Genomic DNA, 72089 nt, shown 5'->3' with positions numbered 1-72089 from the left:
TAGAATAGTCTGTCGATTCAAACCTAGTTTTCCGACAAATGGGTGAATTCTTGCAAATGTAAATGCCCAGATCAAACAAGTGACTATTGGAGTCTTTCTGAAATAAAGGAAGATAACCATTAACACTAAGATCTCAAGATGAGACAGCCGAACTCAAATTAATCTCACAAAGAGCAAGTACGTCTGATAAACTTTGCAAAATATAAGACTCAACAAACAAAAAACTACTTCAAAGACTTGAATAATAGTGAGTTGATTTGGAGAACTTGGTGATGACAGTTTTTTTTTTGTACTTTATAGCATTTAGTGGTTTAGATAATTTTAAATTTGTTAAAAATCTTGACTCAAAGCACAGGTAGTAGCCAGTACAATACTTAATGGTCTAGGCAAATGCCTCATTACTAATAATAAATCCTAAACCGTAGCCAAGGATTTCAAATGTGGCACATTTGGAGTTCTTTGTTACGGCTTTTGGTATGCTCGACAAAAGACACCATCCATGCGCAACATGACACTGTTAGTGCTCAAATACTTTACAGCGGTTAATAGAACTAGCCTCTCATAAAGCAACTAAAGAGGTTGGGAAACCTGACCTCCATCCTGCCTCAGAGCCGTAAAACTGAGTTTTAGAGCTGTACCTTCATTAGAAGATAATAGAATGAGTTGCCTAGTCATAGAAACAGAGACACAAGCTAAAGCCATGCTTTGAGTCATAATGATCCAGCATTCAATATCCTAATTTGGAAACAATGTATTATAAACTCATTTACGCCAATCTAATAGATAAAGAAGGGGTGCAAGGCTGGTCAACATAAAAATAAAATCTATTTACCTGTTATATCTTTGCGAGGAGGCCTCTACAAGACAGTGGCTGAATGCATTCAACTTCTGCCCAAGATGAGTATTTTTATTGAGACAACATCTCCTACCTTTTCTCAACCAAGAGCCCAATGGTAGGGGGTGTTTTAAGTTGGTTTTTCCTAGCCTTTGCCAAAAAAAGCATATCCCACAAGGTAGCAGGACATGAAGAAGTTTGTACTGGGTTAGATGTTACCAGAATTTAAAAACCTTTTATAGTTTACGTTATTTTTTCATGATCAAATATATTTACAATAACTTTTAAGAGCATTCCACCTGATTCTAAAGAAATTCGTACATGAGTACTAATGGATCCATTTCCACTTTTGTATTATATTTAAAAGAAAATTGATGTGTCTCGAACAAAAATAACATCTCTGCAAAGATTCATATGTTCCTCAGAAAATCAATTTAAATAAAAAATATTGGTTTGAAGAAACGAAATTAGTCAATATTTGGTATTAATTTTTAATTAATTTAGTGATTCAGAGATGTTCGATTCAAAGGATAATCTTTCACCTATACCTTTTCTAAGAACTGCTATCATATCTTTTGTTCTATTTAGAGAGAGTTCTAAAATAATTTGCAACCGATAATTATCAAATAGAACACCTAGCAGTTTTGTTTACAGGTGTACTAACCTTTATAGTGAGTGGTTTTCCTCTTGTTGATGTATATTAAGGTTGGATCTATATGCTACTTTTTCAGTTTCCATTTTCCTTTTGAGTACTCATAATGCAACCTGTTCAGCTTGAAGACAACCAAATTCAAAAGCTAAACTTATAAGATTAGAAACAGCAGTTTCTCTACTGCACTAGTGCAGTAACCCTGCTTCATGAAGTATTTACAGTTTTCTGCGACAATTAGAACAAATATTCGTTGGAAAATCTTCTATTAGTTTTCAATATGAAACACGGATAATCTCATCAAATCTTCTATTGTGCTATTTACGTAATGTAAAAATTTCGTATTTATTTCAAAATACTCCCAACAACAACAACAAACATTTTAAAGACATACTGATGAACTTGACATATAAATACGATTTTTACAGAAGTTTTACAATTACAGAATGTGAAAGAATGTTTTAAGAAATGTTTAAAGAAAAAAAAATATTTTGACTATTTAACGAACAAAAATTTCAATTTATTAATTATGACAATATCACTAAAATAATATATAAAGATCTAAACTAGTTTTTTTTTATATCAAGAGAGTTATTTTCAATCATATAAGGAAAGCATTTAAATAAAGTTAAGGATATGTAAAGATAGATAGATGGTATTCCATATAATATATAACATATATAGGCCTAATTATATTGCAAACAATATATAGCATGTATAGACTTATAACATTAAATAAATACATAAAATAATAAAATATAGAAGTTAAAAGATATTTTTTTAAAGAAAAATATTAAAACATACATACTTGATATAACAAAAAAAAAGAACTTTGCCGCAGAATAAGAAAAAGAAAATCCTAGTTTTAGATTAAAATAACATGAAACGTAAATATTCAGACTAAAATTTAATATAAAAACAAACCTGTTTGTGCAACACTTATTACTTAGTAGCGCAGAAAAATAATATTTAAAAACGGCGCTAATAAGAAACCTAAAATCTCAATTAAATTAGTGTTATTTTCATAGATTTAAATATATATTGAGCTTTTTGTACGTTAAACAGTCAAAATATTTTTTTTCTTAAACATTTCTTAAAACGTTCTTTCACATTCTGAAAAAAAGAAATATTTATATTAAAATTAAGAATAAATCTAAAAAGTGCATAAAAATAGATAAAACCACTAAAAAAGTTTAAAAAATAAGTAAATGTGGCACAGTTTTTTGATTTTAAAAACCACTTTAAAAAGTTTAAAAAATAAGTAAATGTGGCACAGTTTTTTTGATTTTAAAAACCACTTAAAAAAGTTTAAAAAATAAGTAAATGTGGCACAGTCTTTTTGATTTTAAAAACCACTTAAAAAAGTTTAAAAAATAAGTAAATGTGGCAATCTTTTTGATTTTAAAAACTACAACTTTTATAGTTTTGTACTAAGTTAAGTGTTGCACTAAATCTTAATTTGAATAACACAACTTTTATTCTGGCGGTCTAAATAGAGATCAGTCTAAATGGAGATCGCAATCAAAGCATTTCTTTAAGATTTAAGTTAATAATAAAAAGTTTCAAAAAATTCGTAAACAATATTGAAAGTTTGTTTACTTTTCATTTTTTGTTGTTGTACTTTTTCAACGATTAATACTATATTTCTAGATTAATATTGAATTAATAAATATAGAGATAAGAACTTGTAGTATTTTTGCCGGGTTTACAAAACTTATTTTATATCTTTATTTTTAAAATATAAAAGTATGTTTTTAAATGCAGCAAATGTACTACAACACAAAATAAAATCCTAGAGAAACATAATAAACTTCTTTTCGAAAAAACGTTAAAAAACTTTAGCTTAACAGGATAAGCAAAAGGAAGCAAAGGATAAGGTTCAAAAAAGTATTAGAGATTGTCTAAGACTTTGATATTTATATCTAATATTGAGGAATTCAAAACAAATATTCCTTGGTTCGAGCAGTTGTTAAAAACTTATTCAGTCAACTATTAAGAAAATAATCCATTTTGATTAACCCCGCTTTCAAAGGTTACAAAATACATTTTAAATTTTTTCTTTTTCATCGCCAAGGCGCCATTTTGACTTGCTGATTGAATATATATACCACTAAAACTGTACCGCAAATTTAAATGATTTTCGATATCATTATTCTCCAGCTAGTCGATTATACCTCTTTAATAAAAAAATAATATTTACATAAAATGATTACTACTTTTAAAATTTGTAAAAATTTTTGCAACAGGTTGACATATTTTTCGAAAAAAAGTTTTAAGATTATATTAGGGACTTGTTAATTGTTTAAGAAACAGTAAGGACCGCTAAATTTTTTTTTTCAATTATTATTTTATTATATAGAAGAAACCTTAGGGTTTAACAAAAGAAATTTTGAAAAAGCTGTTTTCACCTTACCCCACAGTGAGTTAGTAGGTGGACAAAATGGGAAAAGTTTTAATTGTTTAATCTTGAAAACTTATTTAATTTTAGTATTTACATATATATATATATTAAGAGAATATTTAAAATTGTAATTATAAATAAGTAATTTGGTGACATCAATATTGTGTGATATTTCAATTACATCTGCAATGCCAAGAATACAAAACTAGTACAGGTTGTTTTAGAGTATTCAGAGTTTAGAAAAACCTTTGCGTGGAATAAATTTGTCATTGTTTGTTATTTCAATTATATTTGAAAATCACAGATCTTTAAGAAGTTTATTTTTTGCCGCGCTATAACTAATAACTGACGCAATTTGCCATGTGCTGTCTAGTATTTATTTGAGTATGTAACTTAATTGAAGCATAAATAATGCTTCAATTAGGTTTCCATTGATCCCAGTGGGCACAGTACGTTTTTAAACTTTCTTTGGACGTATTTATTTGGTTTAATCCATTTAAAACGTTCGAAAAACATCTTAAAAACGTACCAAAAGTGAATAGGATTCCTGTACATATAAAACTATAAGGTATTGTTCATTCAGTGTCTTATAAGAAATCGAATGAACAATATTTTATAGTCTTATATATACAGCAATCCTTATATTATAATTTTATATTACAATCCTTATAGCATAATTTTACCTTGGAAATCGCTTAGCAACAAGAAGTCTGAAAACAAAAATACGAACAAAGTAATAGTTATATATTACATTCATTATACAAAACAAAGGGAAAGAGTGCTGCCACTATAATATCAATAACTAATATGTCTTGAACCTTCTTTGAGTATAAAGCTGGATTAGATACGCTATCTTTAACTGAATAACATTGACCTCCTGTCAATGAATGACTTGATAAAACTTTACCCCCTAAAACCGCAATTGCCAAATCTTTGACAGCTTGCCAAACACCTCCTTAACTAATTGCAGCATACTGATTTGCAGTCAATTGGGTAATTTTTCCAATGTCCTTTAAATTAAAGCCCTATTAAAATAGTGTATTTTAAGATGAAATAAGCATGTCTTATTTTACCTTACTTTGATATTAAAGCATTTCAATTTTTTAAATTAATGATAAAAATAGAGAAACTTTTCGACTACCATGCAAGACTATATATATATATATATATATATATATATATATATATATATATATATATATATATATATATATATATATATATATATATATATATATATATATATATATATATTTTTAGGTTCAATGTTTAGTTTTTTTGATCTCAGACAAGTTTTTGTATATATATATGTATATATATATATATATATATATATATATATATATATATATATATATATATATACATATATATATACAAAAACTTGTCTGAGATCAAAAAAACTAAACATTGAACCATTGTATGTATATATATGTATATATATATATATATATATATATATATATATATATATATATATATATATATATATATATATATATATATACATATATATATATATATATATATACATATATATATACAAAAACTTGTCTGAGATCAAAAAAACTAAACATTGAACCATTGTATGTATATATATGTATATATATATATATATATATATATATATATATATATATATATATATATATATATATATATATATATATATATATATATATATATATATATATACATATATATATATACATATATATATATATATATATATATATATATATATATATATATATATATATATATATATATACATATATATATACAAAAACTTGTCTGAGATCAAAAAAACTAAACATTGAACCTAAAAATGCATTTGATATAAAGATATTCACCAACAATAAAAGATACTTACATATAAAGATAAATATCTTCAAAAGAAACCCTACTCAGTCATGGGGTGCTATTGTTAATTTTTCAAATATTCACTTGAACATTAAAAGCGCTTTAAAAACAGAGTTCCATGAAGCAGCTTGTTGTCAAGGGAAATTTCAATAGGCCATAAAAATAAAGCTCAATCAAAAAAAATAAAATTTCCACCTTGTTTTAGCAAAATGTCTCATACCTCTGGTAATCTTACATCTCCTAATTTAACTATTGCCTCAGACACAATGCAGAAAATGATGTGTGATTTATGCAAGATAAAAATTGACGCAATACGTAGTTTACTAGAAAAAAACAGAAAGTTGCAGCGGAAAGTTTGTTTTTTTAGAATTTCGATGACCCAAAACAAGCTTACAAACAAAAAACTTACAAGACACTATTTTTCACTAAACTTGTGGAAATTCAAGTATTCAAAAGAAAAAAGAAAAAAGAAAATTCAGAGCAGAATAAGTTTCGTTCTCCAGATTTCATAAATAAACTGAGAATTCTTAAAATTAGTAGAAAAAAGTTGCAACAAAATGTTAAAAAAGTAAATACAAAATTGCTATCAAATAATTACAGGAACAGATAAAAAAAAGAGCAAGAAAACAAATAACTTGTAGAACAAAATCATTATTAACAAGGATTTAAAAAAAAAAAAAAAGAAAATAGGCTAATTATAGGAACCAAAAACTAAAATAAAATGACCTGCCCATAAGAAAAAGTGTTTATGCTGCTATTATTAACAATGTGCCTGTGGAAGGTGTCTCATTTTCGTTGGAAAAAATTTCCTGAAACGTTACACAACACAGGACTACAAAAAACACCCCACTCATCCACAGTAAATAGAATGGCATATGAGCCAAGTGTTATAGCATTTGTTCAAGCTGGTGATGCACTTTTTCATTGTAAATGTGTAACAGTAGTTTTTGATGCAACCGCCATTGTAGACAATCATATGAACGAGATTCATATCAGTTCCTATCCTCCACAGAGATCTTATTTCTTTTCAACCGCTAAACTTGCTGGAGGTACAGAATTTGACTGTGCTACTCATATTTTCAATGTTTTAAAAAAACTTGCCAATACCTTTGCAGAGTTTAAAAGCATGCTAGTAGTAGATGTTTTAGACACATTTACTCAAAAAATTAAAAGTTGTCAGTCAGGCATGGCACCTTTTAATAGCTGATGGGCTTGCAGTTAAAGTCCTCAAAAATATTTCCAAGATAAGGCAATTTTTTAAATTTATAACTTTAATAATATTCATAATTTAAAATTTTTTTTACTTAATTTTTTTGTGAGTATATTTTACTGTTTTGAAAATTTGATATTGTAACAGTTTTCACCCTTCAAAAAATCAAGTATAGTTTTACAGACAACCGTGCTGTATTCAAAAGTTATCTTTAAAAAAAAAAATTTTGCTCGAGGGTTGTTCCTTAGACATGTTGGTAGCAGATTTCATGTTTTGTTCCTTACGGCAAGGATTGTTGTCTAATACAAAAGTCTCATTATAAAAGCCTTTTTCGAAAAATAAGTTTTCTTTTTGATTAATATCAAGTTTAATGGAATTCCATTACAGTTTGATTACAGTTTTTTTTTTATTCCAGCAACACCAAAAATTAAATTTTCCAGCTCTTACTTCAAGACATGAGTGATAATATAATGCTTGTGAAACAGCAAGGGTTGGGCCTAATAGGAAAAATAATAACTGGGCCTTGGATGAGTCTGGTTTAAAAAGATGCAACATGAATGAGAAATCATGAAGTTGTCAGTTTTCAAGGTTTCTTAATAACGCAATAAACTAATTTAAAAATTTCAAAAACATTTATTCTTTTTCAATTAGGATAATCTTTTCCAGAAAGCAATAAGAAAATTAGCTTACTTAAAAGTAATCTAGAATCAAATCTAATCACAAATATGGATATTTTTAGTCAAGTGTTGAATGTTAAAGAAGATATGGTACACCAATCCCTTAGAGTTATAAAAAATTCAAAGTTTTTGGTAAAGATTTTGTTAGCTTTGATAAGCTTCACAGAGACAGTTCCCAAAAAACAGATGACCAGGTATTTGATTGGCAATCTCTCAAATCGATGCAAAGAAATGATAAAAACAACACCACATACAATGGAGGCTAATAAGATCTTGGATATTCTTGAATTTTTTTTGCGTTGTGCTTCTAATGCTACTTTTTGGTTTTCTGGGTTCAAAATTAAATGTCAGAGAAAACAAAACATTAAAATGGCTGGATGAGAGAAAAAGCCAGAAAGCCAGAAAAAAAAAACTTATTTGATTTGCAGTTCGCAGAGGAGCTTTAACATGTCAAGCCTCAAAAAAATTTTATAATTTTTTCTATGAAGAAATAGGAAAAAGATGTGCCAAAGCTAATTTAAAAAAAGAACTTTTGGAAAGAAAGCAACTAGTAAAGGATGTTAAAAGAGCAATTGCTGGTAATTCCAAAACCATAGATCATCTTTTTGTTTATGTTGATGAAAAATAAAAACAAATTTTGGGAGTTTTTTTGAAGAATGGAAACTTGATAGGGCAGCTTTTTAGCCATAAATGAGAGCTAGATGATGGCTATATACATTTATTTTAGGTAGAAATGTTAATCAAATTTTTTTTATTTTTTGCAGGTAGTTGCAAAAACTAAAAAAATTAGTTACATACACAATAGGATATTGGAAAGTCAACGTCGATGAAGCTTGACATAAGCCAGGAAGAGGTTACAGCAGATCTAATACTTACCTGTATTATATTATATTAGGATGTCTTTTACTTTATGTTGAAAGTTTTGTATACATTTTTATTTATTCCTTTTAATTTTTAAAACTTTCTATATTAACCCAGAGCAACCACAGGTTTATTTTACATTTCAGAAACTGTACTTAGCATTGTGAAGACTCTAAATATAAGTATGTTCATTTGTATATAAAATGAGAATGATTTGCAAAAATATTATAGTTATTAGAACTTAGAAACAAAAATTTCCAAAAAATTTAGATCCCCTGTCTCAAATTTTATTTTAATGAGTTAATAAGTTTTTAAATAAATTATCAAAAACTAAATTTAAATTTATGGACAGATTTTAAACTTAATCTAATCATCTTTTAGTGCTCAAAGTTTATGACCATGTGAAATAACTTTAAAAAATATAACTTTAAAAGTATAAAAGAATATTGTGTCTGCTAATGGATTTAAATTTATTACTAGTTAATAAGTTAAAGTATTTTAAAAACTCAATCCCCGCACATTTTTTTGTGGGGTTACACACTTTTCGGGGTATTTTTGTTTAATTTAATTAATATTAAGTGAGATATAATAAACATTTTTTATTACTTATGTGATTAATCACATAAAAAGCACAAGTATATGTGACCAATCACATAAAAAGCACAAGTATATGTGACCAATCACATAAAAAGCGCAAGTATATGTGACCAATCACATAAAAAGCACAAGTATATGTGACATATGTGACGGTAAATTGTGAATATTTTATGCGCTATGTTTTAAAGTTCACTTTTTGGAATTCACTTTCCTGTGAATCTTTGTTAAGATGACCAATATATTTTCTCCACCTTTAAAATTGCATTTTTTTTTCTAGTTGACCTTAGATAATAAATTTGGTATCAAAATGTATATATATATATATATATATATATATATATATATATATATATATATATATATATATATATATATATATATATATATATAATATATATATATATATATATATATATAATATATATATATATATATATATATATATATATATATATATATATATATACATTTAGCAAAACGTTTTTTAACTAATATGAGTAAAAGTTCCAGGTAACAAAAGAAAAACTATTCAAACCAAAATAAAATCGTTCCTATCACGGCTCTTCCAACTATCAACTATCAACATTATAATAATAATAATAGTAATAATAAAAATAATAATAATAATAATAATAATAATAGTAATAATAAAAATAATAATAATAATAGTAATAATAAAAATAATAATAATAACAATAATAATAGTAATAATAATTATAATAGTAGTTAAAAATAGGTTATAATAGTAATGTAAATATTTATAAAAATAGCAATAAGCAATAGTAATGACAACAAAATATTTAATAAAAATTAAAAAAAAAATAACAATACTAAAAACAACAAAAATTGATTATAGAAATTATAAACATTAACTATATTTTTTAATAAAAAGTAGAATATATTGGTTTTAAAGGTTGAATGATTTAAGAGCTTTTAGTTCTTAAGGAAGGTTGTTTCTTACGAACTAAAAGCTCTCAAATCATGTTTTAATACTTTGATATTTTATAGATTTAAACCCGTATTTATGATCGCAGTGTTTAGAGATAGACAGGTTTAACTTACTACTAGAACGAAGGTGATAACGAGTGTTGGCACTTTTGGAAAAGAAATTGATGAAATTTAAAGGCAGGTTATTGTGTTGGTGGTTCCAGGCAAGTTGACAATTTGAAAATTGAATATAGCCCAATAGTTTTAATACTTTAGAAGTTAGGTAGAGCACATTAGGATTAAATTTAACATTCTGAAAATAAATAATCCTAGTTTCATTGCTAAGTCTTTACAGTGGGATAAAAAGGAAAGATTTGAGTCAACTTTTATACCACGGTATTTAATTGAGTTAACAGGTTCAATTTTTTGCCACTTAATCTAAAGTTTATAAGTTTTTTTTTAATTTGATTTAAAGATAATGAGTTCAGTTTTATTAGAGTTTAGAAAAAAGTTTGTTGGAGCGAAGCCACTGAACTAGATAGGCAAGATCATGATTGATGTGTTTGTTAATTCTTTTAAGGGATTTATTAAGTAGCATTAGATTAGTATCATCAACAAAGTGGTAAACAATAGCAAACTTAATGGATGTATGAAAATCATTAATAAAAAGAAGGAAAAGCAGTGGTCCCAATATTGAAGCCTGTGGAAGACCATTAGAACATTTTACAAAGGTAGATTTTTAGTCATTAATTGAAACAAGTTGTGTTCTATTGTTTAAATATGTAGTAAACTATTTAAGGGGTACGCCTCTGATCCTATAATATTCAAATTTTTTCAACAAATTTGAATGATCTACTGTATCATACGCTTTCTGTAAATCGACAAATACACCACATGAAAAATATTTATCACCAATTGCTTTTCTAATCAGTTCAGTCATATCAATGAGAGCATGAGTTGTGGAGTGGTTGGCACGAAATTCATAATGATGGGTGTAAAAGCATTTAAATTTTTCAAGAAAAGCTTAGAGTCTATTTTGCATTGCCTTCTCAAAGAGTTTACCTATATTAGAAAGCAAGGAGATGGGTCATTAATTGGTGAAATCTAGCAGAGAGTCTTTTTTAAATATTGGAATAACTTTGGCAACTTTAAAAATATCTGGGAAAATGCCACTTTTAAATGAGTTATTTATAACAGTACAGTGAGACTTTGAAGTAATGTGTTGGACTAGTTTAAGAAGGAATGTAGGTACGCTATTTGGACCAAGACTTTTTTCAGGTTTGAGCGTGTTTGTAATGAGACCAGTTATTTCATTTTCAGTTACAGGATTAATAAAAAACGATTTAGCATTTAAAATGTTAAGAAAGTCACTAAATACGCGTTTTGGGGGTATGGCTTTGCTAAGTAGTTTGTTATGTATAGTGCTAAAAGAGTTATTAAATATATTAGATACGGCAGTGTGATCAGTGATAAGATTTTCGTTCAATTTAAGTTTAAAAGATGCATTGTGTGTAGAAGGTCTAATATTAATGATTTCTTTTATTCCCTTCCAGGTGTTTTTAACACTATTCACATTATTATTAAAATACGTAATATAGTATGTTTTTTTGCTAAATTTTAATAAATTGGAAATTTTGTTTCTATAAAATTTAAATTTTGAAAACAATTCGTTTTTCTTATAAATATTTTTTGATTTTTTTATAAAGTTTATAAAAAGCTTTTATAAAGTTTATTTTTAACTGAGATTTAAGTATTCCATACGTAATCCAAGGTTTTGATTTTAGTTTAATTTGTTGGTTGGTTAGTATTTTGTAAGGAACGTGTTGGTCTAAGATTTTATCAAATGTTTTTAAAATAAAAATTATGGATTTATTAACATCATCATCTTTTTTAATGGAGAGTTCCCAGTTGATATCAGAAATTTCTTTTTAAGCATCGTCTGTAAGTATATACTTTTTTGGGGTGGTTGGGTATGCCAGGAATGCAAATAAATTGTGCCATGTGGTCTGAAATTGAAATCGTAAGGTTACCTGAGTATTGATCAGTTGAATGAAAGCTCCTGAATATGTTATCAATGAGCGTTTTTGATGTAGCCGTTATGCGTGATGGTAAAATTATAGAAGGGTTTAGTGAGAAAGATGTTAAAGAATCAAGATATGTAGAAACAGGGTTAGATTCACTGTGACCTATGCATAATAATGTTGACTTAAGCTACAAGTTGGAAATCGAGCTAAAGGCCATACTCTTAATATAATATAATACAAATCTGACGCGTCATTTAAAAGAAGAATATAAGAGTATGCATCAATATGGGTACACTTCGCATGGACCCATGAGTTACACAGATCACATTGGATGGCACTTTAATTATCAGTTATATTTTTATGCCAAGTTTTGCAGAGAGATTTAAATGCCATAATCTTTAGAAAAAAGTATGTACATGCAGTATTAACTAGTTAAAGCGACTAAAGTGTAAAAAAGAGATTGCAGAAAAAAATGCAGAGTAAAATTAATAATTTAAAACTTGGGTAACCGTTGGCGTGAATAATCGAAAATAATTTTCATAACAATATAAAGAAATAAGAAAAATAATAGAAAAAATGATTAACACAAAAGGTAACTAAAAGCTAACGGTTATAAAACCACACAATCAAAATAAATTAAAATTTGACAAACCACGAACTAATATTAAAAGTAACTATGACAACAAAAAATATCGAATATAAAAAAACTAGTAATACTATAAAAATATCTATACTATATTAATAATATATACTAATAATAATAAAACTACTGTTAACTGTTACCAATAATAATATTGTTAATAAAGATACTAAAACAATAATAAATAAAAATAAATCAATAATAAATAAGTTTATAAAAACATAATATTAAAAATAGATGTAATATATTAAATGACTAGGTATCAAACGAGGACGAAAAATAAATACAATTAACTTTTTTTTTTTTTTTTATTTAGGTTTATGAAGTGTACTTTTTAAAAAAAAAAAGTTCGAAGTTCTTTTTTTATTTTTTACATATATATTTTCTTTTCCTTTTTGAATGATTTTTGCGTGCGTGTTTGCTTCAAAGTTGCTAACAAAGTTTATACAACAAAGTTTTCCTTCATTTTCTTCTGCTATAACTTAAACTTTTTTTATGAAAAAATTACTTTTCAAAATAAGAAAAACACTCACATATATTAATATAAGCATATATACCCTTACAAATGAAAAGATGCGCACAAACATAAACTGCTAACAATTAAACATAAACTAGGATCTGAACGAAGATTACAAGATCTCGTCGTTAAAACCTTATAAAATACAAACAAGCAAAATAAAGACAAGTATAACATAATAAAAAATAAAGTAAAAACTAAAATAAAAAACTAATAAAATCCAAGTTGAATCACAATTTTCAAAGTATTAGAAGTATTTGAATATATTATCAAGTGAATAAATACATTTTTTTAGATTAAGCTTGAAAGGAAGTTGGTAGATCGAAATTCCGCAGAACAATATTATTCCATAGGTGGAGTTCACGTTAAACAATGCAAAATTGATTAAATTTTGTGTGACAAAACCATAGGCGGATCGTGGGTGGGGCGAAGGGGGCAGCCGCCCCGGGCACCAAATTGGCAGGGGCGCCAAATTGACCATTGAAAGAAAAATACAATTTTGAAGTATTTTTATTTTATTTTCACTGATAATTTTATTTTTTAAATAATTTTTTTAATTAAAATTATTTTTAAAATCTATTATTTTTTTCACTTATATATGAAGAGCATGTTTGATAGTATGGCAGTTCTGAGATCTCAACTGGTTTGAGGTTCGCTTATTAAGTTTACTACGATCAAAACAAACAAAATCGCGCAAATTGAAGAATAGAAAAACAAAACTGCAAAAGAAGATTAAGAAGTGAGAAAAAATCATTTCTAAAAATGAAAAGACAGAAGGCAAGTGGATCTCAAAGCAGAAAAAGTGCTGCAAAAAGAGCAAAAAAAGATGCTTCATCCAAATCTTTCATGGAAACATTTGTAAAAAAAACAACATTTGTCAGAAGGTAAAAATGACTAATGTAAAAATAAACTTGTTAATACTATTAAAAAATATATAGTTTGTTTATTTTGTAGTTGCTTCAACAAATACCAATGTTACTCCTTCAAGCGCAGTTTCTTCTACAAGTACTGCATCAACCTCTGCTGTATTGACTGGCATCTCAGCTTAAAGTAACACAGTTTCTACAGAAATTATTTTAGAAGTAAAACAAGAAATAGAAGTGTGTCATAATGGAATTTTGCAAGAGTTTCATGCAGACATAGAAAAAGATAATTACGATTAAGTCAAAGAATTAAGAAAAAACAAGTCTCATCATGGTATTGGATTATGGCCAATTACAATTTTCTCATCTTTTCGAGATCCAATGGTAGAAAATGGAACAGAGAAATTGCAAAATCAAAACTTCTCTTACCCAACTGATGAAGAAAAAAAGAGAACATTGTCTAAGAAATGGTTTTCACGTACACTTCACTATGGACAAAAAGTCTTATGAACATGGTTATGTTATTCTCCTACAAAAAATGTCTTGTTTTGCTGCTGCCTATTTAATCGAGAATCTAATTCATCTACAAGAAGCAGCTTTGATCTTGAAAAAGGATTTTCACACTCGAAAAAGGTTAATCCACGAATTCCAAGTCATGAAGGAAGCTCCGCTCATCGTTCGGCATTTTTAAAGTGGAAAGAATTGGAAAGAGGCTTCAAAAATGGTGGACTAATTGATGATCAGCTTCAGATTCAAGTCATTAGAGCTGCTCAAAAATGAAAGCAAGTTCTAGAGCGTGTTACTGCAGCAATTCAAATGCTTGCCCAGCAAAATTTAGCATTAAGAGGTCGTAATGAGTCTCTACAATCAGGTGAAAACTCTGGAAATTTCCTTGCTCTTATGAAGTTTCTATCCAAATTTGACCCATTCATGAAAGAACATTTAGAATCAGTCAGCTCAAAATCTGGTTTTTTATCATATTTCTCTCATGGAACTCAAAATGAACTAATTAACCTGCTAGGATCAAAAGTACGTAAATCAATAATACTTAATGTAAAAAATGCGAAGTATTACAGCATCATTTTTGATACCACTCCTGATTCATCACATGTTGAACAAATGTCTCAAATTATTAGATATGTTGATATTGAAAGAGGCATAGTCGCAGTGAAAGAAGCTTTTTTAGACTTCTTTCAAATTCATGGTAAATCGGCTGAAGCGATTACAACGGAAATAGCAAAAAAGCTTAATTTAGATGGATTGAATTTTCTAGACTGAAGGGGCCAATCCTATGATAATCAAGCAACTATGGCAGGAGATAATTCTGGAGTTCAAAAACGAATATTAGACTTGAATTCATTAGCAATGTTTGTCCCTTGCAATAACCACTCTTTAAGTTTGGTTGGAGTCCATGCTACACATGTAAATAGTCAAGCTGTTACTTTTTTTGGCACATTGGGAAAATTATCTGTTTTTTTCTCATCATCAATTCATAGATGGGAATTTTTGAAGGAATATGTGAAATAACAGTAAAAAGCCATTCAGATACAAGATGGAGTTCAAAAGCAGCTGCAGTTACCGCCATATCAACTCAACTTGAGGAGGTGTTGGCAGCTTTGGAAATGTTACGTGATGCTTCTGGAGAAACGTTTGACTCACGAGGTGATGCTGAACTTATTCTTTCTGCCATTCGAAGATTTGAGTTTGTGGCTCTTTTGTACTTCTGGTCTGAAATACTTCCTTCAATTAACCGAATTCAAAAGTGCTTACAAAGTAAAGTAATTACTTTCAACTAAGCTTTAATTCAATTGGGAGCTTTGACTGATAAAATTGAAATTTGGAGAAATGGACTAGGCAATTTATCCATTACAAAAGCTGAGGAAATGTGTAAAAAATAGTGTATTACCGTGGAACGTAGAATTCAAAAAAGGCGTGTTATGTCAGTAGAAACTGCTTCAGATGCTGGTTGAAATACTCAGCAAGAAATGGATCGATATATGAAAGATATGTTGGACAAACTTGATATTGAAATTTCTAGCCGATTTTAACAGTTAAGAGTTTTAAATGAACGATTTGGTTTTCTGTGCACCATAGAATCTGTCATTAACATACTAAATTGGGAATATTAATATAGTAAAAATGGAAAGCCTTCAAAAGAAATGTTTTGATTTCGCCTCTTGGTACTCTAACGATCTTAATGGCAAGAACTTTTTGATGACTTTAAAGATATTATTGTCTCTCTTAGAAGAGCTAAACTGCAAGAAAAAATGGACTTCTCTCCAATAGGACTTCTTACCTACACTTCATCTTTGGGACTAGAATCATATAAGACTTTAGCTACTGCTTTACAGATATTTATAACTTTACCAATCTCAGTTGCATCATGTGATCGATCTTTCATTAAGTTAAAACTAATTAAATCGTATTTGCGTTCTACAATGTCATAGGAAAGATTGTCAAACCTTGCACTTTTGTCTATTGAGCATAAATTTGCTTCTGAAATTGATTTCTGTAATATCCTTCAGGATTTGGCAATTATAAAATCAAGAAAAATACAATTTTAGCTGAAATACCTGTGCTCTATTGACTGTATGCTACTAAATATATTGTAATAATAAATGTGTAATGTATTTTTATTTATTTACTTGTCACTTATTCACTTTAAAGGAATATTAATTTTTTTGTTTGCGAAGGGATAAGGGAAGTAGGGAGGGGAGGGGAAGAACGCCAATTTCACTATTTTTCCTCGGGCGGCAAAATTCCTAGATCCACCACTGGACAAAACGGCTCGTTTAAAAAATGAATGTTTCTCATTTCATATTTGTTGTTAGGTTTGAGTTTGAAAATATTATTAAAAGTGGTAGGGGATTTCTCTCTTAAATTATTTCTTCATAAATATACATAACATAAAACTTTAAATACAATTTAATAATCTCATTTCAGTAAAAATGGGTTTTGTATGTGTAAAACGATCAGCATAGTTAATTATGCCGATCGAATGTTTTTAGTGACGATAAAAAAGTTGTAACTTACTTTCGACAGTACTCCCCCAAGCAGTGTTAGCATAATTTATGTAACTGTGGATAAAAGAGTTATAAAGTTGGATTAAGTGATTTTTATTACGATAGTTACTACAATGAACTAATATCTCTTTATTTATTAGAAAAGATTTGAATCCATAAAAGCTAGGCAACTCTGCCAGTAAGTGAAAACGCAACTTATGGAAACTGAAAAAAAATTCTGGACAATTTATGATCAAAAAATGGTCATCAAAAATTTTTATGCGATGATCTATTTACTTTGTTCATTATTATTTGATACATCAAAATTTATAGTTGGTGGTAGAATCGTAAAAAAAATCATTTCCATGACTTAATTTTTTATCTAAACTTGATTTAATTGACTTCGAAAAAAGTGACTGCTTTTTGAGCTGTCACTGATGAGAAATTGAGGCAGTGGAGATAGTAGATGACAGACCAGCAATCATCAACCTGCGCAAAGTATATTTCCAGCTGGTAGCGGATGAGATTAAGTGATTGTATCAAATAGCAATCTTTCATAACAAACAGTACTGTGTGAGGCGGCTTAGATTCGAACTCTAAGCTAATGTTTAACTGATGATTATGAAGTCAGTATTAAATGTCGTTGTCAAACAAGATAAAAATGTGGGGAAAAAGAAATCAAAATACATGGATAGTGTTTTTATTAATGAAAATGTAGTGACTATGAATTATATCAAAAAGCACTTTTTGAAGAACGGCCTAAAAAAAAAGGTTGAAGAAAAAATGATGTAGTTGGAGAAATCAAATTGGCGAAATCCCGCGGAAGCTATCAAGAACAACAGTGTTTTTCAACAGTGTATTATGGACAATTTGTGAGCCATTTGCTGGTTTGCAGTTGGTTGCGTGTCGTTTGAAGCCTCGTCAGGCAAAAGGCAATTTCTTTAACGAGTGGATAGGGTAGTGAAAATCATAATGAAATAGTGTAGTGTGTGCTGGAGGAAGTGCTAAAAAGTTAGAGAAAAGTGTACTTGTTTGCTAAGAATGTGAAGTACGAAGCAACGAAATTAAAATTTGAATGGATGCTAGTTCCTAAGCGTTAGGAGCTTTTGTCCAAAATGGTAGAGCCATTGTTGAAGTGACAGCATGGTTGCGTTAAGACCAATCTGAAAATTGTATAAACATGACTAAATTGGGCGCCGTCTTGCTTGAAATCAATATGGCTTTTGCATGGAAACTCAAAAAACTTGATTGCTCACAGACTCGATATTGGTCTTTTACTAAACTTCTGATGCTTTTGACTTTGAACTTCAGACAAAACTGTCAAGTCAATTATTATTACAGCAAAAATTAAAGGTGTTTCCAGAGTTAGTTGACAATTACAACTAAGAGGTTGACTTGAACCTGATATCATCAAAAGACAATCTAGTCGATTTATTAACAAGAGTACCTAGTTGGTGCATGAAAAATGTTGAAACTTGATAGCTTTGTAAATAGTGTTGGAGTTGCCGTGACAAATAAACTATCAATTCTGGAAATAAACGAATAGATATGAGTGACAAAATGTATGGTTTGTTTGGAGTTGCAGTTTCCGTCTGCAACAGATGAAGTTTTTTTTATATAAGATCGTTTAAGAAAGTGATTCCTGTCAATCAATAGATCAGTACGTGTTGCGTGGACACACCAAAAATTAGAAGTTAGATGAAATTAGAAAATACGAGGCACGGATATAACTCATTACAGAGGGTATCATTACCTTAGATTAAACAGCTTACGCTTTTTTGAAATTCACATTATAGAAAACGCGTTTGGCTAAAACCACCCAAGGTTAACAAGTGGCGTCTGAGTACCATTACTCAAGGTGTATTGGAGCAGGATGAACAGAATACTGCGCCGTGTGAAGCGCGACAGACCAAGAAGTGTAATACAGCATGGTCAAATAAGTAAAAGAACGAAAAAAGAAGTTAGTGATTATGATTTGGCAAAAGATGTTGAACACTTTGATGATAGTCAAAATGTGGTGACAAATACAGAGAGTGCTGATCGCTCAGCGGCCGAGAGTAAGATTCAAAATATCGTTGCGCTCCTACCTCGAAGCAATCAAGAATGATGAACACCTCCTAAACGTTATCCTGAAGGACCAAGGATGTTATCCTGAAGGATTAAGGAGGAATGTAATTTGTTTGCGTCAAGCTGGCCGCAGAAATTGCTAGAAACTTTAATCACTTTATTTATTTTATCTTATGGCATTTTAATAATAATTATATATAGTTGCTGCTCGGACCCGTAAAATACGGATCTTAGTAAGTCTATCATACACCGACCATTTCTATACTTATTCCTTACTTTAATCTTCTTAGTAAGAGGTAGAAAAACTATTATCTACCTTTGCATAAAAAAATAATTTATAACATTATTCCTTTTAAATAAATTTAAAACGCTTCGGTGCTCGTTGCTCGAGCCGCTATTTATCAGCGATTCGGATATTAGTACCCAAGGCGGGTATTCTAAAAAATATTTAGAATACCCGCTTGAAATGTGTTAATTAATTACAATCTGTTTAAAAAGATTAAAAAACATTTTGAATTAGAGTTAAAAATATGTGGAGTAATGAAGTTACCATGATTCGTGTAATACGGGTCATGGTAAGTCGATTCCACACCGACAGTATTTATATATATTCGTTTATTTCAAAAAAAATTTGTAAGTGGTAGAAAATAAAAATCAAACAAATCTTTGTTTTGAGTTAACGATTAATATTCAATATTTTGTAAATTCTTATTGTAAAATTTTAAACTTCTATTTAAAAAAACGGGTTCATGTTTATAATTTTTTTTTCTTTATTAAGTTTTTATTGAATTTTATTTCAGACCATCCGCAGCTTATTAGGACCCTCGCCCGGTCAATTAATTTTGGAGAAAATAAAAGTTCGAATGTAAAATCTTTTTTGCTAAAAGAAAAAAAAGTTGTGTCTTTAATGTGTTTTAAATAGCGTTGTTACGATTATTAAAAAATTCGACTATCGACTAAATTGACTAATATATTTTCTAAAGTCGGCTAATACATTTTTAAAATCGACCAAAAGTCGATTTATTCGAAATATAAGAATAATTTATTTTCGAGAAATAAATTGTCATAAAAATAATAAAGTAATTTATTTTCGCTTTCTATTTTTAACATCATATCATTTTAATGTTAACGGAGCAAATAAATATGAGAACGGCCGCTCCGACAACTGTACAATTTATTCCAAATCAAAGTCTTTACAATCATATTTACAATGTGATCGTATAGATGACATTGTAAATATGATGGTAAAGACTTATTAAAGAGCCCCGGCTAGAGCATAAAAAATGCTAATTATGCTATCAATTAGATAAAAAAGAGAACAAACAAAAAGTAGGTATTAGTTATAAGAAGAGATTTCATACTTCCTAAAATCGCCATTCAGTATTTACACTGCCACCTGCAAATAAAAAGAAAATTTTAGTATGTTCTGTTAGGATAATGTTTTGCGTTTGTTGACCAACACTTGTAAGGGTTTGCTGTCCAATTTAAGCAAATGGTTTCCTGTAAAAACTAATATCATTTGCAATTGGAATTATTCTATTTCACACCTTTATATGTGTGCATTTTTTTCGTAATGATTAGTTTCATCGTTTTCATTTACATTTCTTTTTCTTACGAAATAGAGCTGAATTATCTCCGGCGCTGCTAGTGATTGGTGATTGTTCATCGGTATCAAGCAGCCTTTCACTGAGAAGGATTTATTACATCGTTTTATCTCAACCATATAATTAACATTCCCAATAAAGATAAATCATGTTTTAATTTCATGTTGTAGCGAAAAATCAGGTTTTAGTCAAAATTGAGCTGCCGTGGCGAAGTGGTAGCGCACTTGCCTCAGAAACAAAGGATCCTTGGTTCAAACCCCACCTCTAGGCAAGTTTTGCAACAACGGTTAGAAAGGAGGCGTGAACTTCCAAACAAATGCTCATCCGCAGTGCTCTGTAATAAGACCGTGAGGATTGGTGAGATCCGCTTGATCTCTCTTTTGATTATATACTATATACTTTGGAAATTTGTAGAATTTTAATGTCGTTAAACACCTAAGCAATAACAGAGTGGCTAAGAAAATTCTTTAACTTTACTTTTAATCACGGTCAGGCCCCAAAATCGATATCTAAATCACTTACTCTTGCTAAATCTTATAAAAAATCATTAACTTATCCAAATAATTACCGTGGTATTACCATCATTCCAATCTTTCCAAAACTAATAGAATATCTTATTTTAATAATCTGTCCAGAGATAAAATAAACTCATCCTCTTCAATTCGGTTTTACAACAAATAGCTCAACGTTACATGCCGAATTTTTTCTGCTATTTTCAGGCTGTAATCATCGCAATCTTTTGCAAAGCGTCATTATTTAACATAAGTATAAACATATAAATGTTTGGAGTTTGCTCCATGTCTGGAAGTTAGCTGAAACACCAAAAAATGCTTGATCCGTTACTGCGTGCTTTTGCCGCAAAAGTAATTTCAAATGACCAAAAATTAAAAAAATCTATTATCATTCAACAAAAACAAAAAGTTTTTGTTAAACGGGAAAAAATGTTCGCTGTTTGTGAAGTTGTTGCATATCATTTTTCTTGAAATCAGTATTATATATAAATACCTCCAAGTAAGCAATTTAAACTAATTTAATTACGCAGTGATAAATAATTTAATTTAAAACGTTTGTTGTCACGTCACACAGTGGCAAACTACCTATGCCAAATGCAGTGACGGATCCAGGGAGAGGGTTTGGTGGTAACCACCCTCCCCTTCCTCCACTAGAATTAAAAATTTTTTTTTTTTTTACAAATTTAGAGGCCCTTTTGTCAATTTAGGGTGCTTTTTTTTCATTTTTTATCTTTTTTATTATTTTTTTTTTCTTGTTTGTTTTTTATTTTAGCTTTGGTTTCAACATCTGCACCCAAAAAATTCTGGATCTGTCACTGCCTCTATGTGACGCTTTCCGATACTCCCTCCTCCCCCTAAGAGTTTCACGTATTGTTTTAACAGTTCCTTAAACGTTTTTAGAGTATTTCTGACGCGCTTATACTTAGATCTTATTAAAATATTTTAAAAGGTATAAAATGTAACTCAACTCGTCATCATAAGCAGTTTTATGCAACTTTTTGTAGAAAATTGTCAAACTAACATATAAATTATTAAAATAATAATGAATAACAGTTGGATTGAGAAGAAAGTTAAATGAAAACCAATTTAAGGTTTGTGCGCCAATTTTATTTTTACAACATTTTCCTGTATGCTTTTTGTACTCCTTTAATAAAACTAAATTAATTAAAAAGATGCAAGTGAACTTATCATAGACATGTTAGTTTCCTGTCGTGCAAAAAATTACGTCAATAGCAAATATGTTTTTTTTTTTTAATGTTAGAAAAAAGGAAAAACAGAAAGAAAAGTGAATTAAATATTTTACTACGCCCTTTTTTATTAGTGCACTGTACGTACATCAATAATATTGTAGATAATTAATTGCAATTGTCCCCCGTATTATTTAGATTCTCGTGACATCCAAGATAATTTTTTTTCTTTTCTAAAACGCTACAAGTCACGTTGTTCTTACGTATTTTTCGATTAAAAGATTTTATTAAAATTAATGAAAGCATTTTGATAATTTAATAACTTTTTCATTTTTTAGTAGCTTAGTTAAATAAAAATGCTAAGTTTCATTCCTCTTAAATTTACCGTATATTTTGTAACGTTAAAAAAGGCTTTCAGACACCTGAGAAACACGTACAAAGTGCTCTTAAAATTCCGTATTAATATTATTCCCAGTCTCCATAACAAATGTTTAACGCGAATAAATAGTTGATTTGAACGAGTAATTTATCCATCAATAACAAAGACTTGTTGAAACAATCGTATTTAAAGCTGAAAACAGATTGTCCGAGCGAAACAGATTTATGATAACTTAATAAAACTAAAAAATTAACTCAAAAGAATTTTTTTTTTATCGAATACTTTTTAAACTTGCAAAAAAAACCTCCTGAAAAAACTTTTTTTTTTTTTTAAAAAATAACGTTTTTAAATTCGAGATATAATTATATAAGATTACACCTTCGCAGAATTCTATTTAATATGAATGGCGCAATTGGAAAAATATTTTGCAATCGAACAGGAAAAAAAATGTATTAAAAATCTGGAAGTTTGTAAAAATTATACTTAGTAGATTTTTAAGCAAAATAGTTCAAATTTTAATTTAAAATGTTGCCACGAAGCGATTTACGACTAGTATACGTGCATAATTTATAATGTTCAATTTCTGAAGAAATCTTGGTAGTTTATTTTCAGCTTTTTGTTGTGACGTGGAAGGAAAAGTAAAAACGTTTTTCTTCGAAATATTTTTTTTTAAATAATTTTATTTGTCGTTAATTTTCAATAACTATGAATGGCACAACAAAGTACGAGTTAACTGAGACAATCAAAGAAGTTAAAGAGTTAAAAAGTACAGAGGTTTGTTTATTTATTTACTCTTTTCTTATTTTTCTCTTTAAAGGTTTGCGTAAATATGTGAATATGTACAATAAGGATGAGCGAGACGCTGCTTTTTTAAGTTCTCTAAACTCATATATTTTGCAAAAACAACAACAAAAAATGAAAACAATTATATTGATTCGAGATTTTAATTTGATTATATATATATATATATATATATATATATATATATATATATATATATATATATATATATATATATATATATATATATATATATATATATATATATATATATATATATATATATATATATATATATATATATATATATATATATATATATATATATATATATATATATATATATATATATATATATATATATATATATATATATATATATATATATATATATATATATATATATATATATATATATATATATATATATATATATATATATATATATATATATATATATATATATATATATATATATATATATATATATATATATATATATATATATATATATATATATATACTTTTATGTTCTATTAGAAAATTTTAATTCACAAAAGTAGATTTTCTTCGTAAAATCTCAATTCAAAATTTTTTTTTTTTTCTACTTTTTTTTTTTTTTTGTTTATACAAATTTTTTTTAAGTGTCTGTTCATGAATGCTGGTTAACAAAATTTATTTCATTCGATTAATATTATCATTAAGTAAGAAAAAGTTCAAAATAATGATAATTCTGTCGCAAATATTACCCACTCAGCCGTTTTTGTTCGCACACGTGCATTTTTCCTAGACTTGGACTTGCAATGTTATTTTTTTTTCCTGAAATTTTAATTTGAAGTTAATGCCTTTTACTAAAGATTCCTTCATTAAAATTCATTTTCATATATTAATTAAAAATTTATAAACCACCATTCCGAATCTTTAACAATCTTTTTTTCTAAATTTGAACAAGAAAAAATTTAAAAAAAAAATGTAAATTACAATTAATAAGCAATAAAAAATGTTGATTAGGCATAGTATTAATGATGCAAAAAAGACCCTTTGTACTCCTACCCCTTTCCCTTTCGCTTTTAATTCTTTTAACTTGAGCATAATCCATATTAGTAAACTCACTATTTAACTTCTTTCACCTTTTTAGAGAGAATAACTATTTGCTTGTTCAAATAAAATAAAATACATTTTAAAATAATTATTAAAAAACATATATATTATCAATATTCTCAGTTACTTACGCCTTTAGTTTTTTAGTAAGTTAGTGCCAGTTTTTTCTTAGTAAGTTAGTGCTAATTTGACTGACATTTTGGCGTACTTATATTACCAGCATACGCGTTTGCATCATTTTTTAATTTTCGCTGTGGATTTGACACTACATTTTAAAAATATTTTATTGTCTGTTACAAACATAACAATCATTCAGGGGCATTCTTACAAAACCAAGAGATTTTATTATCCAACAATTGCAGTTGTTTGTGGTACAAGTAAACTGTTTTTGAAAAAAACAGTTCTTTCGGAACGAACTACTTAAAAACTTTAATTGATCTCAACATTTAAACGATGACGTAACCGCAATGCGATTATGCGGAGAAAATGTCGATAGCGATTTTTAAATGAGAAATTGATTACGATTGCAATAATTAGTTAGGTAATTGCAATGTGGTTTTTTGAGATTTTGATTTGTCTGCGTCTTTTTTGTCTTTGTGTCTTTTTGAGATTTTGAGAGTCTGCTAACGATTTATTGTAAGTCAATTTTTATCTAAACAATCGCATGCGATTCAATGCAATTTTTATCACATAATTTTTATCACATAATTTTTATCACAAAAAAACGGCTTTTGTAGTAAAAGGTCGTCCAAAAATTACGTCACGTGATAGGGGGATGGGAAGTATTAGCAACTTTGTGACGATTTGTGACAGGCGAGGTGGGGTATTCAATTATGTCATACAGTATTTCTTTTTTCAAGTTTCAAATCTAGTAAAATATTCAAAGAGTGCCTAGCCTAAATTGTAAACCCTCAGTTGATGTATGTACTCAATTTCCAATTTAACTTAATTTGGATTGACTTTTTAAATTAACTTAAATTTGTGGGAAAATTCAAAACAACATTTTAACACCAATTGTTAAATAGAAACTGATAAAATCACTTAATCGACATAAAAATGTTCAAGGCTTCTAGCGTACGCAGGAAAAAAAAGCAATTTCTGCTAAATAGAGGGGAAGAAATTTAATTGTGCACATTAAATAACAGTATTTAGGCACCACTCCTTATTAGAGATTTCAGATTGTCCTACTTCTCCCGCGTCCCACTTCTCCCTTATTTAGCAAAGATTAAATATCTTCAGTGGTTGTTTGTCCGTTTAGTCACTGTTAATTTATATAAATTTATATTGAATTATAGGAGTGGAAAAAAGAATTTATGTACACTCTACTTTTCCTGTACCTATTTAAGTCAGTCGATGAATGTAACTACACTGCGACTACGGTCATATCAGTCAATTTATGCGCATTTATTATTATTCTGTGATACTTTAGTTTTAGTAGGGAAAATGATAATTGATGAAATTGAAAAATTAAAATGATATGTGAGATGTAAAAACATTGATAATTGATGAGATTTTGAAGTTGTAATGGTTGTTTAAAGTCAAGTTTAATTTATATCAAATGTTCAACTGTAGTAAGAATGTAGTAGAAAATTAAACTTTCAACTGTTGTAGAAAATTAAACGTTCAACTGTTGTAGAAAATTAAACATTCAACTGTTGTAGGAAATCAAACGTTCAACTGTTGTAGAAAATTAAATGTTCAACTGTTGTAGGAAATTCAACGTTCAACTGTAGTAGAAATGAATAAAAGTTTCAAAGTGCATTAGATGAAAAGCTTAGTTATGCTTTTAGGTTAATACCTGATAAAATTCAAGTTTTCAAAATTTAAATTATAAAAATTTTCTGGTAAATTTGACATCGCTGATACTAATAAAACTATAAAATTTAGACAAAGCAGCGTCTAAATTAGTTTATCTTGACATCAGAAAATCTGTATAACTTTCTAGTGTCCTAATAACGGCCTTACCCATCAGAATGATCCTGATTTTTGCTCATGGAAAAACAATATCAAGAAAAAATAATTATCCTGATCAAGTTACAAATGCACTTAAGAGCTATTCAGTTACGCTTTAGAGCTAATTTTATAGATTTTATAGTAATTGTCAGTGCTCAAAGTGGGGCGAGATGTGGCGGGATGCCATCCCATCACTTTTTTTTCTCCACTTCAAGCACTGGTAATTGTTCAAATTAATTTTAATTTCATCAAAAGAGAAAAGATATTTCAATCAAAAGATATCTTAGAAAAAAAAACCAACATACTTAGGGTATTGCCCTAATTGTTTGTAAGCATAATTACTTTTTGAATTATTATTATTATTTTTTATTATTTAATTTATTTTGTTATTATGTTTATTTCATTTTATTATTTTTATGTTTATTTTATTGTAATTGTTCAAATTTTTTACTCTTTTTTACTCTTTTAGTGAGTTTTTCTCAATTTTGCATTTCATCAAAGATAAAAGCACTCTGAATCGGAATTTAATCCTAAAATGTTTTAACCTTTTAGAGACTTAAGTCTTGTGCACAAATATTTGTGTTTGGTAGTAAAAGCCTTATTAAAAAAAATAAGTGATCTACCTTATTCTAATATGTGATTTGCTAAATAATTTGGCTGTTCACATTCTAGAGTTAGTTGGTAAAATGATTATACCATAAATAGTTTTAAATTAACTATTGACAAAAAATTGTTTTATCATCAATCTTCAATCGCAGCTCTTTAGAAACAAAACAAACTGCAGTTCTGTGCAAACAAGATTCAACAAGAGACAAGTATCAGTAGATAATAGTTTCATAGATACAAGACATCTTTTGAACAATGAGAAATATGTTGTTTAATTAAAATACTTTAAAATATTAAGATAAAGTACTTTAAATTGTTGGGACTCCTCATACACAAGACTTACTTTTAAATTGTTGGGACTTCTCCTATACACGCCTTACTTTTAAATTTTTGGAACTTCTCATGCAGAGGGCTTACATTTAAATTTTTGGGACTCTGTATACACAGGGTTTACTCTTGAATTTTTGGGACTCCTCATTCACAGGGCTTTCTTTAAAATTGTTGATGATACTCGTCAAACTGTGACTCGAACTTTGAATGTCTTGTGAGAGATCTAAAAAGTGACCTAAATTCCTGTTTTTGTGTATTCAAATTTTTTCATCAAATGTCATCTTTGATTAAAAAGTTTTTCACTTTTTTAGGAAATAGAGGAGTTAGAAAATGTAACAGAAAATGATCCATTTGCAGCATCAAATAATTTGCCAATAAATAGCAAGCCATGGAAAGGTTTGAATATTTTTATTTCACTTTATAATTTTTTTAAATTTATAAATAAACAAATAAAAATTATTTCAAAGGGCTTAAAAACAAAGAAAAAATCAAGCGTGTTACTAAAACATTTATAAAACTTGGATCTTTGATTGGTCTTTTGTATTTGTTTATTTGTTCACTGAGTTTCTTAAGTTCTGGATTTAGACTTCTTGGAGGGAAAACAGCAGGTAATTATTTTTTTAATCAATTGGATTTCCTTGTTTGTTTGTTTTTTTTTTCCTGTTTTTTTTTTCATTTTTTGCTTTTTTTGTGTTTTTATTGGTCAAAATATTAATTCATGCAGTGTCCAGAAAAACACTTCACTTTTTCTGGACACTCGTTAATTATATATATATATATATATATATATATATATATATATATATATATATATATATATATATATATATATATATATATATATATATATATATATATATATATATATATATATATTTGTAAGTGAAGTGTTACTGTTCATATATTTTTCTACAAATTAATTTAAAATCAAATAGAAACACAGCAATTGGGATTAGCTTATATCAAACTGTAGAGAATGAATTTACATTTTGATTTAAAATAATTCTAGTTGGTCTTTTTTTATTTGATTTTAAATCGCTTTGTAAAAAAGTATATCAACTGTGACTTCACTTTTTCCGGGGGCTTTGTATATGATTGTTTAGGTGTTAGTTAAGTATTAAAAGAAAAGTCAAATTTTTATATAAATTTAATTAAAGAAAAAACAAAAGTTCATAATTATAATATATGTAGTATATTTTTATCTTCAAATCTAACCTAAACAATATTTCCCATAATATGAAGGGTGGTTCATAATATTTCCCATAATATGAAGGGTGGTTCATAATATTTCCCATAATATGAAGGGTGGTTCATAATATTTCCCATAATATGAAGGGTGGTTCATAATATTTTTAAACATTTTTACTCTGCTATCTTCAGCTGATTGATGAGCCCTTAGTCAAGTCATCATATTCTTCTGGTTTAAACAGTTCAAGTGGTGGTCCTTGTACTTTCAAAAATAATAAATTAGAAACATTTTTTTATGAGAAGTTTATTTCTTGTGTTGCTTAATATTAGATTCATGGCACCGAATGCTCTTTCAAAATCAGGTGAACTGCACAGAATGATTTTTAAACACGACAACAAACCTTCCAAGTCGCGTTCCACCAATAAAAAAAAGTACCCGCGTTCCGTCTCTATGACATCACTGCTATTGATGTTCAAAATAATACTTATGTTATTCAAATCGTTTTTTGCTCTATTCACACTTATAACTGAGTAACAATTTTTTATAAAACTAATTTGTCCAAGTAATTTTGCAAAGGCCTAATCTGAATATTTGTTTGAATAATAAACTTGTTTGTATAATAACGGCTAAACAAGCTTGCCTTTCATAAAAGTGAACTTGTGCAGCCATTATCATGTCGTATTGCAATTTATTTTTACAAAAATAAAAAGCATTACATAATTAAGTATAATAATATTTGAATATTTAAGTAATACATAACAATTTGACATACTTAAACTTGATTGTTTGACTTACCAGAGAGAGTAAAAACAACTATAAGGGAGTTATAAGATTTTACTCACCTAAGGGCGTTACAAGATTATAATTACCAAAAGAGCGTTACAAGATTTTACTCATCATAAAAATAATTTTAAAGGAAGGGAGTAGAAACAATAAAAAAATGTGTTTTGTTTTTAATGTTTTTTCATGAGAATTTTTTTAATTTTTAGGTAAAGCATTTTCCTCTAATAACATCATAACCAATCCAGTTGCAGGGTTGATGATTGGTGTTGTTGCTACCGTTCTTCTACAAAGTTCTTCAACAACAACCTCTATTGTTGTCACCATGGTTGCCTCCGATTGTGAGTTATCTTAAGATATTTAATTAATTACAGATTTGTTATTAAAAATTTATTGTTAAAGTGCAAAACAAAGTGTTTATTTATTTAATATATTTATGAATGATTCTGGAATATTAAAGTATTTATTAGAGGAGTTATTATATATTATATTTTACATATTATATCTTATACTTTATATCTTTTATATTATGCTATATTACATTATTTTATATTATAATTATCTGTCACTCTAAAAATGATTGCAAATTACACTTAATGAAAAAAGTAAATTGGTTAGGTAATACTTAAATTCAAAAAATAAATACTCGATAACAAAATATTTAATAAAAAGTATTATTCCTTTTATTTTCAAAAAGTTGTAAAATTTGTGCTTTAACATGTAACTAATATTTATGAAGATGTTGTTATCTCTATTTTATCTTACTTTTAGTATTATATATTATATCGAAACTAATTTTACTTTAGTAATTCAAGTTTCTCCTGCTATTCCAATTGTCATGGGAGCAAACATTGGAACTACTGTTACTAATACCATCGTGTCTTTGAGTCAAATTTCAGATAAAAATCAGTTTCGACGAGCATTTGCAGCTGCAACAGTTCACGATGCATTCAATATCATAACTGTACTTGTACTTCTCCCTGTAGAGGTATTGTCAGGATATTTGTTTTGGTTAACAAAAACAATTATCAGTACAACTAGTTTGTCTTCAGATAAATCATTAGATCAGCAGCTACTAACCAAAATTACGGATCCGTTTACTAACCTAATTATTCAACTTGATAAAAACGTCATAGAAGGCTTAGCAAAAGGCGATATGTCATTTGCGGAAAAAAGCCTAATAAAGAAGTATTGCAATAAAGAAACAAAACGTATGTTGATTTTTAATCTCACACAAAAGATAAATAATACAATAACTTTGATGATAAACAAAACACAAAATGTAAAAAACAGCACAGAGTTAGCAAATAATACACAAATAAAACAAAATAACCCTTGCAAGTTTTTGTTTCATAACACTGGTATGTCGGATTCACTAGTTGGCGTTATTTTACTTGTTAGTGCTTTAGTTATTTTGTGTTTTTGTCTTGTTTTCATTGTTAAAATATTAAACTCTTTGCTACGTGGTCAGATAGCTAACGTCATCAGAAAAACATTCAACTCCAATTTTCCCAAACCATTTTCATTTTTAACAGGCTACTTTGCAATTTTAGTTGGAGCCGGAATGACTTTTTTGTTACAATCTAGTTCAATATTTACATCAACATTAACACCTTTAGTGGGTTTGGGTGTATTGTCAGTAGACAGAGTATATCCATTAACACTAGGTTCCAATGTTGGTACAACAGCAACTGGTATTCTAGCAGCATTAGCATCTCCAAGTGATCATTTGGCACCAGCATTACAAATTGCACTTTGTCATTTATTTTTCAACATCAGTGGAATACTTTTATGGTATCCTCTTCCATTGTTTCGAAAAGTTCCGCTTAATATGGCAAAATATCTTGGTAACACAACGGCTGAATATCGATGGTTTGCATTTTTTTACATATTAGTATTTTTTTTTGTCATACCAACATTTGTATTTTTACTTTCAATCGCTGGAAAGGCCGTGTTTATTGGAGTGATGGTACCTATTGCATCACTTTTATCTTTTATCTTTATTGTTAACATACTTCAATCAAATAAACCTAACTTTCTTCCGCATATACTTCGAAATTGGAAATGGCTTCCAAAAATGTTACGCTCTCTAGAACCATACGATAAAGTGATAACTAAACTTTGTAGAAAATATCAACGAAAAAAAAACGATGCTTGCGTAGAGATGAGTTAAAAATAATAGCTTCGATTTCATAAGATTATTTTATATTTTTTAAAAATTATTTGCAAAACCTGTAGTTGTTATTTTAGGGTTATTCATATATTTGATACATACATACATACATACATACATACATACATACATACATACATGCATACATACATACATATATATGTACCTACATACATACATACATACATACATACATACATACATACATACATACATACATACATACATACATACATACATATATACATACATACATACGTACGTACATACATACATACATACTTAAGTTAAAATATAAAATACACCCTTAGGTTTGTTCTTTATTATAAAATAACACTAAATTCTTGGAGGGGCTTCACTGACCCTTGAATATTTAACGGGTTCCTAATATTATTTAAAAAATTTTTTCAAAATTTTAACCTGGTACTTAAAAGAAGCGAAATTTTTAAATCAAAATATTTTAAATCATGTTTTAAAAATATAAAAAATACGAAAAAAACATTTTTAAAAAATGTTTAGAAAGATAAAATAATTTTAATTGTATAAAATTTTTATAAGATATTGCTTGTTTTGAGTACCACGTTGACATAGCTTTGAATAAATTTTTTCATCTCAATAAGATTTCAGCCTTTTGAAATTAAAAAAAAAATTTCTTTAAAAAAAAAAATTATTTTATTCATTTTTTTATCAGAGAAGCGAAGGGCATTACGGCAAAAAAAATTTAGTTATTCCTAAATTCATACTTACCAGCCCAAATTTTTAGTTTTCATGTATTAACTTTTAAATTTATGAACTTCAAATCCCTGCAGTCAATAATCACGTGGTCAATAACCTTGTTAAGCACTTGCATTTAAAAATGATTAAATTATAATTGAACGTGCAAGACTAGCAAAAGCCATAAAATCACGCACGGAAACACGAATATGTTTTGTCTATTAATTTCTTAGTAATAAAACTGACAACCTCCAATTTACTTTCATTTAATTATAATCTATGTAAATATTTTGTTAACAAAATATGATATACATTAGTAATGTTTTCAAAGAATAAGGTTTAAAGCGGAATCATGAAAGCACAAAAATAAAAATTTAAGTTACTAGATTAATAAAATTTAGTTCCTCGGAAAATGTAAGGGTTTAGCATTTTACTTTTTTATTAATAATATTTTATATATTAGTAAAGATTTACAGAAAGTTACAGGATTGTGTTATGTATCATAGAGTCACAGAAATAAGTTAAACGCAGTTTATGATGGTCACGCATGGAAGTTGCAAATTCGTCTACTTCATGTCCCAGTGGGTTTTTATTAGGTTTACTTCATCACAGTACGTTTTTATTAGGTTTAAACCTTATAAAAGCGTCTAAAAAACGTTATAAAAACGTACCGTGCCCACTGGCGTAGTTCTTTTATGAAAATAAATTGCTTTTTAGAATTTCAAGTAAAATATTATATTCCTATAACTCACGTTTAATTTATTTTTAATGAGAAATAGCAGTTATCAAATATTTCTAGCTAGAGTATAGCTTTTAATAAGTTGCAAAATATTTCTAGCTGGAGTATAGCATTTAATAAGTTGCAAAATATTTCTAGCTGGAGTATAGCATTTAATAAGTTGCAAAATATTTCTAGCTGGAGTATAGCATTTAATAAGTTGCAAAATATTTCTAGCTGGAGTATAGCATTTAATAAGTTGCAAAATATTTCTAGCTGGAGTATAGCATTTAATAGGTTGCAAAATATTTCTAGCTGGAGTATAGCTTTTAATAAGTTGCAAAATATTTCTAGCTGGAGTATAGCATTTAATAGGTTGCAAAATATTTCTAGCTGGAGTATAGCTTTTAATAAGTTGCATTGTATATTTTTCAACCTATTGCAACATCTCAACTAAAAAAGTATATATAAAATGATAAAAACATACATATTTAAACATTCATATAGCCTAAAATATGATAAAAAATTTTTATAATAGGTATTTTTAAAGATAATCATAATCATTCTATAATTTTTTTTTAAAATCAAATTTAATACTGCTGCTCCTGCTGCTGTTGCCGTTACTCATTCGTGCGTGTTTGCCCAGAACTCACGGCAGCCGTTACACGCAATTCAGTCGCATGAAAGAATCGCAAGACTTTTTTTATAAAAAAAATGTGAACGAAAGTGTATGCAAACATCTAACTTATGTAAACTTCAAATTATGCAATGTTAAAACATATAAGAAGCCCATTTGCAAAACTAGCTAAGTCTGAGTAAACCGATTTTCAGAAAACAACGAAAAACGAAACTACTCTTAGTTGCGCATCAGCAGAAATTGATTTGCTTGCTGCGCTTCCGAAGTACAACCCGAGGGTTCAAATCCTGAAGTTTGAACTTTTTTTCTTTCTTTTTTTAATTTTTTCCAATTTTAAGATAAAAAATAAAACATTTTTAAAGTTCTATTGATGTAATAAACATAACATATATAAAGGTATAATATACTATAACAAACAAAAGAGAGAGATGCTTGAATTTTGTATAGACGTCGTAACAGTGGTAGAATATTTTTGAGCATCTGTCACAATAGAGATACGTATGTTATAAAATGACGTGCTTTGGTAACTAGTCTGTGCGTTTAACAGACATTAAAGATACATTTTAATATACGAAAAAAGATTCAAACTCTTATTTTTTGAAGAATTAATTAACGGGGCGAGGATCCTAATAAATTGCGGATGGTCCGGAAAAAAATTTATTAAAACCTATTAGAAACTTAATGAGGAAAAAATTATTAAGCTCGTACTTGTTTTAATTTTTATAGAAGTTTACAATTTTACAATAATAAGTTATAAAATATTGAACATTAGTCGTTAACTCAAAACAAAGGTTTGACAGATTTTTATTTTCAGCCACCTACTAAAAGTTATTGAAATAAAACGACTAATAAAAGAATAAGTATTGAAATGATCGGTATATAATTACTATGACCCGTCTTATACGACATGTGAAGTGCATTATTTTACATATTTTTAAGTCTAATTGCAAATGTTTTTTAAACTTTTTATACCAATTGTAGTTAACCAACACATTTCAATCGGGTATTCTAAATATTATTTAGAACACCCGCTTTGGCTACTAATATCTGAACTCCTGATAAATTGAGGTGTGTGCAACAACTACCAAAGCATTTAAAATTTTTGAAAGTTAATTATTTATAAATTATTTTTTAATCGTAACTTTGAAAGGTAGACAATCTGTATAATTTTTTTGCCGCCTACTAAAAACTATTAAAGTAAAAAATAAGTATCGAAACGGTCTGTATAGAATAGACTTGCCAAGACCCGTACTTTTCAGGTCCGGACAGCTGCTATTATATATTAAGCAGCATGTCAATACTTATTCATGAGTGTTTGATAAGAAATTTACGGCAGCCATTGCAACCAAGGTAATAGCAAGAAAAAGTTGCAGCACCTTTTTTTTTAATAGGAAAACGTGAACGAAAGTGTTTGCAAATATCTAGCTAATGTAAACTTCAAACTAAGTAATGTTAAAACATATATCAAGTTTTACAGTGAAACTTTTACTTAAAACACACATTTCGGCTATATATCCTAAAATTTTGATTTATATCACTTACTTGCCGTTTTATAAAGCTTTTTGTTTATTAAATAGTTTTAAAAATTTTCTTGGACAATACGCCTTAGCGCCAGAAGTGGTTATCTCGCAGAGTTTCTCAGGTGCACCGCCTTGAACTTTTTTTTTTAATTTTTTAAAATACAAAATAAAACGCATACGAAGTTCTATAAATATTATTTACACAACATTTATAAAGATATTATATAGTATAAAAAATGGCAGGGAGAGACTTTTTTAAAAAAAAAAAATAGTTTAAGACACCTAATCACCGGGAGAAAATTGTTGCGCATATGTCATGAGAGAGATACTTATGCTCTTAAATGTGCTCAGTTAAATGTCCTAATAAGCTTAAAAACTTAATAAACAAAAAATTAAAAAGTCCGATCCGCTATTCCGGAAGAGGCTGCTCTGGAGGCAAAAAAAAAAGATCGTAGGTAGCAAAAATTTCAAAACTTAAATTTAATAATTAAAAGTCTTTTTTGCCAAAAATTTTTTGTTTCTATAAATATATACGGCTAGGTTGAAAAAATTTTCATTTTTTGTGTTAAGAGGCGGATTTAAACCCTCGCGAAACGAAACCGCTGACGGAGCACTAAATCACTGAGCTAACGAAGTTATCCATGTATGAAAAAAACAAACAATTTTATTAACTTCTTATAAGCTCTACGTTTGCGGAAAAGGTGTGTATGCTAATTTTTGTTTTTCACCGTTGACTTAAAATATTGAAGTAGATTAAAAGAAAGTGTAAAAATGATCAGTGTGGAATAAATAAGTATAGAAATGGAAAAAAACCATATTTTACTGGTCCGGACAGGATATACAAATAACGAAGAAGTATAGATAAGGTTAATGCGGAATGGACTTACAAATTTTTACGGGTCCGGTCAGCTAGTAGTAAGTATATTGCTTTAAGTCCCAGCTTCTAATTGTAAAAACAGAGAAAAAAAATTACGCACAGAAATGGAAATGCCCAATACAAACAATCCCTCTTTAATTTTTAATGGATCTTTATTGAAGTTTTTTTTTCTTATGAAGACTAAGCAAATACAACTTAAAGTTTGAAAAGTCAAATTACGCGCTTTACATTTGAGATAAATTGTTATTCAACAATAACTAATGTTTACGTTTATTTATATTATTTGTTAAATCTTTTACAATAATACTTGCCTAATTAACTTCTTTCGCGTTATTATAAATTACATGTACTTTTATTGACTTCCTGATGAAATTTTATTTCTATTTTTCCTATCCATACTTTTTTTAAGCGCTATTTCAAAAGAAATAATATTAAAATTTTGTGGTAAAAACAAATGGTTTTCAGCGGTTCTTAATGACATCATCATTTAGTCTATTGCAAGTTTCCCGCGTTTATTTCAATTTTATATTATTATTTTGTTCTGTTTAGTACCGTAACTAGATGAAATATTGTTTACCAAACAATTCAAATCAAATGTACACATTTCTTTCTTATTATCTTCTAACAAAATTATTTAACCATAACTAAATTAACTATAACTGAAGCTTCACCCATTATTAATTTAGTAAACGTCTTCGAAGACGTTTTACTGATTTTCAGCTTTTTTAAATTTCTTGCCTCTATAAACAATAATAATAAGTCTAAAAGCCCTTTCTGTCCCAAAGAATTTCTAAAATACCAATATAAAATATATTGGAATATAAAACCAATAAAAAAATTTTATTGGCGTTATATTCAAAACTTTTTTCAGTCGTTGCAGTTCTACCCGGAAGGGTCACAAATAGATAGCACGCTGCTATTATCTCAGGAAAATTAGATGCAGAACTGGTGTAATAGCTACGCCTTTACAAATAGAATTTTTCGAATTTCAGTTTTTTGAGATGTTCTTAAAGCAACTATAGTTGCTTTATCTTTTCACATAAAAACAGTAAAAACATAAGATAAATACAGCAAAGACATGAGATAAATACAATAGAGATATGTATTGTATAAGATAAATACAGTAAAAACATGAGATATTTACTATAAAGGTATGAGATATATACAGTAAAGACATAAGGTTACAAAAATTCAGTAAAAAAACTTCGACTTTTTCACATACTAAATAAAAGACATGAGATTAAACATATACAGTAAAGACTTGAGGTAAATATAGTAAAGAGCTAAGATTACATAAATAAAGATAAATAAAGTAAAAACATCAGATTAATACAGTTAAAACATGAGATCAACTGTAGTTGCCCATACTGATAAATATTTATGTAAATAGGATAAAAATAAATTTCGGTTGTAAAACTTAGTATTACTCAGGTACCGTATTCTCGTCTCTCCGTTAAGCTTAACGAAGCATTAGTCAAAAATATCTATTTAACTGCATTTATAAAGAAATTCTTTAAAAACATAATTTTTCAAACATAAATGTTTTATTTTAGTATAAGTTTTATTTAAACAAATTTAAATAAAGTTTTCGTAAATTCTTTACTCAAAAATATTGTAATAAAGTTTCAGACAGAAGCTCCGTTAAGTTTAACGGAGAGAAGTAAATACGGCTGAATCCCCTGTATTTTTATTATTTGTATTTTTATAAAAAAATTCTTCTAATCTGTTAGGATAGTAATATGAACAATCCGTAATAGTGTCATTGAAATAATTAATAACTAGATCAAAGTTTTCATCAGATGAGAAGTGTCTCATTTCTGAAAAATTACAACTAAACGATTGAAAATCATTTGTTTCAGACATTTTGATTGTATTATAAACTAGAAGAACTTTCTGAACACTGTATGTTAAAAAAAAAATTATTTTTTATGATCTCTACATAAAATAGAATCAAACTTGAGAATTGCGTGTTTACCTTCTTTTCTCAATTTAATCACTTCATCCTAGAGTTTTTTACGCTTTTCTATTGTTTCCTTTGATGGCAAAGTGATTAGACCAATACTAATTTTACATTAGTTATAGTAAAAATACGTCCCTTATGCACAAATATAGCTTCTATAATCAACAAAAATCGATTTTTGGATGTGCTGTTGTATTTTGTAATTGTATATTGTAATTTCCTTAAGTATTTAAGTATTTATTTTGTAATTGTATATTGTAATTCCCTTAAGTATTTAAGATTGTGATTTTATTATTAACTGTGCAGAAATGAAATTTTCATGCATTTTATACCCAAGTTTTTTGTATTTAGTGGAATACGTATTTTAATTTTATCTTTTGAACTAGGCAGACATAGCTGGTTTAAATGAAAATCATGACTTCTACCTCTGATGGCATACTGACGAGTTAGGTGTATTGCAATATTGACGAGTTGAGAAAATCTTTCTTTTTTTTCATAAAAACAACATATTTGTTAGCGAAGTAAAAAGGAAATTTTACTTCACTAAAAAATTTTTGCTTCAAAAACCGCATAAAAAGCAATATCTCTTATGCGCATGCGCGAAATTTTACAATGCTGCCGTGTAGCGCAAAAGGGTTAACTAGGATGATTACGCGTAATTTCTGGCATTTCTGAGGAAAGACTGCAAGGTCAAATGAAATCGTCAAGTTACCCTTGATGCTAACCGGGCCCATCCTCCCCTATGCCATCATAGGAGCAGTGGTTGCCAATGATGGCATAATTGTGCTTTTTTTTAAAATAAAGATAACTAATAAAAAAATAAAATTGATGAAAACTCCTAGGGTTATTATTGTTCTACATGTAACAAAGAATGTATCCATATCAAAACTTTTGTTCTTGGTCTTCAGGATACTGAATAATGAAGCTTCAAAGTTAAGTATCACATCATTGGCGCCTTTTCCCTATACATAATGAGAAAATATGAAATAAAAAATTAGAATTTTTTAAAGAACTTAAATCTTTGCTGATAAAACGTATATATACCATATAATATTTTGAAGATCAATAAATAAATATAGCTCTAGAATAAGTCTTCCATGTTTTGATTAATTAAAATTCTTTCCTTTAGTTTTGATTTAAATTTATTTATCTTTGCGAGCGTTTTGATGTCGCTTCTTATGATCATTATACCCCATAATTGGGGAATAGAAAACTTGGAAAAAGAAAACTTTGAATGGCTTCAAAGTGAATTTTAGCATGAATATAATTATTATTTGCATATCTAGTAAGATATTTGTTCTGCATTATTTTAAATAGCGTTTTGAATGTATTTGGGATCGTACCATTGTTAATTTTGTAACATAAAAATTAAATGGTAATATATATTTATATGGTAAACATTTGGAATTTTTAGATTAATAAATAGTAGTTGTGAATGTGAGACACGTGTTTGATATTGTTATAACGGCATGTTTTTGTTTGTCGAAAAGCGTTTTTCAGTTTTTTTATTGGTGCGACATCAAGCAATGTTAGCATAATTGATTCGGTGTAATTTTTAATAGGGCGGATTTCTTCAAAACTCATTTTCTGCTTTTTCTTTTCAAAGATTGCTATATATGAATATTTTCATTTTATGATTGTCCATAAATTACGCTACGCAAAATATATTCTAAAAACAGAAGTAGGTGATATTTTAATATTTAAAATTTTGCCTAGATTTCATTGGCTATTTTGATTTTTTATTTAAAACTCTGCGAGGGAAAACTTTTGATCGTTTTTGATTTGTTTATTGGGAAAGTTTGAGTTACGTAATTATTGGACAAACCTTTTCCAGCTCTGCAACCGCCTGTTATTCTGTTAATACAAATACCTTTACAAACTTTCAAATTAAGTTTTAATTTAACATTTATGTAATATTATATCAACGCTACTAAGCTTTTGAATATTTATCAATAAATTTTTCTTATTAGAGATCGTCTATAAATTACGCAACGCCTAATTTATTTATCTTGCCTATTCAGTCATACATGTTCGTTAATAAAAAGTAATTAAGTTCCAATAACCAATATGTAAGTTAAATTGGTTCAAAGCAACATTTTATTTACGATGCGCAAAAAAATTCTTTATATGTGTACAACACAAAAACAGTATATTGTAAATTGCTATATTATATTTTTAAATACCTTATAGAGTAGTCCGTAGTTAAGATGTTTGCACTTAGACTGCTTTGTACACATGCCTAAGGCAGATCTCCCTCATGCAATAGTCAGGCCTACCTGAATATTATTGGAGGAAGGGGTGCCGCAACTATGTTTGCCCCGGGCGCCGTAACTTAATTTAATTTTCTCTTCTATTTATGAACCTTTTTATTAATTTAAATTTACATGTTAAAAATTTTATGTTTTTAACAAGCATACTGTTTAAATACTTTTTTATTTGCCCTGTTGTTTAATAAAAAATTTAAAATCCTAAAATTTAAAAAAAGAGAAACTTTTTGGATTATTTAAAAGTCAGAAAAATGTGTACAAAGCAGTCTAAGTTTAACTTACATATTGGTTATTGGAACTTAATTACTTTTTATTAACGAACATGTATGACTGAATAGGCAAGATAAATAAATTATTTACAAAATATATTACAAAAAAAGTTATAAAAAACATATGGTACAATAAATAAAGTCTTATTATATCTAAAAACCAGAACTCGCTCATTATAATAAGAAAAAATTTATGTGCTTTTTGGAATACATTTTCAAAACATTTTCAAAAATGTTTGTAATCTTGTTTTATGGTTTTTAAGTTACGCAAGTAGAATTACGTCGCGAAAATGAAGCTAAGAGTAGTTGCAAATCTCTAGGGACGTCAAGGAATGTTGTTAAATACATTATAAATTATTTAATAATAAAACGTTTAACCTATTTGAGTTACTAACTTAGGAAAAAACTTTAATATAATAATGTTTATTAATATTGAATCAATCTTAACAATTGGCCGTTTTTTTTTCATTCAATCTGTTTTCGAAACATTCTCAAAATGTTTCTTATCTTGTTTTTCAAATTTTTTTAAAGTTAAGCCAAATTTGCTTGTAATACTTAAACATTTCACAATTTTTATCTTTATTATCAGGCCCGTAGCAACTGGGGGAGGGGGCAGCAATAACTTTTAAAATAAGTAATTTTGAAGAAATTGACTGAGAAATTGGCTAAAAAAAGGTTCTTAAAATAATTTCGGGGTAGTAGTGCCCCCCCCAATATAATTTTTGTTCTTACGGGCCTCATTATCGAAACATAAATGACTTAGGGTAGGGAGGGGCTAGTTGGGCAATTTTTACTAAATCTAACAGATCTTTTGAACGGTACATTGGATTAATATAATTTTTTCACTATTAGAAAGATAATTTGATCTGCTAAAAAATGGTTAAGACAAAAAAGCTTTTTTCGATTTGTTTTAGAAAATATTGTCTAAAGTTTATTAGGCTGCTCAACCTACCCCAACGGGGTAAGTTTAGCAATTGTGTGGGGTAAGTTGAGCAATAAAAAAATGAATGCATTTCTGTGACAATTATTAACTCAATTATAAAACCAAAACATAGCTTCCTTATAAATTAAATATATATTTTTAATTTTAACAAGTTATTTAAGATATGCATATAAAAACTAATAATTTTGAAACTAAAATAGAAATAAAACTTAAAACTAAGTACAACTTTTTTAACACATTTTTAAACAAAACTTGGTAATATTATCATGAAATAATAACTAAATACCTAATGTTAATCTTCAATTTTCATTTTGCAGTTAATACAAATATAATTTTGACCAGAATGTGAATCATATTTTGAATGAGACAATTGATTGCAACCTTGACACTGGATCCAATTTTCTTTTGGTAGACTTTCAGAGTAAGTTTTCCAACATACAAGACAAGCATAATTGTGTTCTGCACTTGTCTTTAGTTTTTTGTTTGATTGTTTTTTAACTTTTTTTAATATACCAAGCAGCAGAGTCTCCTTATTACCATTATCTACAAAGGATTGATAGGCAAAACGTTTTTTTGGTTTCTTGAAAATTTCTTTCTTCCCAATTTTTTTGTTTGTATGTTTCTTAACTTTTTTTAATAAACTATGTAACTGAGTCTCTTTATTACCACGCTCTTTATTATTATTTAAAAGAGATTGACAGGTAGATAACTTTTTTTGTTTCTCAACTTTTTTAAGTTTCTTAGCTTGCTGCTGTTTATATATAACTCTTTCTGGAGTATTTGTGAGAATAGCAGCTTTCCTTTTTCTTCGTCTCGTCAAATGTATCTTTCTTGGTGCTGCTTTAGGGTAAGGTCGCACAGTTTCTGGAGAAAATGCTTTAGGAGTTTCAGGAATAAGTAACGTTGTCTCTTTATTAATACTAATTTTGACAGATTGATCTGAAGATGATGTTAAACGTACTTTAGAATAAGCTCCCTGTGATAGCTCAGATACAAGATTTGCTGGTTCTATACGGTCTGTGACTAATGATGGTAAAAAATCATCATCAGCAAAAATGTTTACATTGTACACCAGTTTTTTGAAAACTCTTTGTAATGTTAGTACACGTTATAGCTAATGGCAATGAATCAGATAAAATTTTTGGTATATCATAAATTGTTATGGCTTTTCCAGGATTGTTTCTCAATCATGCATCTTGTGCAACTGATAGGTACTTTTTAAAAGGTCTAAACACTGATACATCTAGTGGCTGCAGCTTATGACTGCAGTGTGGTGGGAAAGACAACACGACTATTCTATTCTCCTTTACTAAGTTTAGTGCTTCAAAATGTGGGAAGAGTGTCCAAAATCAACAGAATTTTATATTCATTTGAAGGCTTTACATGCCTAATGAAGTTTTGGATAAAATTTTTGAATTCAATATCTGTAACCCAGCTACTTCCATTACCTACCCCAATACAGTCCGGTGGACCATTATTAACAAAATAATCTTTGTAATTTTTGCGAGGGAACACAAATATTGGAGGCACTGTATTTCCTGTGTGTGTGTTAGTATGTGTATACACACACACTCTCTGACTGTTATATACCAGTATTTAAAGTTTTTTATTTTAATATAGTAATGTTAAATAATATATATATATATATATATATATATATATATATATATATATATATATATATATAAATTATTTATACATAGTATAAATAATCAAAATATAAAAGAAATATCATATTTTATATATGTTTTGATTATATATATTTTAAATTGGTTATATGTTTTTTTTAGATATGCACACTATCAAAAAAATTATTATAATAAATATAGTAAACAAGAATAATTGAAAAAATTTATTCAAGAACTTTTCAACTTAAAGATTTTATTGACCATGTATTATTGAAGTAAAAATATTTTAAAAATAATAAAAAATAAAATAATTTTAAACCATAATAACATATTTAAAAAAAAAAGTTCAAGATGTTACCTTGTAATTTTTATGAGTATTTTATTATGATTAATTTAAAAGTGTGAATGGACCTTAAAATGTTTACCAAACGAAATTTCCACTTTATTAATCCGTATTAAGCCGTTTTATTAATCGCTGTCAAATCTGCTCAACTTACCCCAACTAGACAAGGCGACACATCAGTTAGGTTATAAAAAGAACTATAAGTCTTGGGAAAAAAAAGATAATTGTAATCAATAGCCAAATAAATGGGTAAAATATAAACACTTAAGTGATTCTAGATAAATATTTTTTTAAGCATCTAAAAAAAAAATAGCAAAACTATATTTTTTTTTACTTTTTTGGTCCAAAATCGAAAAAGTATCCGTGCATATTACTGAACCGCGGTCCAACAACCATTTAATGCGAATTTTATTACCATTCAAAACACCTATCTTTTATCCAATAGATGTTTTGCCATGTGATGAGTAGTTTTTGAGATATTTTAGTTGCCCAACTTGCCCCTATGCTCAACTCGCCCCGCTCTACCCTACTTTTCTTAACTCTCTATTATCGCAACTAAAAGTTATTAAATAACATAAAGTAACGGTTATATAAGAGTTGTAAATTTTAACTATACTATGTACTATAAATTTTATATTTTTCATCTTTTGAGTATTACGAGCAGAGCTGTGGCTAGGCTACCCCATACCCCTAATAGAAGAAAAGGGGGGGGGGGTGTGGGAATACAGCAATGATTAAAAATTTAGCGCAACAGTGCGAACTTTCGCTAAAAACAGTATAGAAAAGTAAAATAAAGAAAACATACTTTTATGACCATACATATCACTAAGTTCAAAATAATATAGAATCAATAGTAAAAAAATATTAAAAATGCTTATTACTAACCTACAGCTTTTTTGGGTGAAAGAAACCACATATGGTTGATCATAACAGGACTAATACTGAGCCTCTTTTGTTTGAAAGATTACCACAGGCAAAGGAGACGTGTTTTTTGTTGAAATATCAGAAGAAGAAAAAGAAGAAGTAGGAAAAAAAGAAGAAAAAAGAATAAGAAGAAGAAGAAGAAGAAAAAGAAGAAGAAGAAAAAGAAGAAGAAGAAAAAGAAGAAGAAGAAAAAGAAAATAAAGAAGTAAAGGAAGGAGAAGAAGAAGAAAGAAGAAGAAGAAGAAGAAGAAGAAGAAGAAGAAGAAGAAGAAGAAGAAGAAGAAGAAGAAGAAGAAGAAAAAATAGGAGAAGAGTTCATCGCAGCTTCTTAAATTTTTCTTTAAATCATTTAATTACGACGTTTAGTAGAGGTTATAGATGTTACAAAATGTTATCAAAAAACATATATTAGCAGAAAGCTGTTTAAAATTTAACTAAGTTAATAATTTGTCCCAATCCTATATTGTATTTACAAAATGTATTTATCACTTACAAGTTTATGGGTGGCCCAGTTGCAATTTCTTCAGTCAATTGAAGACAGTTTCTCTCTTGGTCTGAGTACTTTAATTTAAGTATAAAGTTGGTTCTATTTGGATTGAATCTTCCTTGGAAAAAAGCTTGGAACAAAGCTACCTTGATTGACACCCTCATAAAGGCGTTCATCCCTATGAGCGCCTTTTTTTCATGCATGTTCCTCTTGTAAGGTTAACTTTGTTTTCTCAATAAAATCAGGATTAAATGGCTGTAATCCACAATTCTTGAAAGCACTTTAAATAATTACCTCAGACATTGATTTTGAGTACATTAGGAGAAAAAGACTAGCGAACGGTACTTTTGTAACATAGGAATTGTATTTTGAGAATAAATATATTGTTGAGATCTTCTTAACAATATGAAACTGAATACGAGATTCATATTTATCTGACAATAACAAGTTTATTAATACTTTCAGATGTCAGCCATTGGTCAAAAGCGTTACAAAGGTGCTTGTATAACACCTCACGGTTAATATACCGCTTTCAGATTTTCCAATGACTGTTAATTGACTAATATTTAATGATATAATTAAAAAATTGGTTAATATTTAATGATATAATTTAAAAAAAAGTATAATTTTTTGATTATACTTATTTTAAATTATATCAATCGAGTATTATTGATTATACAGATAAAATAGTGTAATATTATGATATATAATAATGATGTAGTTATAATAAAAATACAAAAACAATTAAAATTATCAATTATCTAAAGTAGCGTCTACTAGAAAGTGAGTTTGACAAAGACTGGAAAAAATTTAAACTATTATATGTCTATTTTGAATTAAGATTAAGCCATATCCATACTGACTGTCTAGAGGATTATTTTACTTCTTGTGTTCGCCACCACCACCCTTTGCCCACCATTTAATTTTCATTCACTGATTGTTTTCTCATTGTTTATAAAATGTTTTTTTCTCATTGTTTTCTCATTGTTTATAAAATATTTCTGCATTCTGATAACAGCCTGGAATAAAAAAAATGCAAGTAGATATAAATTAAATATTTTTTGAGTAATAAAAAACTTATCATTAAGCATAAAGGATTTTTGGGCAAACTTTTTTTTGCATTGAAGATTGTGCCTTTATTTTTAAAGCTAAGATCGTCAAACTTTCGTTAGTTATAAATAGAACATCAGAGTTTTTTTTTAATACGATTTTGAAACTTTCCGGCAATTATTTAGAGACCAAGTGGCGAACACTGAGTGTTTTTACCCTAGTAGTTTACGCATGAGCAAAGTTTTGTTTTATAATTAAGAAAAAAAATTTCATTGTATCATTGAATAATTTTTTCAAAAATAATACATTTATAGAAAAATAGTACTAAAAATGTTTCCACATGACTTAAATGCAATAAACTAACTTATAACATTATATACTGGAGCCGTGGCGCGGCTGTAAGAGTTCTTGCACAGATCCAAGAGGTCCGAAGTTCGACGCCGGCTTTAACCTAAAAGACGACATAAGTAAGGAAGGATTTGACCCAATGTTAGACCTAATAGACGACATTGGTAGGAAAAGCTTTGAAATTTAGTAACTCACTTGATTAATTAAATCGTTTGTTTTCAAAACCTGTCAAGTTACATAGTGCTAATTTATAACATTATCGTCCTTTTCAAAAACGATAGTGATATAATTTTTGAAAGGCCAACTTTAGTCACACTTTCTTACGTAAAAACACGTGAAATAATAATCACCCTGATTACTTATATGATCACCCTACTGCTGGTATTGTGTAACCCTGTACTACCTGCCCCATGTTCTGCTGCCTTGTAGAGTGTGGTTTTTTAAGCAAAGGCTAGGAAAAAAAAGCTCCGATATAAAAATCCCCTGCCCTGGGGCTCTTGGTTGAGTAAAAGCTAGAGATGGTGAGTCGTTAAAAAATTCATCTTAGACAGATGTTAACTGCACCCAGCTAAATTTCCCCTGCTTTGGGGCTCTTAGTTGAGTAAAAGCTAGATAAAAATAGATTAAAAAAATAGCTAGATAAAAAAAAGTTAGAGATGGTGTCTCAATAAAAATACTAATTTTTAGCAGTTGTTAACTGCATCCAACTACTATCTCATAAGAGGTCTTCTAAGTAACGACTTTACGGGTAAGCAGAATAATTCTGCTAATCAGCCTCAAACCCCTTCTTTATCTATTAGGCTGGCGTTGATGTAAACCTGTGTTACAGTGTTTCCTGACTAAAATGATGAATGCTGGATCTTCTTGACTCTTCTCATAGGTTTTTGCTTGTACCTCCTTAATAGTAGCTATGCAAATCTTCCTGTTATCTCCTAATGAGGGTACAAATCTAAAACTCAGTTTTATAGTTCTGAGGCGGGCTGATAGTAAAGTATCCCAAACTCTGTGGTAGCTCTTAGAAAGGCTGATTCTATCAATAGCTGTTAAATATGAGAGTATCAATAGTGCCATATTGAGCATGGATGATGTCCCTCTTAATATTTTTGGTGCGCATTGTCGAGGCCACATAAGGAACCCTTTGTTATGATTTAGGGTTAGTTAACAGGACTGAGAAAATTGCAAAGCTCAACCCAAAGTATTAAGCATAAAAAACCATCCCCATTATCTAACTTTTTAAATATATCTTTTACTAATATTCTCTAAAGCAACCTTCCATCAGTAAAATCTTACCTCTTGCTAAATTCACCACACTTGCTTTCTTTTAGCGAGACTAATTTAAATTCTGCTATTCCTTCCTCTGACCTTATTGTTGATGAGCACCATCCTTTGACTCGCAAAGACTCCAATAGTCACATCCTTGACTTGGGAGTATGCATACGCATCAATTCACCTAATCGTTGTGAAATTAGTTTAAAATCTTTTGACAATTCTTTTATACGCTTCCGCTTAGCACCTCTTCACTTTCTCACCTTTTTCTTTCTTCTTTATTGTTCTCCTTCTTCCCAAGACTATTGACCATGTCTTCTCTCTTTACCCCTCTGCAAATATTGCTGTGGCTGGTGATTTTAATGCTCATCACACTGAATGGCTTGACTCTAACGCCATTGACCCTGCTTGCACTAAAGCCTAACACTTCTACATTTCTCAATATCTTACTTAAATAGTTAACTTTGTGATTTGCCTTCCTGACAATCCTAATCGTTTACCTTTACTCCTTGATTTATGTCTGGACTCAGATTCTAGCTTGCGTTCAGTTACTCCTTTTTCTCAATTGATTCTGACCATGCAATAATCACTTTAAATCTTGTACTTACTTTTCTGACTCACCTTATTATCGCACTACTCTACTCCTACCTTAAAGCTACCTAAAAAAATTCAATCATAAACAAAAAAATAAACAGATGTAAATTTTCTTTAGTATCTTATCTAAATTCTTTTGAATATTCTTTTGATGAATTTGGTAGAGCTTTTAAAATGCTAAGTTAAATAAAGCAGTCGGTGCTGATGATATCAATCAAAATATTGTTATCGATTCATATGATATCCCTTTTAAAATATTTAAACGTTCAATTTAACAAGGAATTTTTCCTGATGAATTAAAATAGCTAAAGTTTCACCAATATTTAAAGGTGGAGACTTTATGTTAGTAATTACCGTCCAATATTTAAAGGTGGAGACTTTATGTTAGTAAAAACCGTCCAATATTTAAAGGTGGAGACTTTATGTTAGTAATTACCGTCCAATATCTGTTCTCTCTGTTATCTCAGAAATTATAGAAAGAATTCTTAATAATAAAATATCTTTCTTAAAATAATATCCTATACAAAAATCAATATAGACTTAAAAAAAATAACTCTGAACCACAAACACTAAATAACACAATATATTACTGAATCATTTGAAAAATCCAAATATACTTTAGGCATTTTTATTAACTTGTCTAAAGCCTTCGATACAATTGATTATAAAATTCTATTAAAAAAACTTAATTATAAAATCTCTGGCAAAGTTTTGAAGCTATTTAAAAATTTATTTAAGCAATAGAAAGCAATTTGTTCACTATGAAGTATTATCGAAATCAAAATTGTTAGATGTAACATGCCGAGTTCCTTAAGAGTCTGTCCTACGACCTCTACTATTTCTCATTTACATAAACGATATTTATGAAGCATCTAATTTAATTTTTTTAAACTCATAGTAACATAACGACACTTTTTCAAAGTATGAACATAGAATTAATTAAAATTTCTAAATGGTTTAAATTAAATATGCTTTCTTTTAATATTGAAAAAACAAAATTGTCTCTTTTTCATCCATACTATAAAAAACATCTTCTACCAAGTGAATTGCCTACTCTTTTTATAGAAAAGAAAAAGAGTGACGGCTGCAAATTTTGTTGAGGTTTTTATTGATAAAAATATCTGACATGGAATCTGACACATTAATTCAGCTATACCACTCTTTTATTCATCGTCATATAAACTATGCTAATGCGACTTGGCGGAGTGTTAGCAAAACTAAATCAGAACCGCTTTATACCAACAGAAACAGGTTGCACAACTTATTGATTTTAAACATCATTTTTATCATGATTAAATCTTTTAAATGAATATTCCTAATATATGTCAACTTAATATTTTTAATGTATTGTGTTTTATGTTTAAATATAAAACTCGCACATCTCCAATTTCTTTTCACAATTTATATTCTATAAAAGTTAAAAATAAATACAATTTGCGTAATAAAAATTTCATTCTTCAACCTGTTTTCAAAACTAATTTTGCTACATTTTGTATTTCATTTAGAGGAGTATTTTTATGGATCAAAGTAGTATTAAAACTTTTTAATTTTCCTCAAGAATAAAAATTTTTCGCGTCGCGTTTATAGAGGAAATATATTTTTTTTAAATGCTATTATTGCTCCCTTCCCTAACAAATATGTGGTCCTTGGGGCCACATATTTGATAGGGAAGGGAGCAATAATAAAAAATATAAAATAAAAAATAATTATTTTAAGGTAGTATCAATAAGTCTAAACTGCTGCCTCTTTATTGTCAGCAGAAGCACGTTGCTCGTCTTATCAATTATAAGATCGATTTGCTCACACCAAACCATTATTATTTCAAATGAAAGTTCTTAATATTTATCAGCTGAATATTTTTAATATAAAGTAGGTGTAGGTATAAAGGCCCACCAAACAGACTTTTGGTCATCAAGGACTTAAAAATTAAATTTAAAAAAATATTTTTGATTGCTGATTAAGATTAATCATTCCTTGATGTAAAGATGATATCTGCATATTGAGAAATCAATTATAACAAAAGTTATTCATGTTATTTTAACATGCCTTAAGTGGGCCTTATTACCACCCTAGGGAGTAATAAGGCCATGTAATAAATACAAAAATTAAAGAAAGAAAAAAAAGAAAAACTTAGGAAACATTCTTTTAATGCATAGTTTATCTTACATTTATAAAATAATAAGTAATCTTGCTTATTTATATACTTCAAAAGAACCAATTTTTTATGCAACAATGAATAACAACAGAAAATTAAAAAATTCAATAAAAAAATGTTACAAAGAAAATCATTAATCTTCACAGAATGGATATACTAACTCTTCCTCATCTTCAGAATCATACCCCATGCACGCCTCATGGTACCATACTTTACATTTACAACACTGTCGCATACTTCCCACAGACTTTTGCTGGCACAACGAGCAAAACCAATCATTCACATCCACACTTACAGATCTATTTTTCTTTACATTTGCTTTTCCTTTGCTCTTATTCTTTTTATCAACAGCTTTAGAAGTGGAAGATTGAAAATCTTTTTTAGTCAGGGCTTTAGCAACATAGTTAAAACCTTTTTTGCAGCCAATCATAGCCATATTTTTCTTTTTACCAGGACTCGGCATTAAATCTGTAAAACTTGCATTTAGATTCATTTCGGGTTGATCGACTGGAGCGTCTTAAGAAATGAGTGTCTTAAGAAATGGAGTGTCTTAAGAAATTAATACACCAGTCTCTACCTGCCAGCTTTTCGTTGACATTGAAGCAATGATTAATGTTGTTTGCTTCCACAAACTCAAAACATATGCCCTCAAGAGTTTGGTGTTATTGACATGCCAATGTTTGACAATCTAAAAATTCATGATATCAGCTTTTGCTCCTACTCACTAGAAAGCGTTGTTTTTCTTCCTAAAGACTTTTTCTGGGATCCTGTACACAATTTTTTACACGATTTTGTAAAGTTCTACGAGGAATTTTGTATTTTATGGCAGTTTTTCTTTTTGATGATCCATTTTGCACAGCTTTGAGAGCCTCCTGCAATTGACCTTCTGTCCAATTAGCTCTACTTTTTCCATTAGCAGTTGCCATTTCCAAAGACAATATATGAAAACTGAAAGTAAAAGAAAATTTTTTTTAATAAATAGTATTTAAATCTATAAAAATGAATATATATATTTTTTATGTAAAAAACAACATTTTATGAATGGACTAAAAATCAAAAAAAATAAACTTCTTCTCGGGACCCAAGGACATGCGTACGTACACAACCTGAAATATTCATTAAAGTTAAAGACTGAAACTGTTGGGCAACTAAGTACAACTCGTTTCTATAGGCGCCCAACATTTCCAGTCTTTGACCTTAATGGATATATCAGGTTGTGTACGTAGACAAAGTCCTTGGGTCCCGAGAAGAAGTTAGTTTTTACATTTTAGTCCATTCATAAAATGTTTTTTTTTTTTTTTTTTTTAATTTATCTATTTATTTATATTTAGCTTTCTTCTTTATATTTCTACTTTAAAAACTTTAATTATTATTTTTAATTACTATTTATAAGTAAAGTATTAAATCATTACTTGCTTTTTTTAAGTATAAAAATCAACAACGTCTTTATTATTATTATTTAACAGCGGTTTTATTTACACTAAACTTAAGTTTGTTGTTTATTGTTTGTTTTAATTACTTTTCCTAACGATTTCTTTTATTTACGCTAAACTAAAGTCAGTTTCACGTTATTTGTTTTAATTACTTTTCTTAATGATTTCTATTATTAAAGCTAAACTAAAGTTTAGGGTATTTCTTTTATTATTACCGCCGACATCGTATTTGGGCTTTTTTACCTAGGGCCGTATTCTTATCTCTCCGTTAAGCTTAACTGAGCTTTTGTCTGAAATTTCATTACAATATTCCTAACTAAAAAAATGACGAAAACTTATATAAATTCGTTAAAATAAAACTTATACCAAAACAAAACATTTATGTTTAAAAAATTATAATTTTAAATAAATTTTTTATTAATGTAATTTAAAAGATATTTTTGACTAACGCTCCTTTAAGCTTTAACGGAGAGATGAGAATACGGCCCCTGATTTTTAGTGGGCCTTATTGCCCGCTTTGGACCCGCCACATTTATCGATAAAGTATCCTTTTGTTTCAACACGTGCATAAATTTTACGTGTTGAGTAATGATAACTAATTAATACTTAATGCAAATAAATGCGCTTGAAAAAAATAGAAGCATTATAAAATATTTTAAAATGTAAAAATAGGTACCTTAAAAGTTAGACTTGAACAGGTAAAGAAAGGCTGATTTTTTATGCTGCCAGTGATAAAACCAGATAACTCTAAAATTTTAATGCCAAAAAAAAGTTTCGCATTTTATATTTTTATAAATAGGAGTACCATATGACTTAACATGTTCCCCATTTGAATCAACAAGTTGCGGAGTTCCCCAAGGATCAATACTTGGACCTCTGCTGCTTTAAACTATGCATTAAAAAAATGTTTCCTAACTTTTTTCTGTTTTTCTTTCTTTAATTTTTGTATTTTTTACATGGCCTTATTACCCCCAAGGGTGGTAATAAGGCCCACTTAAGGCATGTTAAAAATACTTAATTATATCATTTTTGCTGATGACACTAATGCTTTCTTTTCTGACTCAAATTTAAAAAATATTTTTAATATTGTAAACTCAGAATTAATATATCTTAATGAGTGGTTTATAGCAAATAAACTTTCATTAAATATTGAAAAAACGAAATATGTTTTGTTTGCTAAGCCATCTAAATTCGAGAACCTTCCACTCAAATTACCTGAACTAACAATTAACAATATTAAAATAAAAAGAGTTTTTTCAATGAAAATACTTGGAATAATTTTCGATGAACATTTAAATTGGAAAAGCCAAATAAAACTAGTTGAGAACAAAGTTCCAAAGACTCTGGGGATTATGTACAAGACAAAACATCTTTTGAATAAATTATGTTTAAAAAATTTATACTTTTCTTTTATACATAGTCATATTAACTATTGTAGTATTGCCTGGACAAACACTCATCTTTCCTAAAAATTATTCATACAAAACAAAAGCAAGCCAGTCGATTAGTTTTGGGCGCAGATAGATACGAAAGTGCCGAGCCGTTTATCAAGGAAATAAATGCTCTAAACGTATGCAAACTAAATATATACCATAACTTGTTATTTATGTTTAAACTTCGAAATAAAATGATTCCTAAATATTTTTTTTAAAGTTTCACTTAATCATGATTTAATCAATAATTATATAAGAATTATCAACAAGAATATATATATATATATCAATAAGAATTAATCATAAATATGAAACAAGACACTCAATGAATAATTACTACATCCCACTAACATCACTCAAAAAATCTGACTTCTCGATTATATACCGGGGACAACGCTTGTGGTTCTTGACAAATATATGAAAAAAATAAAATCTATTGATACATTTAAAAGAACTATAAAAAAACACTTACTAATTTTAAACATTACGTACAATTTTATTATTTTTTTTCTTACTTTTTTAACTTTATTTGTTTGTTTGTTTTTTTTTGTTTTTTTTTATTTTATTTTTTTTTTATTATTTTATTTTTTTTTTTTTTAATTTCTTTTTTAACTTTAAATTTTTTTTTGTCAAACTTATTAATTTCACTTTTTTATATAATATTGGAAGATGTAAAATTTTATTGTATTTTTCTGTTTTTCACAAAGGGGCTTGATGATAAGACATTTTCACTTCTACTTGCCCCAGTCAGCTTGTAATTGTATATATTTGTTTAAATTTATAGATAACATTGTAAAATGTGTAAAATGATGAAATAAATAATAATATTTTCCCGTAGTTTGGACTAGTGGGTCTTATTACCCGCTGGACCTTAATACCCACACCCACATTACTTTGTTTTATGTACAAATGTAAAACCAACGGATCCCATGTTTCTTTTCATAATTTATATACTTTAAAAGATAAAAATAAATATAACCTAAGGAATGATAATCTAATTCGGCAACCTTTTTATCTAATTAATTTTGGAAAGTCATGTATTTCATTTCGAGGAGTTTTTCTTTGGAACATAATAGTTTTGAAAAATTTTGATTTTTCCCATGAACGGAATTAGCTTTCATTCAAGAAAAAACTAAAAGAAATTATTCTATCTTTTGAAGACTTATTTTTATTTTTTTAAATTCTTTTGAAATGAATACGAAGCTTATTACTTAAGGTAATATATTATAATAATATAATATATTATAGTATATCTAATCCATATCTTATGTGTTTATGAAAATAATACTTTTTAAAATATTTTTGCGTTTATATATAAAGAATTTCTTTATACCAATTTTATTTATATATTCTTACGAAATTTATCTTCTCGCTAATTATTACTACGATGTTGTTTTGTTTTTTTATTTTATATTTCATGTTAATTTAATGTACTTAATATTCACGAGCGGTTCTCGATTATAAGACCTGAAGGTCTTATAATCGAGAACCTTTTTTTTGTTTTTATTCTTATACTTGTATATTTTGTTATATTTTTTTATTGTATAACGATTTTTATCTTAACTATCTTGTTGTATAAATTTATTGAATATTTACGAAAAGAACAAAAAAATGAAAATAAAAATTAAAAAAAAGAAGATAATATTGTTCCTAAACTCTAATCACCTCGATTTTGTTTTAATGCATTATTTGTATTGGTGTGTAAATACATATCTGGAGGTTACTAATATGTCTTTTGGTATATATTCACATTTATATTTATTTCTATTTAGAATCAATAATAGTTTCCAAAAGATACACATTGCGGATAGTCTTTTAAGTTAAAAAAAGCATTATATTTACTCTCCCAAAACTGTTCAGACTAAAAACCCAATCCTTCATTTAGATTGGAATTTGACATTAGTAAAACTAATTCAAATGTCAAAAATAAGAAATTCATCTCACACATGAATATTTTATAGTAGTTAAAAACATTCTCCATCTTTAAATTGACCAATTTACCAAAATTTGATTCCAATGGTTTGCCAATAAAGTGGTATCTATAGGTTGAAAATACTTTTTAAGATTATCATAAGTTCTGTTTGGATTCCATTAAGTTACCCATTGGAGCTAGGATTTCAATACGTAACGTAATCAAGTAGATCAACTAGGTTAAAGCAGTTGATAAAAGATGCAATGTAAGCATTAGCTAATGAATGAATACTTCCTAGAGTTCTGAGCTCAATATGAGTTTCAAAATCTTGCATTTTTTCATTGTTAATATTACACCAAGGGCAAGGATGTGTTAATGCTACACTTTCAATTCCAAAAAATTTACTTTTTTATAAAAATTTATAAAAAATTACAAAAGTATTTTAAATTATTTAGCTTAAAAATAGTGATGATTTTTGCAAGATTTGAATGAAATTCAGCCACGTTTTCTGTTAAGCCAATAATAAACAATTTGTCTACGCTAGCGTCTTTTTCATAACCTAATCCTTCCTCATAGCTAAACTTTGACATTACATTCTGTCAATTTTTCTATAATATTTAAACAAACTTTTAAACATCTGACTCTAACGTCAATACCCACGTTTAGAATATAGCTTTTAAATAATTTTCTCTCCTTTATTACTGTCTTAATTATTAAGATTAATAATTAAGATTAATAATTATTAAGTTAATAAGTCCTTTAATGTTTTTACAATGAACCAATTGTTTGGAATCTTTTTCAAAAATCATTTCTGCAACATCAAAATAATCATTAAAAATTGCTTTCAAATAAGTCTTTTACCTTCTCGCTTCTAAATATGCTAAGAATTTTGACACCCTGTGTATTACTAAGTCCACAAGTGTTTTAAAATTTGTTTATTTCCGAAATTGATTTCTCAATTGGAAAAAGCGCTTTGCATAGCTTTTTGATTGTTTAACGGCAATGGCTTTACCTTTGACAGCAACCTTGATTTCATTTCTCTCCTCCTCAAATTCTTTTCAATACTTTTAAGCATTGAAGTTCGGCACCTTGTGTATCTTAACATCAAAAGAAATTTACATCCATGTTTTCAGTTTTAATATTTCAAATATTTTATAATTTTATAATTATTTTAAATTTCAATTGTAAAATATTAAATCAATTATAAATGGTTCATCTTACTTTTGTCAAGATCTTCTGTTAAATTTACTCTTTTTTTGTGATAGTGCAAGGGCAGGGCAGCCCAAAGGAGGAGGGGGCATTGGGTACTTTTAACCTAGGCACACGGACATTGGGGGCACGTGCAACCCTCAACAAAAGATTTTGTTAAAATTTTAATAATCATGGTACAAAAAGCGGCGTTAATGACACCCACCAACCCTAAGTATTAATGAAGATGGTAATAATTGTCAAGAGAGGAAAAAAGGAAGATTATTTGCATAAATTTATGCAAAAAGTTTAAGACAAAATAGAAGATTTTTTTTTGAGTAAGATATTTTGTAAGATTTTAGAATTTTGTAACATGAAATGAAATTGAATTTAAATGGAAATTTCATAACTTCTATTTTTTCTGCGTAGCAGGACTGATTGCAATGGCTCCAATTTAAATGAAGTTAAAATTCGAATTACATAACACTTCTCCGAACAAAAGGTTTGTTTTAAAAGATTGTAAATGTTATGTTACATAAATCAGATAAGTTACCCTCATTCCAACACTTTTCAAATATTCTTTCTCAATGCATTTATTCCAATTAATTTGATATTGTGAAACTGCATTTAACTCTTTTCTCTTTAATTCCTTTGAGAATTAAATTTCATATAAAAATCCATTTCGATTTCAAAACAATTGAAAAACTTTTTTATTTTATTTATAAATAAGTAACACACATCTTAGAGTAAAAACGTCATGTCCAGTTTTTGAAAACATAATTGTGGGTCTCTACGCAGAAAAAAGCTGTAGTAAAAGTTGTAAAAGAATATAAAAACAAGCACGCACTGGAAGAGTGTGGCTTCGATAAAGTTCACACAAAAAAAGGCATTTAATGATTCTACTTCCGACCAAGTATTCAAGGTATAGGTTAACAACTTTATTTATTTTCAATCTTATATTCATAATTGCATTCCGAAACTGTAAAAACAATTGATTTTTTCAGACGGATCATGCTACCAACAGCGTTGATAAATCCTTGAGTCTCCTTAAATCCTTAAATCTCCCATTCAAATTCTTCAACGGTCTCTGAAGAAGATATTGGGGTGAGTTTGGGACGCATTCTTATTTTATGAAAAACCTACAGATATTAAAAACATATCTTTAAATATCTGCAGATTCTATAAACATATCATTTAATCAATCACTAAACCGTCTGGAAATTAGCCTTTGAAGCCTTGAAAAATCAGACTGGGGTCGATAGTAAAAGAGCGTTTTCTGAAGGTAGAAAGTCTGTGGAAAAAAAGGGTTCCGACATTGCAATGCTGATTATAGAAGTTTTGGATTAAAACCAAATGGATTTAAAGAACTGTAGGTGCCAGTGCTATGATAACGGGGCTGATATGTCCGGTGTATACAAAGAAGTGCAGGCCATCATTCTCGAGAAAAATCCTCAAGCTTTGTTCATGTCTTTCAGTGCGCTATATTGACAACATTCAATCGTTGTATAACCTTTTTAGTAGTAGCCCCATGCGCTGAAAAATTTTGACAGAGGCAACTAGGTAGCCTCTTCACTAAACGTCCCAAACAAGAAAGAGTATGCGCATAGACGCTGTCTAGCCATTGTCGAAATGACCAAAAGAAATACTGAAGTCATTGAAACTTCTTGAAGAACTTGGTTTAGAAGATCATCAACCAACTTTAGTTAAGGCACTCAAAAACACGCTGCTCCAACAGATAGGATACAGAATGGATACAGCTCAAAAAAATACAGACATGTTTTTGTTCATATGATGTTTTCCAGCTCCTTTTAGTGATGAAGAAAAATTTAGTCAGAAAAAAAATGCAAAGTCCCGACAAATCTCTACATAAATGATGTAAAAGAAGAGAAGTTGATTGAAGAAATCCTTCATCTAGATGTTCTGAACCGATCAAATATTTTAAACAAGTAGAATCTCTTTCTTCTATTAAGTTGCTCAGTAGAATCCACCAGAAAGGTCTTCAATCAATATTACCTTTGATCTGCATTATGCTTCGCATTTTTAATACAATACCGGTTTAAGTGGCTGAACGAGTGCGCTCTTTCAGTAAACTTGCTCTCATCAAATCCAAATTGCAATCAACAATGACTGAAGAAAGCCTTACAAACATTATAATGATTTCAATTAAAAACGACCTTGCCCAGACTTTATCGTGCGAAAATGTCATCTCTAGTTTCGCAAAGAAGAAAGACCCGCATAGTGAAATTAGTGTGATCTGACTAGTCTTCATAATTAACATTTTATTAATGAAATATATAATTCCATTCATTTTAAATTGTATTTGTATTTCCATTTTATCATATATAGCCAAGTTCAAATATAGAGTGTTTATGTGCAGCAAAAGTTGATACAAAGATAATTATTGTTTTCATTAAATTGCAATCTGATAGTAGACATACGGACAATAAACGGTAAAATTCATGCTTAATTCAATATACCCAGAAATCTAAAGTTTGGGGCACCAAACAAAAGTTAACCCCGGGCACAACAAAGTCTCTGTGCGGGGGTGCGGTGATCCTCTTCAAATGAAAACCATGCACCTTTTATATATTTTTATTGTTCCAGGTCATGATAACTTTACTCTTCCCAACTTGATTCCTATTTTTAGATGTTGATCCTGGAGTAACTGCAGTTCGAGAAATTTCACAGATGTCACAAACTACTGAGTGATTGGTTTCTAGTTAGTATATTTTTGCGAAATCAAACTGTTTACTCAGAAAAATGTTTTTAACTTCTTTTTTCAAGTCTTTCTAGTGCTTTTCTACATTTAAAACAAATGCCATTAGGAAAGTTTTTATTGTTCTAATCAAATGGTTTTAAAAAAACTTTTGTTATTCTGTTCAATGTCACACATCTTCAACTTCTGTCATTCCTTATCCTTTTGAAAAACAAATTAGGCAGGCTAAGCGTCTATTATCTTGATGAGAGTTTTTAACGTTTGGCGTTTTGAAATAATATGAGCAATATTGAGCAATTTTTAAAATGCTTTTTAACTACTGCAACAGATAAAAAGAACGTCATAATATCTAATAATAACTTTTTCTACAGTACACCATAAGGAGGTATACAAAACAGTGAAATGTTGTTTATACATTTAACCTTTAACGTAAAAGTTATTACAGTAATTAACGTATTATTTGAAATTTACCATAAAATCAGAGCCTCAAAGCCCAAATATTTGTTAGCGAAGGGGGCAACAAAACCATTAAAAAAATATTCTACCATTATGAACGCAACTAAAGTCTATCTGTACAATTCTCATTTAGTTAAAAAATATTTTAACGTTCGAAAGTTATGACCTAGTAAAGTTGATAACTCCCTCAAATAGAGGGGGTTTCAAACTCTCCTTGGTCGCCATTTTTAAACGCTAAAAAATTAATTTTTCCGATAATTTAATTTTTCCGATGAACTTCAATTTATTTCAAGATATTACAAAAAAATAAGGGTATTTTTTTCTCTTTTCTACATTTGGGAGAGTGGTCCCGATTAAGAGAATGTGGCAGTGATAAAAGTCGGGAGTGACGAGAGCATTGGTGTTAAGCATGTCTACTATTGTTTATCGGTATTACTAACGGTAGTATATGTTTTGACTCTTGTTAAGATTCGGTATTAAATAATAGTCGGTATTGTTCGGGAGAATGAAAAAAAAGTTTCACAGCTTTGTTCTATTATTTATTTTATTTCAAATTGAGTACATCAATTGAAAAAATATAAAAGTATATTTAACTTAATTAAAATTAATCGATTTCAAGGTCTGGATTCCAGACCTTGAAATCGATTTCAGACTCTGGAGTATCTTCTTCAATTTTCTATTTTTTAATTGTTACTCTTAAGATATTTTCTTTAATGGAAATAAGCTTTTCCAATGTTTCTGACTTTAGAAGAGTTCTTTTTCAACTGACAATATTTCCAGCTTGTGAAAACACACGCTCAGATGAAGTAAATAAAGCAGGAATGCATATAACCTTTTTTGCTACATTAGAGAGCATTGGTAACTGTGGTGAATGAACCCTCTACCACTCCAGAACGTCATTGCTTTTTTGTGGGAACCCCAATCTTTTGTAAGCATCTAATTCTCCATCAAAAGGGTTTGATATTGATGTTTCCAATAACCTAGACTGTGGACTGTCTTGATTCATCGTCTCAAAAAGGAAAGTAAGCTCCTGGTCTGGAGATGGTGCTAGAGTTTGTTTTGAATTGAGTGATCTCACTTAGTTTCACTTAGTTTCAATTGTTTAACTGTTTAAAAAATGTGACAATAAATTGTTGGTAATATTAGAACCACAGTCAAGGAACTTTTTGTTGAGATTTGCAAGAATTTTAGAAACAAAATCAGCTGTTGTTTTATCATTGACCAAAATAAAGTTCTTAATTTTTTCTAGGATATTATTTTGGCCAGGAATTATGAGATATCCTGTGGGTCGTTTCTCTGCAGAAATACACTCTGAGAAATCACTGATCACTTTTTAAATTGGAACAATTTTCTCAATGACTTCAAATTGTTTTTAAGTCGTGATGGTTGCTCTCAAAATGTCATCAGTTTTTAATTTACTAGCAGAAATAATGCCAAAGCCTTGTTTAAGGTGCAAAATTAATTCCATGCTCATTAAACCACTGTTCCATCTGGTTTTACATGGAGTAATGATTTAATAAAAATTTATTTTAGTACATTTTGGCAAGCATTGATAATTCTCTTTTGACTTGCAACTTAATTGTGTGTTCTTGTTGCAAAAATCTACAGGCCTTAAATACATCTTTAACTTCCTTAACCGTTTTAAAGCTTTCGATAACCACTAAATGAAGTAGATGTGCTGCACACGGTATTTGGCAGCTAAGTGAAGTTGATTTTTTCATTCCAAAAATAAAATAAAAATGGATTTGACATTATAAAATAATTTTAGTTCCCATAATTCAACATTTGACGTTTTTTAAATGACATTACGTTTTTTATTATTAATTTTTTCTAATATTCTCAGATCGAGCAAGAATCCAAATTTTTCATCGAGATCGATGGGCATGGTTATGTACCACTTTGAGGAGAGCGTGGAAAGTTTAATCAGTGTTTTCACGCAGGCATCGTATGGATTTAATGCTATTGTGTTTATATTTCATTATTCCGCCAGCTAATTGCCTTTGGACTGCTTGACAAGAATTACATAGAAATATTTACTAAATTTTTTCTATGCTTTTCAAGTCGAGAAACGGAGCGCATCAAGAATAAGCGAGTTTAGAAAAGTAAGAAAAAAGTAAAAAGAAAAGGCGAAAATTAAAAATAAAAAAAATACTTTTCTCATGATAAGCTCTCATTCCTATAGAATAGACATAATGTAAAAGCTCGTCAAGCAATAAATTACCAATATAAAATTTTGGCGCGTTTTCAACAAAACCAAAGAGACAAAATTTAAAAGTGTTTTTAAAAGGTTTACTGCTAGGATAAATCTTATTTAGCAAAAATATTGTGTATTTAATTAAAGGTTGTACTTTTTCACAGCTATATATCATGTGAGATAGAGTTTCTCTATCTTTCATACACTGGGGACAAAGATCATCAAGCGCATGACCTCTGCGTTTAAAGATTGAGTTTGTGGGAAGCGCAAAATGAATGGCTATATATTTTATTTCGCTGGCTTTGTTGTTACTATTTCTTTTGAAAATGATTTGAAAGAGGAGGGACCATTCCTTTGAGGAGGTGCCCGTCATGCTCTTTTCAAAAACAGAGTTCCACCTAGTAAACAGGGTTGTTACACCCAAACTGTATTTCGTTTTCATAAGAAAATCGTAAATTGATTTTGATGTTAGGTCGGTAATCAAAACCGGTTGTAGGGGGTGTATAAAGTTTCTTAGGGTGAAATTTGATTTGTTGTAGTCATCAGATTGACCTTCCTCTTTAAATCTTGTTTTCCAAACTCGCGGAATGGAGTTCTTAATTTTTTTAAATGTTGTTCGTTTAAGACCGGTTAATTGGTAATCCAAGAAACCAGATACAATTACCTTTGCAAGATTCAGATATTTTGGATATTTGGTTCAAAGTAGGAAGTGATTGATAGGTATTGTGGCTTATCCTCCTCCGGCTAATTGCCATATAGAGGCCACATTACCAAGGACCGCAAAGACAAGTGCGGCTCCAAAGGGAGCGTCATAACCCGCTCTACGGAACAAGAGTAAAGTGATTTTAGGAAGAACGAAGATATGTTAAGGTGAAAGATAAAAGTAGTCGATTTAGAAAGATAGAACAAAGACAGCGGACAGGATCGCACGCGATATTAGAAGGCGCAATAAAAATTTGTTCAAGAATTAATTTTTAATTATTACGGAACGGTATAGGAATTAATTGATAGTTAACGACTTTTACGCTTTGTAAATATTGAAGACTGATAATAACAATGACATTTTATATACATTTTTACTTGTGGGTTTATAAAAACTTTTTGAATGTTCAGTAAAGCAGCAGTGTATTACTTTCTTTGTGGCAGTAAAATCCTATCTAAAACTTAAAAAATAAAGGTAAAAAACCAGAAAATTCGTTGGCAGAGAAGAGCTCACCGCCGCGAAATGTGGTAATGTGGAAACATAGATAATATATATATATATAAACTTATATATAATATATATATCACGGTGCATAGGAACATACTCTAAGACCTTGCAACACATCCCCAGAGATTTTATTTTTGATTATCATTAGAAAACATTTCCTCATTCAAAAAATGTAAACGACAACTTTTTTTAGTGGGGGTCTGGGGAGAAAACACACATTTTAGGGCAGTGCCCAGGAATTTTGTTGTTCAAGATAGGTAGCTAATAAGCATGGGGCATACTCAAATTTTTAGTATGTTGATACTGGTAGCAAATGAGGATGACTTGCAAAAAATTAAGGTAATTGAAGCTAAACCAACCCCGCCCCGATCCCTAACTGCCCCCTTCCTAGAACTACGTCTCCTTTAATCGTAAATTTTTTTTTTGTTCTATCATAAAGTAGATCAAAATTCATCGACAGATTTCAAATTTCATCAAAAAATCTCTTTTCGTTTAAGATTTATAACAATGCAAAGCCTAAAATTACCCCCTGAAATAACCTTAAATGGTCTCAACTTTTAAACGAAAAATTTTTTTTTGATGTAATTTGAAATCTGTCGATGAACTTTGATCTAGTTTAATATAAAACAAGCAAAAAGTTGAAAAGTGTTTTTTGGAACCATACCCTGGGGAGGGCTAAAAGGGGTCGAGAAGGGTTTGCTACAATTATTTATTACAGTAAAAAAAAAAACTCTGATTTTTATGGTTACATTATGATTGATATTTTACATTTCAAAGTCATACTAAACGTTTGTTCATAGGAGATTTAACACTTTACTTTTTACAAACTATATTCTTCCAAATAGAAAGCTACTTTAAAAGTGCTTGTAGTTGTAAGCAACAACCGCGTTTTTCAGCGCCTCTATATAGTTTGGGCTGTGCTCTCCAACTTTTCTCATTCGCCAAAACTGATTGAAATCCTGATGAATGGATTCGAGAGCTTGTTCAGTCCAGTAACCTAAGCCTATAGAACAGTAGATGTACAAAAGAAATGCAAGTTTATTTAATAAATATTCGTCGTAAATTATGCAAATTTTACGATTCAACTGTTGAAATAGAGTATTTATTTACTAAGATTATAAATTATTTTTAATCAAATTTAAAAGTTATTTATCATACCAAAGACTCCACCTTTCATGTTGATAAATTCAACAACATGTTGCTCAATTATGTGTACCTTCAAAGGAATTGTAGCCCTTAGATTTCTATAGCTCGTAGAGAACTCCTCTAGATCTTTAACATACGTGGAGCTTAATGATTTTCCAAAACAACCATGGACTATTTTTTCAAAATCTCTAAGTACCTTAATATATTTGGCAGCGGAAACTCCAAGACTAAACTCTTGAAAAAACAGTTCAAAGCTGCCTATGTTTTTAAGCAATTTATGACAAGCATTGCCTTCCAAACGATGCTGCCCTTGGTAGGACACTCTGCAGATGTTTATTATAGACAGATATTGATTAACAAACTGTAACCCACACTCCTTGTTTTCAAATAAATTTTTTTCAATCTCTTTTAAAATTTTGTCTACAACACCTAGCAGTATATGTAGTCCAGGAATATTTACAAGTTCTAGTATTTTTTTGTTTTTGTTGCCTGTTAATAAAGGGGAGTTAACAACATTAGTGTATTTTTTAGCTTTTTTTAAATTTGCACCATCAGCCATCCATTGGTCGTACAATGTACACAAAGACTCTAGAGTATAATGATCAGCTTTTTGAAAGTCACGAGATGACGTCATGCAATACGGACAAAAGTGTTTTGATGTTGCAGTTTGTTTTCCAACCATTTGAAGCAAAATCTTTAGATCTTCAGATACTGTGTAATCTAAGGATGAAATGTTTAGCTTATCCAATATTAACCGCAAGTTATGGTATTTTTCGTTCAATGAAGGCAAAATGGCCAATATAATAGTTTTGTGGACGCTTGAATCTTTAAAATCTTTGCACGCATATCCGTCACTCTTGCTCAGTTTCTCTGGAATTTTATTATTTTTTAACTCTGGTTTTAGGGTTATTGACAGTGTAACTTTTAGGAATCCCTGCCCTCCATATTCACCTAATTTGATATCAACATCATTTGTTTCTTGACTTCTGTGATGAAGTACCATTGCTACGAGTTCTTCAATGTCATTGCAATACACAATAGGAGTATCTTTTTCTACCAACTATACATTCATAAAAAATCAAAATGAATAATATAAATTGCAATCTAGCTATAAAATAATTTTTTTGGAAATAGTTTACTTACCTCTTCGCTTTCTTTTAATTTTAATAGCAATGGGAGTTTATCACAATTGAATAAATTTCCAATTATTTCGTTGTTCTCAATCAGTTTAATATTGAAACCGGATTCCACACTTTTTCGTCCTGCCTTACTTCTCAGAAATCGTGCAATTTCAATCATGTTGCGATTACTTATAAATCATAATAAAGTTATTACAAAAATTGGCTTTAAACTCATAACAAATTTATTTTTAAAAGTATTTTTAAGCAACAAAAATTTACCTGGAATGTAGTTTTAATTGAAGTTTGTTCAATTTATCTAAAGAAAAGAAAGGTTTCTTAACCTCAGTCTTTCCGAAAGAGACAGTGAGTTGCTTCGGACCAAAGGTTTTCAAAACTAAGGTGTTCTCTGAGTCATTTGTGCTGAAATCTTTGATAGAGCTGGACAGAACTTTTCCTTGCGTTGTTGGGGATGTTGATTTTACAATGGCAGTCAAATTCTTTTGTCTTTCTAATTTCGTACAGGGATGTGGAATTCCCTGTCCCACTTGGGCATAACAATGTTGACAAACTAGTCTTTCTGCAGGTTTATTTGAAACATCTTCAGCGCCTTGATAAACAAGCTTTCCCGAAACACAATCAACCATTGGGGCCAATATTTTTTCCATTTTTGATTTGCGCCCATTTTCACAAATAAAACATTCACACTTTTTCTCTAATAACTCTGGTATTCAGGTCTAAATTTTATAGCACTTGTATGACAATTATAATAACTAAAATAGCGAAATTAAATTTTAAATGAAGGAAATTAAACATCAATATAGTTATAATTACCTTCATAACACGGCCGCATAATGAAGTAAGGATCAGTCCCGGCAAGCTTTTTTCTACATTTTGAGCAAAGCATGGTAGGAAGGTCAGGATTATCCGCTGAATAATCTTTCCAGAATATAGTTTTGATAAGGTTTGAGTAGTCATTTTTCTTTTTATTTAGATTTAAATAAGTTGTTTCAGGGTTATTTATTGGTCTTAAATCCGTGCCTTTCCTGAAGCAGCAAATGCAAAATTTTTTTACAAAATCACTATGTTCTTTTGCATGTTTAGGCATTTTAAATGAATGCTTCAAATAAAAACTTCTGATATGGATTGATAATATTGGCATGATATGTCGGTTATATCAATCAAATGTCAATATAATGCCTATAAACACATGTCAATATAATGGCTAAAAACATGCTTTCAGTTCATATATCAACACGTGCAAAGAGTTATTATGCAACTGTTAACAATTAGCAACTGCTAACTTTTATTAATTGTTAATAATTAAAGGTTGCTTTGCTTTGTTTTTATTTCAATAAAAATGTAAATAGAAAGTAATAAAAATTACTTATCCGTCTGTAAATTTTAATGTTAAACAAAAATTTTTAAAAACTTTAAAAAATAAAATTGATAAATCTATCACAAATATTTCTGAAAATCTAAATATGGGGCATGGGCATGATTTTGTGGTGTTCGAGAAGATTCCCCAAATCCCCCCTAGGGTATGGTTCCAAAAAACACTTTTCAACTTTTTGCTTGTTTTATATTAAACTAGATCAAAGTTCATCGACAGATTTCAAATTACATCAAAAAAAAATTTTTCGTTTAAAAGTTGAGACCATTTAAGGTTATTTCAGGGGGTAATTTTAGGCTTTGCATTGTTATAAATCTTAAACGAAAAGAGATTTTTTGATGAAATTTGAAATCTGTCGATGAATTTTGATCTACTTTATGATAGAACAAAAAAAAAATTTACGATTAAAGGAGACGTAGTTCTAGGAAGGGGGCAGTTAGGGATCGGGGCGGGGTTGGTTTAGCTTCAATTACCTTAATTTTTTGCAAGTCATCCTCATTTGCTACCAGTATCAACATACTAAAAATTTGAGTATGCCCCATGCTTATTAGCTACCTATCTTGAACAACAAAATTCCTGGGCACTGCCCTAAAATGTGTGTTTTCTCCCCAGACCCCCACTAAAAAAAGTTGTCGTTTACATTTTTTGAATGAGGAAATGTTTTCTAATGATAATCAAAAATAAAATCTCTGGGGATGTGTTGCAAGGTCTTAGAGTATGTTCCTATGCACCGTGATATATATATATATATATATATATATATATAATATATATATATATATATATATATATATATATATATATATATATATATATATATATATATATATATATATATATATATATATATATATATATATATATATACATGTATATATATATATATAAACAGTAGTAAACATTATTTATTCGCAAAACAGCCCGACAAACTTTCCAAATTAATAATCGAAAAAAAAACAGTGTAGCAAATAAATTTGTTTTATTATTATTCGTGCATAATGTTTTAGATATTTGATTTAAAATAAAATGATTGAGTTTATTTTAAGAAAAATATTTTGCACGCTTTTCAGTAAAATATCTAAGTAATCTAAGATTGTTTTAAATTTTAAATTGAGTTAAACTTTAAGCAAAATTTTGGACGCTCTTGAGTAAAGTAAATAAGCGCACTGCGAAAAAAGTATTTAAAAAAAGATTTTACCTAAAAGCATGTTGGCTCCATTTTCGGATACGGCTATCATTTCACAGTCATTATTAAAAGGTATTTCTAATAAAGTAGCATCAGTTTTGGAAACTATATTGTCCCCAGTATGCCTCTCTGGAAATGCATAGCAGCCAAGAAGAAAGAATTTTAATTTAAAGTCTGAAATAATGTAGTGCAAAGTAAAGGCTCCATATGAATCATTGTTTCGACTTGACGATAGATCTGAGGTTAAGCCAACTGAAGCAATTTGATAATCGTTTTTTAATATGCTCATCACTGATTCTTGAATAAATGCAAAATTGGAAAAAATGCAAAATTAGAAGTTTGTTTTGAAAAAAAGTTGTGTGAGACTTTATGTTTATTTCAGTTTGCAGAAATGACAGTCCTTTGAAAGCATCTATTGCAACATGTGTAAATGGTAGATTGCCCATACAAAGATATTTTGTCATTTCTAAATCAGCCAAAAGTTGTCTCATGTCATTGGCATTATACTTCGTTACCACTTTGCAATATGTTAGTATATACATCTTCATTTTCTTAACACCTTGAATGAAAACAACCTGTGAGTTGTTTCCATTCAAGGTGTTAAGAATTCTCACTGGTAGTTTCTGCAACTTGTTTTCTGTTTAAATTTTCAATTTTATTAAAAGGTGATTTATGACAGCCTTTAAAGATGAAATTTTAGCTCTGTTGTGCAACTTTGTTTTGTGCTTATTTTGGGCACAACTTACATTAAGCAATGTCTTTGCCATGACCGTCTTTTATGAAATATTTCCAAAAAGGACTGTTTTGCTGAATATTACTTCACTTGAAAAAAAGGGTTGCCAGATTTCCGGTTTTTACAAAGAAGAACACAGTAAAAAAAAGTTATTTTTATAGTTTTGGCGCAGATTTCTCCTCCGTAAAAACCGGACGTCTGGCAACCCTATTAATAAACTTAAAAACAATACTGAGACTGTAAAAATATTTGTATCTTGTTATAACAATCATCAAATTAATTAATATTAATTATAAAAAACTTCCTTTTAATACAGTGCAATCTCTCTAATTCGAATCTCCTTAATTTGAAATCCATAATTCGATTAAATGCACCGTGAATGTGTTTAAGAAAAATCAACTTTCTATTATTCGAAAATCTGTCTAATTCGAACTATTAATTTTCCCCATAAAATTTGAATTAGATAGGTTCTATTGTTCAACGTTTAATAAAAATTTTAATAGTTATCTTTAATAAAATGGGAAGTAAATGCTTATTAATCTTTTTAATATGGCGGTAGTAGAATGAAATATCGAAATATACCTCGGTAGTGACGGTAGTTAAAAAATTTTTTCTTGAAAGTACGGTATTGTAAACAAAAAAATATTGCTTGAACTTACGGTAGTGTCTGTGGCCAAAACACAGTATTTAATGAGGGTTCGAGAGTTCGGTAGCACTATCGCTATACCTTAGTCCCGATATTTTAGGTGTATATTATTCCCAGGCTCCAATTGTGCAACTTTTTGTAGAATTTTTATCATTAAAATTCAAAATAATTATACTAATTTAAATATTTTAATAAATAAATTAAAATTACTATAAGCAACAATTATTAGAGTTATCGGTAGAGTTATAGTTGACCTTATAAAGTTTACACCACCCTCAAATTGAGGGGGTGTAAACTTTATAAGGTCATAAAAGCCGATCAAAAAGAGATAATTGAATCAAATATAAAATTTGTCGATGAATATAAATAAAGTTTAAATTATAAAAAATAAAAAAAAATTTCACTCATTGCCCTCCAGTTTTCTTCATGTTTCAAAGTTGCTTAGCTCAAACATCAAAAAAAGTTGTCTACGGCCTTGAGTGGTAGAGCGCTCGCCTCATAAGCGAGAAGTTCCGAGTTTGATCCCAACCACGTCTCTGGTAGTACCGCGCTAAACTTGTTGCTCGCGCAGCGGCCTTGTCAGTCAAGGTTGGTGTTTCGGAGTCATAGAGTTGAGAGAGGGTTTTAATCACAACTAGAGTAACCTCCTCGACTGTTGTGGCCTTCATGACCTTGGAAAGATAAATTGAAATAAAATTAAAAAAATACTCGCTTATTGAAAATAAAAAGTACCCAATTAAGTTTTATTCATCAATAATTGGTTCTTTTCTTGAACACGGAATCATATATTTAAGTACGTGCCCAAAATAATTACTACAATTTGTATTAGTAACTCAATGCACCAATTTTTATATTTCTTCAGCTCTACCAAACATCTTCTGATAAACCGTTTCCATGCAGAAAACATATTTTCAATACGATTTAAAAATGGGAGAATACGGAGGTAAAAATATCAAAAAATGCCCAGCACGTACTATTTCATCCGGAACAACAGCAGTCTTAAGAAAACGAACTTTGTCTAAAATTATGATAGCTCCAACAATTTCATTAACAGCTAATTCATCAACGCTTTCAAAAACAATCCATCAACGCTTCCATCAACCAAGCAATCCATCAACCAAGCAATCCATCAACGCTTTCAAAAACAACATAAGAAAGTAACTTTATAGATACAATTGCTGCTTTTTCTGTAGCTTCTGTATCTCCATGTTCTTCAGCATAGGGGGGGGGGGGGGTCTGGTGTAGCACCTCTTCATCAAATTATAAATAGATTATTGTATTTGTATTTGATCACTGAATAATAATAATAACAATAATAATTGTGCTAATACTTGACGAATAAAATATAAAAAGGTTTTTCTTCATTCGGCTTAAGAACGCCCTCTTCTAATTTGCATTGAAAATTAAAATTTGCATTGTTATTCATAGAAAACAAAATGTTCATGAATTACTCTGCATAAGTAGCTCTTTTATCAAAAAACGTCTTCAGAATTTCTTCTCTCTGGAATATTATGAACACATTTTAAAGTATAATTAAAACTATCAATGTGTCTTGCTATAGTAGAATGACTAACTGAAATAGTTTTTTTTTCTTCTAAAAGTCTTTGTTTAATTTCCTGAATGGTTGTTCCACAATTACCTTGGATTCGTCTGTTAATTTTTTTTGTTTCTAAAACCACCTTTTAATTTCCATTTTGCAGCAAATCGATTTTTACATTTTTAATAATTTATTAGGTTGAAGTTCGTTTAAATCCAAGAATATTTGCAATTTTTGATGGTTAATTTCCATTTGATTCGGCATAGGTGTTTATAAGTATTGAAAATGATATTTAAACTTTCATTATGAACTTTGATTGAAGAGACAGATATTTTAGATAAAAAAAATATTTTTGTTTTCTGAATAACAAATTATGATATTAATTTAGAGATTGCTAACAATTTATTATTGTTGCATGTTTTTCAAATAAAAGATTATTTTTTTTGGCAATTAAAAATAATTATTTCGGTCAATAAATATAATAAATATGGTAACTAAAAACAACTATTATGGTAATTTAAAATAGTTAATATCCGCAATTTATTTTACATATATATTTTATGTATATCCAAAATATTATTTTTGAAACCACATTTATGATTTCAGTATCCACTTAAAGTATTTTGTAATTTAAAGAATAGCCGCATTAATTTTTTTTTTTTTTCCTATTAAATACATCCCATTATTAATTAACAAAAGTTTTTGTAATAAATATGAAAATCTTTATTAAAAATATAGTGTTTTTAAATTGTCGAAATGTGATGCGACTGTCGAAATTGAATGCAACACTGTTGAAATGTAGTGATATAATGTCGAAATTTAATAGTGAAATTTTAAAATTAGCTGATACAATATCGAAATGAGGTGAGAAACTCTGTAAGAATTGCGCATTTGTTAAAAAAGGAATAGAATGCTCAAGTTGTTATATAATACTTTTATATAGTAAGTGGCTAACTTACTATATAAAAGTATTATATAACAACTTGAACTTTTTTAATAAGTAAGTGGCTAACACTGGGGTAAAACGCCCAGTGTTAGCCACTTACTTGGACTTAGTCCGATATAAATATTCATTCCTCGTGATCGAGTTGGTTATTACAATGCAATTTAATTTTTTTTATAAAACGTGCTCGTTATAAATGCAATATTCATTAAAATAATAATAAAATAATTTGCTTGCTTTGTATGATACATATAAAATACACACACACACACACACGCACACACGCACACACACACACACACATACACACACACACACACACACACACACACACACACTCAAACACGCAAACACAAATTTTCAATAATTTTACAGTTTTTAGTAACTTGTGGGCCAATTTTAAAGACATTAAAAAATT

General features: G+C 28.7%; 3 protein-coding genes and 1 long non-coding RNA gene across 7 annotated transcripts; 2 read left to right on the top strand and 2 right to left on the bottom strand.

Annotated features, from left to right (window-relative positions):
• Positions 1-15372: 15372 nt before the first annotated feature.
• Positions 15373-16511, top strand: LOC136080343 (uncharacterized). The gene is made up of 3 exons (XM_065796960.1): positions 15373-15486; positions 15561-15826; positions 16310-16511. The coding sequence occupies exons 1-3, from the start codon at positions 15373-15375 to the stop codon at positions 16509-16511; spliced, it is 582 nt and encodes a 193-aa protein (XP_065653032.1).
• A 5740-nt stretch (positions 16512-22251) lies between these two features.
• On the top strand, positions 22252-31785 carry LOC100213333 (sodium-dependent phosphate transport protein 2A). Of its 4 annotated transcripts, none has more exons than XM_065797988.1 (5): positions 22252-23589; positions 27897-27981; positions 28053-28193; positions 29764-29895; positions 30361-31785. In XM_065797988.1, exons 1-5 carry the CDS (start codon positions 23521-23523, stop codon positions 31725-31727), a joined length of 1794 nt encoding a protein of 597 aa, XP_065654060.1. In that variant the 5' UTR covers positions 22252-23520; the 3' UTR covers positions 31728-31785. The 4 variants fall into 4 exon arrangements, with proteins under 4 accessions (XP_065654060.1, XP_065654063.1, XP_065654062.1 ...); XM_065797991.1 differs by lacking the exon at positions 22252-23589 and adding an exon at positions 25160-25237; XM_065797990.1 differs by lacking the exon at positions 22252-23589 and adding an exon at positions 25201-25332.
• Positions 31786-33226: 1441 nt separating this feature from the next.
• Positions 33227-33580, bottom strand: LOC136080342 (uncharacterized). The gene has a single exon (XM_065796959.1). It carries the CDS (start codon positions 33578-33580, stop codon positions 33227-33229), a length of 354 nt encoding a protein of 117 aa, XP_065653031.1.
• A 16822-nt stretch (positions 33581-50402) lies between these two features.
• Positions 50403-51922, bottom strand: LOC136080038 (uncharacterized). The gene is made up of 2 exons (XR_010638400.1): positions 51840-51922; positions 50403-51375 (listed from the first exon to the last, which is right to left on the bottom strand). It is a non-coding gene; the product is annotated as an uncharacterized LOC136080038 (long non-coding RNA).
• Between the last annotated feature and the right edge of the window lie 20167 nt (positions 51923-72089).

The sequence above is a fragment of the Hydra vulgaris genome, chromosome 05 (genome assembly GCF_038396675.1).
Source record: "Hydra vulgaris chromosome 05, alternate assembly HydraT2T_AEP".
Lineage (NCBI taxonomy): Eukaryota > Metazoa > Cnidaria > Hydrozoa > Anthoathecata > Hydridae > Hydra > Hydra vulgaris.
This window is presented reverse-complemented; position numbering and strand designations above follow the sequence as displayed.

Bases quoted from the DNA above. Each gene is read 5' to 3' on its own strand.
- LOC136080343 (XM_065796960.1), top strand. From the start codon at position 15,373: ATGGCAGGAGATAATTCTGGAGTTCAAAAACGAATATTAGACTTGAAT. The intron at 15,487-15,560 runs GTAAATAGTCAA...ATCAATTCATAG, and splicing joins TTGGAGTCCATGCTACACAT to ATGGGAATTTTTGAAGGAAT. The intron at 15,827-16,309 runs GTGCTTACAAAG...TGTCTCTCTTAG, and splicing joins TCAATTAACCGAATTCAAAA to AAGAGCTAAACTGCAAGAAA.
- LOC100213333 (XM_065797988.1), top strand. From the start codon at position 23,521: ATGAATGGCACAACAAAGTACGAGTTAACTGAGACAATCAAAGAAGTT. The intron at 23,590-27,896 runs GTTTGTTTATTT...TCACTTTTTTAG, and splicing joins AAGAGTTAAAAAGTACAGAG to GAAATAGAGGAGTTAGAAAA. The intron at 29,896-30,360 runs GTGAGTTATCTT...ATTTTACTTTAG, and splicing joins CACCATGGTTGCCTCCGATT to TAATTCAAGTTTCTCCTGCT.
- LOC136080342 (XM_065796959.1), bottom strand. From the start codon at position 33,580: ATGCAACTTATTAAAAGCTATACTCCAGCTAGAAATATTTTGCAACCT.